Raw genomic sequence first — 72,089 nt, 5'->3', positions numbered from 1 at the left:
GAAAAATGACTGGGGGATGTTGGGATCTGATACATAAGTGTCAAATGCAAGAGTGCCCTGGAATGAGATTAAATGTAATTGGGGAATATTTAACACAGTAAACAAAAATACATAGAATATAGATAATGTTACTAAGTGATTTTCTAATTCAATGTGTGGTCCACAGGAGTCCTTAGGTATGGTTTAGTGGCCCCCTCTTCCATTTGGGTTTGACACTACTGTGATACAATATTAGGTTAGGGGAATATTAGGTCAGGTTCAATTACCCGCACACATTAGCATTTGTCTGTAAGGGCTACATTACAGAGGGCTTATTCAAGAAAGTAGTCGGTTTCAAGTAAGGAAACCAAGGTAGCTTTAAGGCTTCATTAAGAGAATTATAGTGTCCAAGACTGGGGAAGTTGTAGTCCTTCAACACCCTACCAAATGGAGAGTATTGTGTTGGCTTCAGTTCTGGATACCACATTCTAGGAAGGAGCTTGATAAGCTAAAGAGAATTAAAAGGAGGGTGACCATGATGGAAAAGGGCATGAAGATCTTACTATATGAAGGATGGGGAGAGGGAATGGGTCTGTGACTTCAGTGATATAGAGAACTCAGGTAATTATGGGTAATTGGTCAATAGTATGGAGAAACAGATACTTAGATTTTTTAATTATTCAAAATTCTGTTTTATGGAGGAGAAAATAGACTTGTCCTGCTTGGCCTCAGAGGACCCAGATGGTATAGCTCAGCACAGAGGGTGAAATGTCCAAAGAAGCAACTTCGGGCTTGATGTAAATGTAGTGTCCAGCTCAGAGACAAGCAAAGACCAGAGCTCTGGTAGATGGAGAGAACTGGTGCTTTTTGTCTGGAGGATTTCTGTTTTTCATTGATTTGGGGGCAAATAATGAATTTTCACCAACTTCTATCAGAGAAGAAGAGAAGAAGAAAAGAAGAGAATACCTTTTTATCTTGACATCAGGAGAGAATGGGGAGAAAGAACCCTAGTCAGGGTATTCCATGCTGAACTTCTCCAATTTATACTGAGTTGCTGGTCAAGTAGTTATCCTTCCCAAGACATGAGGTGAAGAGGAAGATCTAGACCAGGGTGGGAAACCTTCAGCCTCGAGGTCAAATGTGGCCCTGTAGGTCCTCAAGTACAGCTCTTTGAATCCTTTAATGACCATACCTGAGGACCTAGAAGGCCACATGTGGCCTTGAGGCTGCAGGTTGCCCACCCCTGACTAGGAGTGAGAGGTATTGAAATGCAGAAAAAGGTCAGATAACACCCATTAGAAAGGTAGGTATGAGTAGAGAGATCTCCTTCCTCTTTATCTATCTTCATCTAATTCTGGCATCTAATTGTCTGTTATCTCTTCACCTTCAGGTAGAAAGATAGGTAAAGCATTTATTAAGTACTTACCATGTCCCAGGCACTGGGTTGATTACTCAAAATCAAAATATAAGCAAAAAAAAAAGCAAAAAGACAGTCTTTACTTCCAAGAAGTCTACATTCTAATAAAGGAAGAGAACATGTAAAAAGGAGTTGAAGGGGGTGGGGGGTCAAGAGTGCCTGTGAGGGAGTCTGGAGAGTCAGTAGTAGAGAAGTAAGCAAGACTCACCTGGGCACTCCCTCAAGTGGAAGTTCCAGGCAAGAGCTCACCCATCAGGCATGGGGGCTGCTGGGGAAGGGGTGAAAATGTCTGCAGAATCTGAACCAGATTCCAATATATGATGAAAATTTGGCAAAGAGAAAGAAAGCTGTGCTATTGTGCCTCTCTCCCTTCCACCTTCGGCTGCTGACAAAGCACCCATTCCCTTTAGGACTGTTATTTCTCTGTAAGTGATAACTTTGGGTTTCCTATTGAATCCTCTCTCTCTCTCAAATTATATATGTGACATACACACACACCCCAAATTAGGATGGGTGACTTTGGGACATAGTAGATTTTCCCTTCTCAGAAATCTTCAAGCTGTATCTCTCATGTTCTTCAAGTAAAGACTGAATGACCATCCTTAGGATATGTGTTCAAGTGGTGCTTATTCATGTGTGGCTTGTACTAGATGATCACTGAGGTCCTTTTCAGCAACAGTAATACCTCATATGTATACAAATATATTTGTCAACTATTTATATAAATATAACATAAAATAAGTATAAATACTTTAAATTATATGACATATCATATATAAATTTCCATATATAAGCATGGGAATTTAACAGTTACAATGTTTTCTCTCTAATAAATCTATGAAGTAGATAGGGCCCACAGTAGTATCCCTATTTTTCAGATAGAGAAGTTGGCTTGCAGTGACAAAATGATTTCACATGGTCACATGGCATTGAGACTGGAAAAGGAGCTCAGTTCTCCTAGCTCCAGATATACTTGTTTTACCATACCTATTTTACCATATTATATCATCTGGAAGGGACCCTTGAGGAGATTAAGCCGATCTCAGGGTTCCCTAGGACACTTTCTTCTGGCCCTACCTAGCAGTGAAGTGAAGTTACTCCTTACTTTTATCTTCTGAGAGAACAAATCATTTTGCATCCCTGCAATGACAACCAGGGAGAGGGTTGTAACAAATATGTAAAAAGCACTTAGTGAATGGTAGAGTTAGCTATCACTGTCTTTGTTATGAGCATTCCACCAAGTCTGTCTGATGCCTATGAGGTTCCATTTACCTTTTCATATTTAAGATCATTAATTTACCGTGCACATTACCCATCCTCCCCCACTTCATCATCGTTGTCTCCTGAAGAATGCAGGGGCTTCTATGCTTATTCTTTTTGTTCTAAGAGCACTATTGCTCTGCCCTCCTTAAAATCTGTGTGCCCTGGGACAAGTAAGTCACCTCTCTTGGCTCCAATTTCCTACACCATAAAATGAGGGGGTTGTTTTTGGATGACCTGGAAGGTCCTTTGCAAATCCAAGTCTATTAACCATGAATCCATACTGCCTTCTGCTCTAAGGAGTTTGTCTGCAGGAGGTGACATTTACAGGATATGAAAATTTAACATGTAGCCTTCTTCATTGGAGGAGAAATTTGTCAGGTGAATACAATCTTGGATAGTAGGAAATAATAATAAGAATAACATAAATAAACCAATGTTTGTGTAACAATTGAAAGCTGGTAAATTTGCAATTGAAAGCTTTGCAAAGCACTTTGGTTGAATATTGTCTTATGTGATCCTCATGACAATGATGGGAGATTGGTGCAATAATTATTCCCATTTCATGGCTGAGCAAGCTGGGATAATCAAGGTAAAATTATTTTCCCAGAGTCACACAGCTGGTAAGGGTTTGAGATGGGACGTGAATCCATGTATTCTTGACTTCAGTTCCCACATTGGGCAACATCGTTGTCTCTTAAGAGAAGGAAAGAAGTATGGATTTGACTGTGGGGGATGGGGACCACCATTTGTTCCTTTCCTCACTCTCTCCCTTGGTCCCACAAAATACCACTTTTTCCAACTTTGCCCTGTTGCAGTTCTTGGGTTTTCTCTTCCCTTTTCTGCTACATTTACAGGCAGATCAGTCTCTCTCCCACTCAGGCTTTGTGAGCCACAGCACTTCCCTCTAGTGGAGGCTAATAAAAATTCTGGGGCTGCCTCCTCCAGCCCACCCCAATTCCTCATGCTGAATGGAGGAGGGTCTTGCTCAGCCTCTCTGTTCCAGGAGAAAGAGAATTAGATGCTTTATCTTTCGGATTAGACTAGATAACCTCTGAGGTGCCTTCTAAGATCTACCCTCTATCTCATCTCACTATTGAAACTGATCCTACCTCCCACTCAACTGAATTTGAGTTGTTCAGTTCTTCACTTAATGAATTACAAAGTCTTTTGGGGGAGATTTTGGGTGCATATCATGTAGCTTGCCCTGATGATACATATATCTCATTTGGCAAGCAGCTGCCCATGGTGCTGAAATTGTGAGTTACTGCTCTGTCAGATATAATTTGCTCTAGCAACTGCATCTGAGCATCACCTATCCTCCCCTCTTCTCATTTAAAGCCATCTTAATCAAATCACCCAGTTTGCACTAAATATATTCTTCCTGGCCCTCAATGGATATACCACTATTGCTAGCCAAGAGTCTTACTCCAGGTACTGGACAACAGAGTTCAGAAAACAAGTTCCTTTATCAGTACCATCTCTTAGCCAGATTTTTTTTTCTTTTCCCATAACTTACTTCCCCCTCTATTGCCCTTATCTTTAATTGAAAACAAGAGGAGAAAAATACATTTCAAGGGCCCTCAGTTCATTTCATTTCCTGCTCAGGATCCTTAGAGGTTTTTTTTTTTTTTTATTTTTTCCCCTCCAAGTTCTTCTTGGCAATATCCATTGTTCTAAAAATGATCATATGTAGATAATAGCAAGCCTCAGTCTTGAGATGTTTCGGGACAATCTCTCTAACACCTTGAATTCATGATCCAAGGAGACTGCACACCTCCTCTTTATTTGTGTTAGGCCAGTGTATGGCCAGTTTCATACTTCTAAACAATGATATGGTAAACATTTCTCTTTCAGAGATCTGTGAGGAGGAGGCCTTTGTTCTTGGTGGTATCTATGAATAATATCATCCTCTGGCGGTATGTAGAAATATGCTTCTCTAATTCAAATGAAAATTCATTAATTAAGCACCTACTGTGTGTCACACAATGTACTAGGCTCTGGAGATAACATGGCAAAACCAAAACAATTCTCTGTCTTCAGGGCACTTACATTCTTCTTCCCCAAAAGATACAGGCTCTTACTGGCATGTTGTAGACATGAAAAATCCAATTCCACTGAATTGGTGACTTGTCAGAAAAATGCAATGTGTTTCCAAATGATTAGATATCCCTCTTCTTTCCTTGTTCTTCTGAATCCCATTCTTCCAATCTATTAACCCTCATACCTCTGGTTTGCATTCCCTTCTGTTTCTTTACTTGTCAAATCTTTTCATCTGCGTTACTGGGGAACACTCTATCTACCCTCCCACAAAAGAAAAATGAAAACATTTTCCTCTGGCCTTTACCATTTGTCTAGCAGAAAGCACAATTTGTCCTTAGTATATGAACTTAGTATGTGCATACTTGTTGATCACCATGGGGAGAAAAGCAAACATGGTGCATTCACTGTAGGCCAATCAAATATTTCCCTTGCCTCTGTACGTATGGAAATTGAAATCAGATTTTGTGAGTTATTTACACCTTTCTCTACCTATCCCATAGGTATTTGAAACCCTTGTTCACCAAAAGCTCTTACCCAGAAGTCCTTGCATTTTATAGCAGGTCAAAATTATCTCTTTAAGTAAATCAATTGAAAATAATCAATCAGTAATTAAGACATGCGTGCCAATGGTAGTAGCTTTTATCAACAAAAATCTTTGAGAAGCTACCATAAAATTTCAAGTGCATTAAATTCTTCTCATACTTATTTTTTCCACCACCGTCTTTCTTTTCATTTTTAAATGGTGTACCTTAGCCTCAGAAAATAGAAAGAGTCTGAGTTCATCAGTCACAGAAACAATATTTTTTTCTTTGGACATCTTTCAACTTGACAATTACAAGGCACTCTTGATTTTGCCATAGTGTTTAACCCCAGATTTCGTAGAATCAGACCTGGAAGGTAACTATGAGGTCAACTAACTCAACCCAGTCATTTCATAGAGGAGAAAATTAAGGCTCCTAGAGAGGAACTTGTGTATGGCTTGTCTATCATCACATGGATCGGAAGAGGCAGATCTGGGACTTAAACCAAGTCATTACAAATCAAAGTCCAAAGCTTATTGCATAATTCCATGTTGCTTCTCCAAAATAATGCTGGAAATTTATTTTCCATTCTCACTCCAGCACTGCCTTATTCCAATTATTTAGGGACAATTCTTATTTCTTCTCTGTCACCAATTGTGGTTACCATTATCCATTTACAAGAATTTCAATGAGGATGTGAGATGGGGAGGAATGATTAGGTGGGTGTTACATGTTCATGAACTCTGAAATTCCTTTATCCAATGATAACGTTTTATCCACCCATCTATGCCTCTGCATTATGACCCCTAACATTGTTCCTTATCCTACCTATGACCTGAGATTCCTCTTCTTTTTGGCTCTTTCTCAGCTTGCCATCCCCCATTGATAGCTAACTACAATTTATAGAGCGCTTTAAGGTTTGGAAAGCAGTTTATAAATATTATTTCATGTTCTCCCAAGAACAACCCTGAGAAGAAGGTGCTATCATTACTGACAGATTAGTGTTTATTGTTGCTGCTGCTGCTGCAACCGCTGCTGTTACCACTATTTACAAACATGGAACCTGAGCTAGGAAGAGGACGAGTGACTTGCCCAGGGTCACATAGCTAATCAGTGAACACAGATTTGAACTCAGATCCTTCTCAGTCCAGGTCTAGCACTCTATCTGCTGAACCACTGATACACTCTTCTTCATTCCTTATCTCAACCCATTGTTGAACCAATTCAACTCTACACCATTCCCTCCATTTGAGTCTCTTGCCCCCTTATCCAGTCTCTAAGTATAACTTGTCAAGTACTTGGATTACTCTCATGATCTATTCTGTTTGGACTTCAAACCTGTTCACCTGCTGCTCAGCAGAGTTGGGGAATATTGCTAACTGTGCTGACTTGGTCGATTATTAATTAATATCATGTAATCTCAACTGGGCCTTCTTGAAGTACTCCTTCATTGATTCATTATACCACTCAAAACAATGACTTTTCCAAAAACTTTCATCTCTCCTCAAGTTTCCTTTGATAAGTTACTGTCCCATCACCTGAGAATCTTGCTTCATACTTCAACTGAAAAAATTGAGATCATTTAGCAAGAAATCCCTCTTTTCTTCTCCTCTCCTCCTCAGCCGACATCCTTCAGATATGGTCCCCTACTAATTCCTCCTTCACCCTGTCTCACATAAGAAATAGTCCTTCAGAGGCCAGCTAGGTGGTACAGTGATTAGAGCACTGGCCCTGGAGTCAGGAGGACGTGAGTTCAAATCCAGCCTCAGACACTTGACACACTTACTAGCTGTGTGACCTTGGACAAGTCACTTAACCCCAATTGCCCTGCCTTCCCCCCTCTAAAAAAAAGAAAGGAAAAAAAGAAATGTTCCTTCACCTTGCTAAGGCTAACATGTCTACATGAACCCTGCATACCATTTCCCTTTTTCCAGCAGACTGCTTCTTCTATTATCCTCACTTTCACTAATTTTCAGTATTTCCCTGTCTACCGGCTTTCCCCCGATACATATAAACATGCTTACATCTCCTTTGTCCTGAAAAGTTGACTATTTGATCATCTATATCTGCTAGCTGTCATCCTGCATCCCTCCTCCCTTCTGTGGCTAAAATCCTTGGGAAAGCCCCCTACATTTATTGCCTCTATTTCATTGACTCTCAATATCTTCTAAACTTTCTGTAACCAAGTTTCTTAAGTCATCAAGAAGCTCAAACTGCCCTCTCTAAAGCTACCAATGTTGTCCTAATTTCCAAATCTAATGTTGTACTATCCATCCTTCTACTTCTTGGCCTCTCTTCAGCCTTTGACCCTGTCAATCACACTCTTCACCTTGCTTCTCTTCACTCTAGATTTTCATGATACTGCTCTCTCCTGGTTTTCTTCCACCGGCTTCATAATCCTTTACTAGGTGTTTATTGGGCTCCTAGCTAATAACCCTGGGTGTATCCAAGGAGCTGTCTCACACCCTCTTCTCCCTCTGTGCTATTGTACTTAGTGAACTCAGCAGTTGCCATGGGTTCAATTATCACTTTTATGCAAATTATCCTTAGATCTATTGTTTCCAGCCTTGACCTCTCTCCTTTCCAATCTCACATCTCCAACTGTCTGTTGAATATTTTGATCGTTGCATCTCATAGGCATCTTAAACTCAACGTGTCAAAAACAAAACTCATCATTTTCCCTACTTCAGTGCCAATCATCACCTTAACTTTTCTATTACTATGGAGATCATCATCATTCTCCCACCCCCGCAGACTTGCAACTCACCTTGGTGTCATCACTCTCACTGCCCATGTGTTTCCACAATCTGACTAGCAGCTTCTGTGGGGGTGTAAGATCCACTCACAGCCAGCATCCAGAAAACTGCCAACAGCACAGGTTCTTTTGATCTGCTTAACTAAGGAAAGCAAGGTGAAGGGGTTGACAAACTTACTTTAATTCAGCATACAAATATCATTCACTTAGTTCAGGGAAAGAGACCAGCACCCTGAACTTCAGAACAAAATACAAACAAATTACAAACATCAACAGACAGACCCAATACAATTCATAGTTACCAACATCCAGGTTCAGCCCAGGAGCTCAGAACAAGGGCTGGCCCAGAGTCATGCGAGCCACCACTGCTGAGGGAATGAGCTCCAAGGAACAGACAGCCAGCCCCTGGTTTTTATATCTTTTTCAGCGTCAGGGGTGAGTCACACATGCGACCTACCCACGTGACCCAAAATTGTCACAAAGAGGGGACTTAAACCCACAGGGTCTAAGAGCCTCTGCTGTCCCAGACATGTAAACTAGTCCCTCCCTGGAGTTAGCCCCACCTTTGGCCCCACCTTAGTTGCCAATCCACACCCACTAAGGTTTTACAACTAATAGGGGTTTGGGCCTGGGGCTTAGCACCTAGTAAGGATTACTCAAAGAAAAAAACAGGCCATTTTGCTTACCAACACACCATGGCCCATCTGTTGCAAAATCCTATTGATTCTACCTTTGCAGCATGTCTTTTCCACATCGCCTTTGCTCATCTGAGATAGGTGCTAACCTTGTTTGATCTCTCATCAAAAATAGCTAAACTATTGCAATGGTCTTCTAGCTGACCTCCCTGTGTCGGATCATTCCCTACTCTAATCTATCCTCCTGCTAAAGTGATCTTCTTAAAGCATAGGCCTGCCTGTGTCACTCCCCTATTCAATAAACTACCTTGGTTCCCTATGACCTCCAAGACCATATGACACCTAACACAAGTGCTCTTTCTTAGGAAGGGACTCTCCCAAAACAGACATGATACTTGGAGTTTCAGAAGATGATTATGAATATATAGATACAGTCTCTCACAGTGGCTTGGTTCACCAAAGAGTCTTCCTTTTACATGTAGACATTCAAGCATTGGAGACTTCACAAACTGCATAGTTTGTGGCAATTATGTTTATTATTGATCAGAAAAAGCCACTTATAATGATGGCATCAGTGCAGCTTGGTGGTGCAGTAGATAGAGCACCAGCCCCAGAGTCAGGACCACCTGAGTTCAAATCCAGCCTCAGATACTTTCTAGCTGTTTGACCTTGGGCCAGTCACTTAACTCTGCCTCCACAACAAACAAACAAGAACAACAAACAACTCCCAGTGGCATCAAGATGATTTCCTTCTGGAATGTATATAAATAAGCTCCTGCGACTGAATAACTTTACCTTTATAAAGGCATTCCTCTTCCAAATCCTTTCTGAAGTCTGAGCTCTCTAAATACATCAGGTTGTCACCAATCTGATTCTGTGTTTCTGCCACTGAATTAGTCATTTTATTCTTACAATCAATTTGCAGAGATCTGCAGTCATTTGTAAAATGGCTCTCATGTCCATTGGACTTATTAATTGATTTGAAAATAGTAATGGGAACTATATTAATTCTGAGACTCAATGCCTCTTTATATGCCCTATATGTAATTTGCTGTTGAAAATGATTGTTTAAATAGGAAGTGGACTTTCCTTGTGTGCTTTCTATGATATAACTGATCAACATAGAACTGAGAAGAACTGCATTCTGTACACGCACAGAATGTGACTTTGACTTTCAAAAACTCTCTACTCTTTTATCTCTTAATCAAAATTTTCAAGTATGTCAAAAGTGTTTGTCGTTACTGAGCTTTGAGTATATGCAAGTTGAATGGTTTTCCCATAAAACATTTTTAAGCATTCAGACTACAAAGCACCTACAATTTTCTAAAGGCACAAATAATATTTTCTTTACCTTGCATGCTATGAGACCACAAAATGGACCCATAAAATATATAAAAATTAAAATCACCACTGTAACTGAGAAAAAGGAGGAAGAATGTAAACCTAAAGTTAAATTTTCAGTAGTGTTGTCAACATGACTTGTGCAATTTTTGTGTGGCCTTTAAATCATCCTCAGCTCATTGAAACAAAATACACAGTATACAGTATACAGTAGTAGTGATAATAACAGCAGAGCAGCCAAACAACTACAATAACTGCTGTGTTATTAAAGGTGATAGAAACAGAACAGAATCTTTGCATTTTAAAGTGCCAAAAGAAATAGTTTACCAAAATGCATTTTGGCCTTGTTGGCATATTACAAGCTATGATGTCTTAGGACTTCATTTATTTCTTTTCTTTTATTTTCATTAAAGCTATTCTACAATTCCTCATTTTGGTGTAGAGGTGATCCTAGTTCTCAAAGGCTATAGCAGCTACCAGAAGAGTAGGTTCATAACTAGGGTGGAGTGACTAAGACTTTGTACCAGGGCATTAGAATTTAGAGTATGCTGACAACACTTACAGTCTTTCACACCATAGGGGAGATTGAACTTGGCATAAGAAAAAGCACAGAACATGAATGGTGACTTTGCACAGCTCTCTCTCACTTAAATCTAATTCACTTGCATGTCATGGCATCACCTTGCTGATGTCATGGTCCTCTTGAAGAATGAAGGATAAACAATAAGAACAAGTATGGACATATGTGGTTATTTATTCCAAACCATTCATTTTATATATCAAGGAATGAAAGTCTGTAGAGTTGATGTGACTTGCTCAAGGTTCCATAGTGAGGTGAAATAGAAACCTATTAGATGGTATAGTACTACCCTATAATGTAGGAGCCTCAAGTGAACTTCTACCTTTCATGATCCCATCCTGCTTATGGCTTCTTATGTTACTAGCTCTGGTAGGCCCTGATAAGCTGGAAAAGCTTTGATTATCAGCTCATAGACAGGCTGTGTATCTCTTGGCCAAAGAACATAGCTAACAACAGTAGGAAAGTATATCACCAGGTTGGAAGCAAGTGGCTAATTTTTCATCCACAGCAACATCCAGACGTCAATGACTAAGTCATAGAAGGTCTGCAATCTGTTATCAGCAAAGGGGGTCCTCACACTGATGAAACCACTCATATTTGAACTATTGAAATGAAAATGAGGTGGATGATGAAGGCCAACATTTACATAATGCTTACTATGTGCCAGGCACTAGATTGCTTTACCATTATTATGTCATTTGAAATACTTGAGTATGTCATATTTAACTTAATTTTCTGCTAAGTAACAAGATACAGTTTCTTTTTTTGAGTCCTCAATATGTACAATTATAAATTAGCTAGGGCATTTTCCAGATAACAGATCCATAAGAATCAATAGTTTTCCTTCCTTTTATTAGGAAAAATACTACAAACATGTTATTGGACTGGCTATTGGAGAAGGGCCCATGTCTCATATCTATCCAGAGATATAACTAGAATGAGGCAACTAAGGCATTGTCTCAGGGCATTTAAAGGGTTCAAAAATATTAAAAATATATATTAAAATCATTTTGATGATTGTGAAAATTTTAAATTTGTTGAGTTTCATAAACACTATAAATTTTCAGAAGCATAGAAAAATTGAAATTAGAAACTAGTTAGTAATTTAATCAAATATGTACTTACTGTATACATGTATTATATCAGGCACTTGTGATGCAAAGATAACAATGAAAATAATCCTTCCCTTCAAAGAGCTTACATTCTACTGAAGGAAAACACAGTATACAAAATATATTTGAAAGAAATCCGAAGTAATTTGACCGAGGTCCTTCACAGCCAGAGGACTCACAACAGGCCTGATGCAGAGGCATCACTTGAGCTGAGTCTTGGATGGAGCCACAGATTCCAAGAGCAGCCAGACAGAGGGAGAAGGGGAAGTCTGTGCAGTAGCTGCCACAGAGGTAGGAAATCCAACAATGTGAACCGAGAGAAGCAAGTAAACTAGTTTTCCTGAGACATAAAGTATGCAAGTCTGGAAAGATTGGAGCCAGATCGTGATAAGCTTAAGGTGACAAAAAGAATTTATATTTTACCTTAAAGAGGTAGCATAATCAGACCTGTGCTTTAAGCATGTCCATTTCCCAGCTCCACAGAAGAAGAATTGAAAGGGGAACAAGCGTGGTCTATATAGTCTCGTCACCAGTTTGGCCACCAGATGCTGATTTGTTTTCAGTAATAGAAACTCATAAAGAATGTCTATTAAAGCATTCGTACTGTATCTTCAGAGTGAGTATACATGCAAAAGAAATTACAGATCCTTCACACACTGAAAATAGAGTCAATCAATTTATGAATTGCCCAGGACTTTCATTTTTCTTACTGCTTTTTTGCTTTTGCTGAGGTCATGCTCATTGGCACCAGACTCACTACCTCCCCTCTACCCACTCACCTGTGCTGCCCTGTGTTACAGACCCAAGGCTCTACTTCCTCAAGGTACCCTGGAGCCTAGAAGCTCCCACATACTGGCTGCTTCTCTTCTACACTCAATTCTGCTGAAATTCTTCCAGCTATTTAAAGTCCTTGGGGGGCATAGTTAACCATTTTGTTCAGGTAACCACTTATTCCTTTTTTTTTTACTCAAAGAAGGTCGCACCTCATGAAAACATCATAGTGTGTGAACTATTATGTGTACATACTTAAAACTTCATCATTCCTTTAGACTTTTTATATTACATTATATTTTATGTATATTACATTAATTAAAGAGGGCATGTGGAATCCACCCCCATATATGTGTGTGTGTGTTTTTGTATGAATAGAAAATAGAAGAGGGAAAAGATAGTTAAGCTGAATTTTCCTTGGATTTTATTTGGAAAACTGGACAACATTTTCACAAAAGGTCATCTCTTTAAAACTAGTATTTTCACAGAAATACAGAATTGAGAAATACGAAAAATTGAGAAGTCGCCTAGTCCAGCCTACACCTTACAAAGAATCCCCTCTGCCACTTACCTGACAAATGGTCATCCAGTCTTTGTTTGAAGATTTATAGTGAGGGAGAACCCATTACCCTGGTGGATACCTCTAACTCAGTACATTGTTGTATCAAACCTAAATTTGTCTCTTTGCAAATTCTGTGCATCGTTCCTAGATCTAAGATCTCTGAGCAGACTTTAAGATACTTGAAGACAGCGACTATTTCTCTCTGGATTATTTTCCATGAATAAACATTGATGAGTCATCTATTTAAAATGCATTTTAAAAATACCTACTATGTGCCCTGCACTGTGCTAAGTACTGAAGGTACAACAACAAACAAAATCGTCACTTTCTCAAGGAGCTTACATTTGATCAGAAGAGACAGCATGTATGGACAGAGCATGTACAAAACCAATAGTTCCCTCAAATGATACTCATGTGTCTTGGATTCTGGACCCCTCACCATTCTTGTCAATCTCTTCTGGATGTTATGCAGATTGTCTATGGGTTTTTTTTTAATTGTGATATGCAGAACTGAACACAATACACTAGCTGTTGTCTGGCCAGTTCAGAGGAGAGCAACAGTTACACTTACTTATTTCTGGAAGTTATACATCTCTTGAAACATCCCAAGATTATTTCATCCCGATAAAGCCACATGACTGCAACTGGAACTCAGAATCTCAGGAACTCAAAACGGATCTCATGGATTTCGGAAGAAACAACATGAAACGTAAATCAAAAAGCAATGGGAAGAGGCATGATGGGTATTAATTCGGTTGCAGGATGCTGCAAGTGATATATCTTGTGCAAAGTATATGGTGTAAAAGATGATAGCAAAGTTTATTATGACTAGGAGAGGAGTATACATATTGTATTCAATCAATTAAAAATTTATTAATCACTTACTATGTGCCAAGCACTGTGCTAAGTGTGGGGGATAAAAATATAAGCAAGAACTCCCCTGCCCTCAAGGAGTTTACATTTTGATGAAAGAGGACAACATATTAAATATAAATGAAATAGGAGGGGATGAGGCATGATGGAGTCATCAAGATTAAAACCTGCTGAAAAATGAAGATGAGGCTGGTCTGGGCACCCTCATCAAATGAAGATTTGAGAGGATATCTCCAGTAAGAGGTGAAAGCCACATGGGTGGAGGGCACTTCCAAAGTGAGAATTCCAGGAATGAAATGATGCTGTAGGTGGAACAGTTTTCTGGGGCATGATGGAGGAGTACATATTGGAGCCCAGTGAGAAATAAATACTCATATTATAAAAAATGAGGCAAGAGATGGCCGGCCTGAATGGTAGGTGTACTGGGATCCCTAAATAGCTAAAGAACCACAGGGTGAACTGGAAAATGTTGTGTTAATACTTAAAGGAGCATTTGTGGGAATTCATGGCTGACTTCCACATGTATTTGGACAGTGTTGTGGGGTAGTGCCTTGGTAGAGCAAATGTCTGTGCCACTCTCAAGGGTCCATCAAAATAGGTACTTTCGTGAATGGGTAATCACATGAAGGGAAAATACACACAGTTCCAAATAAATAACCTGGCTCTTCATCAACGCTTCTGGTTAAAAGATTTGATGGAAGAACTTGAAATTGCTGGTTCAGATTAGGACTTCATTTGTAGCTGCTACCTCCTTCTCTCATTAGCCTAGATAATTGATAGTTGGCTCTGTGAGGTAAATTATCCACCCATTGCTTTTTGATGTGACTTATCAATAGCTTGCTGTGCTAGAAACAAATTGTTTCCTTAGGATTCCAACTCCCAATAATCTAGTCAAGTGTCTGGCCATTTCTCACAGTGATACTGCCAAGCTCTTCAGCTAAGAATGTTTTGACAGGATAAATTCTTTGTACTCCAATGCATCAGAATCAAACAAACCCAAGCCACCATCCTATTATATTCAAGGTCTTAATGAGGCCTGGTTAATAAATTCCACCATTTGCCATCCCAGGAATGGTTCTATTTTCAATATTTTTTCCATGAAAGTGTTGTAGCAGTTACTAATCTGGTTATGATTGCAGACAGGAGCTTCTCTCTGTACCCGGTGCTGATAGAAGGGAGTGACAGGACAAGCCTGAATGGGTGGGTGATGAAAGATGGAAAGAGGAGTTGTATTGACATGTCCAGTAGGTGGCAGATGACATAGTGACATTGAGTGTAACTAGCATACATTTATTGGGCTCTGTCTCAGCAGCTTCAGTAAAAGCAAGGCAAAACAATACAAAATAAGAAAGTATCCAAATAGGCAACAGGATCAGATGTATTGCTGATTAGCTGCAGTGAGTATGAAGTTATCATGATTCTGCCATACCACTGCCCCCACCTCTGTTTCCTTCAGAGGTTTAGAAGCACGCTGGGACCATCTAGTCCTTATTCAACAGACTGGCTGACCAGTGTTTGACTCTTCTGCATTAGCTCAGAGGCTTATGGGGGAAGCTGCATGGTACAATAGCAAAGATATAGAATTCGGAGCTAATGGAATTGGGTTCAAATCCCTGTTCTGTTTCTTATTACCATATGACCTTGTACAAGTCACTTAGCCTCTTAGAGCCTCACTTTTGTCCTCCATAAAATGAAGGGATTGAACCAGATACCCTTTAAGGTCTGTCTCAGCTGTAAAACTATGCTTCTAGGTTCCTGGTGAAATTATGATCACAAAGTCAGAAACCCAAAGTTGGAAAGAACTTCAGAGGTCAAAGACTGAAGTCTAAGTCTTATTTGAAAAAGTATTGCCTTGCCAATATATCTGACAGAAGGTAATTCAGCTTCTGCTGAAAGATATCAAGTGAGGGGGAACCCATTACTTTCTCAGGCAGCCCATTCCAAAACTGGACATGTCCAATTTGGAGGGAATTTTTCCTGATATCAAGCCGAAATCTGTCTCTTTGCAGCCTTCACTCACAGCTCTGAGTTCTGCCTTTAGAAGTCAAGGAAAACAAGGCCAACTTCTCTTCTCCATGCGAGCCCTTTAAATGTCGTAATATCCTCCCTAACCTTTTTATTGTCTTGGCAAACAATCTCTAGTTTCTTCTACTAAACTTCATGTGGCATGGACCAATAGCCCTACCATATTCTATGACATGATATGATTCTATGATAGATAAGTTGGAGCAATGGGAAATATCCTAGACTTGGAGGTTTGGGTTCAAATACTCAGATGCTTCCTATTATGTTGTTCTAGATAAATAACTTACACCTCCCAACCTATTGTGAAGGAGTCGCTTGAGGAATCAAACTAGAATTTAAGTTCATGAAAGCCTTGTAGGGTGAGGAAAAGTCCACATTTTAGGAAGTACATATGGAAACTGGGGAATACCAAGAGCAATGTAAACAGGCTGGTGAAGGACCTTGGGATTTTGTCATATAGAAATGGATGAAAGGAACTGGGGCTCTTTAGCCCAGAGAAAGGAAGACAGAGGAGGGTATGAAAGCTGCTTTCATGTATTTGGAAGAAGTTGAGATTTGCACCATTTGCCTTCAGAGATAAAAACAAGAAGCAGTGAGTGGAATAGGCAAACAAGAAAATTTAGGTAAATGTCAGGAAAGATTTCCTCACAATTAAGGTTCTTAACCTTTTTTGCATCAAAGACATCCTTGGCAGTCCGGCGAAGCCTATGGGAACCTTCTTGGGATAATATCTTAAACTTATAAATAAAATCCTCAGGATTACAAAGGAATACAATTATGTTGAAATAGTAATACTATATCAAAAGTCTATGGAATTCACATCAGGGATGCCTTGTTTTGAGCTATTCAAACTAAAATGGGCAGCCTTGGGAAGTGGAGGTTTGCCCCTCCTTGGAGATCGAGCATAAGTTGGACAGCTGTTTGTCCCTGGTTTTACTTAAGGATTTATTTGGGAATGGGTGGGATTGGATGGCCTTTCTGTCTTTGGAATTCTTTGCTTCTGGGAAGGCATATAGGGATACTCTACTGCTGAAGTATTTCTGCATGTTGAAAGGAACACTAAGTTGTTTAAATATTGATAACAATTATTTGAATTGTAACAAAGAGAATTCCTCCAAAAACCTTGCACAATTGCTTTCTGAGCAATGCTTACATTGTGCTATTATTATCGTGCTCATCCAGTGACATCAGAGATAACTGTGCTCAGTGGACATGAGCTTATCTGTCCATTTCCATCTGAGTTCTATTTGGGCAGGCCTTTGTTACCCTACTCAGTGCTTCTCATCCTTTAACTTTTCTCCACATTTTGTAATATTGATAGCACCAGGGAGGACAAATGCTACCAATATAATTATATCAGTAGTATTGTTGTTGGATTAAGCTTATCTGTAGCTCCCCATCTGAATATTATTTGCCATTTTAATCTCAGAAAATGGCTCCTAGTTCAATATCCACCTGAGTGCCCTTCTTCTTCCTCGGTCTAGCTCTTGGATTCTGCTTCATGATCATCTTCAAAAGAGAAGACTACTTAGGAAAGAGTTGTCCATATGGGACATATTAGGGAATTTTAATAGAGGCAGTCTGATTCAAGGTATTTTTTCATTTATATACATCATGAAGAATAATAAGGATGTGCAAGGACATTTCCCTGGAATAATTAAAGTAATGAGGTCTACTCAAGGCAATAATATATTCAAATAAGAAAAAAAGTAACATATCTACAAAATGAAAGTACTTGGAGGTTATTGATAACACTGAGGCTAAGGTAATTTATTGTGTTATTAATTCAATTCATCAAATGTTTGCTAAGTGCCTATTCTGTGCAATGCACTGTATTAGGGGATATGGATACTGAGATGATAAATGTAGTTTCTGCCCTCAAGAAGCTTACAGTAGGATATAGAAGACATAGCATGTACATAAATAATTATATTGTAAGGTAAAATATAATGGAAAGAAAAGGGAAAACCAGACAGTGGTCCAGTAAAAGAGGAGAAAGAGAAGGACATTTTATGGAAACATCAAAGAAGGCTTCAGGGAGGAAATCTTACATTACTTTGAACCATGGAATGTTAGAAGGGTGTCAAAAGGTGGAAACTGGATGAGATTGAGCTACAGGCAAGAGTGTTAGCCTACAGGATGGCACAGAGGTGGAAGCAAGCAAAGCAAGTCTAATCAATTCAGTTGAAGTCATTAGGCAGCTAATTTGTGTAAGACATTTTTACATTATGGGCATAAGAAGACAAACTAAAATACGCTTTCTGTCCTCAAGAAGTTTATTCTCTATTATGGGGCTATATTATGTCTAAAAGAGAAGTAATTCCAAAGTTATTTAAAGTGGGAGATAAAGATGATAACTAGGGGAACAAGGAGCGGATTCCCATGTGAGGTGGCAGTTGGCTTGAGTGTCGAAGGAAATCAAGGATTCTAAGAAATGGAAATAAGTGGTCAGTGGGCTCCAGGCTTAGAATTGGGTTATGTCTCACAAAATGTCCAAAGGTGAGAGAGAATTTTAAAACTGAGAAAAAGCGAATAGGTTTTTCAGATAGAGCACTGAGAAGATTAATTTAAATATGGGTGGGTTTTCAATTACATGTAAAATAATTTTAACTTTTTTTTAATTTTGAGTTCCAAAATTTATTTTGCTTTTTTTTAACTTTGCTTCCACCCCTTTCTCTCACCAAAGATGGCAAGCAATTTGATATAGGTTATACACGTGCAGTCATGCCAAGCATATTTCCTTATTAGTCATATTGTGAAAGTAAGTACAGACCAAACACACACACACACACACACACACACACAGAGAGAGAGAGAGAGAGAGAGAGAGAGAGAGAGAGAGAGAGAGAGAGAACAGTAGTTCATCATTCAGTATGGCTGTTATTGTCTACAATGTTCTCCTGGTTCACTTTGCATCAGTTCACATGAGCATTTCCAGTTTTTTTTTTTTTTTTCTGAAAGCATCCTGGTTATCATTTCTTATAGCACAATAGTATTCTATCACAATCATATACCATAAAATGTTCAAGCATTCTTCAATCCATGGGCATCCTCATAATGTGAAATTCTTAACATCACAAAACGAATAGCTATAAATATTTTTATAGATACAGGCCCTTTTCCACTAAAAAAATATCTCTTTGGTATACAAACTTAGTTGTGGTATTACTACGTCAAATGATATATGCAGTTATGCAGCACTTTGGGCATAATTTCAATTGTTCTTCAGAATATTTGATCAGTTCACAAATTGACCAATAATGCATTCATGTCCCAGTTTTCATACAGCCATTCCAACATTTGTCTTTTTTTCTCTCATATCTTTCAATCTGATAGGTATGAAATGGTAGCTCAGTTATTTCAGTTTGCATTTCCCTAATCAATAATGATTTAGAATGATTTAGATTTTATTCATTTGACTAAAGATAGCTTTGATTTCTTCTTTCAAAAATTCCTGTTCTAATCCTTTGACCACTTATTAATTGGGGAATGAGTCATATTCTTTTAAATGTGAGTCAGATCTCTATATCCTTGAGAAATGAGGCCTTTATCAGAGATGCTTGAGACAAACATTTCCTCCAGTGCTTTGGTTTCCTTATACTTTTGGCTACCTTGGTTTTGCTTGTACAAAACCTTTTTGACTTAATGTAATAACACTTATCCACTTTACGGCCTGTAATGCTCTCTATCTCTTGTTTGATCATAAATTGCTCCCTTACCCATAGATCTGACAGGCAAACTGTTCTTTCCTTAAACTTTCACTCTTTCTGTTTCTATTATGTGCCAATTTTGACCTGATCTAGGTATATGGTTTGAGATACTGGTAGATACCTAATTTCTGTTGAACTGCCTTCTGGCATTCCCAGCAATTTTTGTCAAATAGTGAGTTCTTGTCCCAAAAGTTATGTTTGCATTTATCAAACACTATATTACTATGGTCATTTCTGTATATTGTGTACCCAATCTATTATACTCATTCACCACTCTATCTCTAAGTCAGTACCATATTGTTTCGTTATAAAATTTGAGATCTGGTATGGCTAGGCCCCCTTCCTTCACTTTTTTTCATTAATTCCCATTATATTCTTTACCTTTTGTTCTTCTAGATAAATGTCGTTATTATTTTTTCTAGCTCTATAAAATATTTTTTCGGAATTTTGTTGTTATGACACTGAATAAGCAAATTAATTCAGGTTGAACAGTCTTTCTTTTTTTGGTATTGGCTCTGCCTACTCATGGGTGATTGATATTGTTCCAATATTTATATCTGACTTCATTTGTGTGAAAAATGTTTTGTAATTGTCTTCATGTGGTTCCTGGATTGTCTTGGCAGACAGACTCCCACGTATTTCATATTGTCTACAGTTATTTACAATAGAATTTCTCTTTCTATCTCTTTCTCTTTTCACCCTGTCCTTCTACAAAAGTGGTTTCCTTCTCATTACCACCTCCCTCAATTCCCCTCCCTTCTAGCAGCTTCCTTTTTCTTATCCTCCTCCTTTCCTACTTCTCTGCAGGACCAGACAGATTTCTATAATCAAAAGAGTGTGTACGTTATACCACCTTTGAACAAATTCTGATGAGAGTAAAGTTCAAGCATTGACTGCCACCCCCTCCATCATTCCCTCCATCGTAAAAGAACTTTTCTACCTTTTTTTTATGTGAGATAATTTAGCCCCTTCTGCCTCTTCCTTCCCTGTTATCCCAGTGCATTCCTAATTCTCACCTTTAATTTTGATTTTTTTGGCTATTATCCCATCATAGTCAACTCTCATCCATGCCTCCTGTCTATGAACACTCCTTCTAACTGCCCTAACAACAATAAAGTTCTTAGGCCTTACCAGTATCATCATCCCAAGTAGGAGTGCAAACAGTTTAACCTTACTGAATCCTTCATAATTCCGTTTTCCTGTTCACCTTTTTATGTTTCCCTACCCTTGTCCTAGATCCTTTGCCTTCTGGAACATCATATTCCAAGCACTCTGATCCTTTTGTTGACCCTGTTAGATCATGTGTAATCCTTACCATGGCTCCACGATTTCTGATTTTTTTTTTCTTTCTTGTTGCTTGCAATATTTTCCCCTTTACCCAGGAACTCTGGAATTTGACTATGATATTCCAAGTAGTTTTCATTTGAGAATCTTTCAGAAGGTGGTTGGTAGTTTCTTTCAATTTCTATTTTACCCTCTAGTTTTATGATATCAGGACTGTTTTCCTTAATAATTTTTTGAAAGATAATGTCTAGGCTCTTCTTCTGATCATAGCTTTTAGGTAGTACAATAGTTCTTCAATTATCTCTCCTTGATCTATTTTCCAAGTAAGATGTTTTTCCAATGAGATAGTTCGCATTTTATTCTATTTTTCATTCTTTTGATTTTGTTTTATTGTTTCTTGATGCCTCATGGAATCATTAGTTTCCACTTGCCCTGTTCTAATTTTTAAGAAATTATTTTCTTCAATGAGCATTTGTGCCTCCTTTCCATTTGTCCAATTCTACTTTTTAAAAAGTTATTTCCTTCGATGAATGTTTTTTACATCTTTTTCAATTTTTGTGCTTCCTTTCCCAAGCTGTTGACTCTTTTTTCATGATTCTCTTATATTTTCCCAATTTCTTTCCTCTACCTTTCTTATTTGGTATGTAATATACTTTTTGGCCTCTTTAAGTAATTTATTTGGACCTTGGACCAGTTCACTTTTTTCTTGGAGGCTTTCTATGTAGTCCTTTTGACACTGTCATACTTTCCCGCATTTGTGTTTTGATATTCTCTGTCACCATAGTAGCTTTCTATGGTCAGCTTCTTCTTCTTTTTTTTTTTTTTTGCTTGCTCATTTTTCCGGCCTTATTTCCTGACCTCCTGCTTTATCTTAAAGTTTGGTTTTGCTCCCAAAGCGGATGAGGCACCAGCTTGAGTTTCAGGATGTTTATTCTGCTGTTCTCACATCTAGTCCTGTGGGTCTTTGAGTTTTTAGTTCTTACACAGTGGTATGATCTAAAGAAAGCTACAGCTGCTCTTCTCCTGGCCTGTTCTATGATCTGTGAACTGAAATATTCCTTTCTGCCCCATGACTCTGGCCATGGTCCTCACTCCCCTGTGGCTATGATCTCTAGTGTGCCAGGGTTCCTACTTGTCCTGGGGCTGTGCCCTGGCCCTGAATCCTGGATCTCTCTATTGGCAAAGCAATAGAGTCCTGTACCCAGTGCCAGCAAAGTGACCCTGTAATCTCCTTCTGACAGTTGTCCTACATGCTTACCATCTGTGGGCTGAGAGCTCCAGAAGTCAGTGCTTCTGATCAGTCACTGCAAGGCCTGCTCCTAGCTTACTGAGCCATTCTGCTACTGACTTGTGCATTGGTGTGTTGGTAACCAAAAATGGGCTCCTTAGCACTTAGTCAACAAGTGCCCTTAAGGAGTTTGGCTTTTGCTTCCATTGATTAATTCACTGTATTTCATTGAGTCTTACTAGGTGCAAAGCCCCAGGCCCAAACCCCTATTAGGTGCTAAGCTTGTGTGGGTGTAAAGCTCCCAGGGTAATAAGGGGAGGGGTTAACTCAAGAGCCAATCATAGAAGACTAAGTTCTGGTCATTCCGATGAGGTTTGATGACATCTGAAACGGTGTAAGAAGAGAAGACAGAGCCATTTGCGCAGGGCTCTCACTCTTGGTGGCATGCTGATACGTGATATGAAGACTCCATGTGAAGACTCAGGGCAGCTGTAGTTAAGAGCCCTCCATCTTGTAAACCCAGATGTTGGGACTTCATTAAACTCTGGTAACTATGTATTGGGATTTGAATCAGACAAGGTCTGTCTGTCAATGTTTGTAATTTGTTTGTATTTTGCTTTGAAGTTCAGGGTGCTCGCTTTTTCCCCTGAACTAAGTGAATGGTATTTGTATGCTGAATTAAAGTAAGCTTGTCAACCCCTTAACATTGCTTTCCTTAGTAAAGCAGACCAAAAGAAGCTGGGCTTTTGCAGTCTGCTGGTAACGTTCTTGTTGTTGGGCTTGTGTTGGTCTTTCACCCCCACAACAGCTGCTAACTGGATTGTTGAAACAACTTGCCACAGTGCTGCCTACTTGTGGGGGCCCTCCTGGCTTGCTGGGTGCATCATGCTGTTGGCTTCTTGGAGGCAGTTAATACTACTAGTCGACTTGCTGGTCAGCGGCCTGTTGCTAGTTTGCTGGAGTTCAGCCTGTGCTGGACTGCACTCCACTCTCACTGCAGTGCGACAGATCTTTCCTCTCAAACGCCTAAGTTGTCTTGGACTGGAAAATTGTTTCACCCCATCGTTTTGTTCTTTCTGCAGCACCAGAAGTTGTTTTCATATTATTCATGTTATTTTAAAGGTTTTCTGAAGAGGAATTTGGGAGAGCTCAGGTAAGTCTTTGCCTTTACTCTGCCATCTTGTCTCTGCCCTCCTGAGCACATTCATCTAAGCTATATCAATTAACATGCATTTGTTACATTTAAATTCTGTTTGAGGTACTGTGGTAGGTCCTGACACAAATGCAAAAAAATGAAACAACCCCCACTTATGCTATAATGAGAGATACAAAAAGGGCATATATAAACATAAACAGAAAATATTGTAAAGGGAATAAACGCAAAGTATTTTGATGAAGATGGACCTAGCTGCTGAGTGAATCAAGAAATGTTTCCCATAGTAGGTGCTACTTAAGATACTATTTGAGCTGTGTCTGAAAAGATGCTAGAAATTCTGAGGGTTTTCAATGTGGGGAGAGTGCTTTCCAGTCATGGGGACAGCCCATGCAAACACTCAGAGTAGAAATAGTGTCACATAGGAGGATAAGAGAGAAAACCAATTTGGCTGGATCATATAGTGGTAGCAACAAGACTGGAAAGGTAGCTTGGGGCAAGATTGGGAAGCATTTTAGAGGTAAACAGAACAGTATAGATGGGATTCCAGAGGTAAAAGGAAACCTCTGTGGTTTATTGAGTGACATAGCAATATGTGAACTTTATTTAAGGAAAATCACTTGGCAGAAGTGTAAAGGACAGAATAAAGAAAAGAAAGAGAGACCTGAGGCATGGAGGTGAGTTAGGAGATCACTGTAACAATCTAAGTGGGAGGTGATGCACACTGGCTGTGAAGTAGTAACTGTGGAAGTAGACAGAATCAGTTTGATGAGAAAGATGTTTGGGAAGCTAAAAAGGAAATGAGGAGGCAGGGATATTCACAAGGTCACAAACCCCAGGAGACCACACAAAGGGTAATACATTTAACCGAAATGAAGATGTTGGGAATAAGAGTGGGTTTAGGTAAAAATATGATGATTTTGGACATGTCGAGTTAATATAATCTCTGGGATGTCCAATGTGACATGTTCAATAGGGAACTGGTGATTTGGTATTGAAGTTCAGGGGAAAGACTAAGTCTGTATATACATACATACATGCATACATACATGCATGTATGTATATTTGTATACGTGCACTTGTTGTTGTTGCTCAGTCATTCCAATTGTGTTCAACTCTTCATGACACCCTTTGGGGTTTTCTTGGCAAATATACTGCAGTGGTTTGTCGTTTCCTTCTCCACATGAGGAACTGAGGGTCAAGTTTACACAAACGCGCGCGCGCGCACACACACACACATATACCCACAAGCAAATAAAGTATATAAACAATACACATACATATACACTATATATATTATATGTATATGTCTAATAATAAGTTATATTGTATATGTATTTAATTACCAGCTCTTTGAAGAAGACCTGTATGTATATTATACATACACATATATGTGTGTGTGTGTGTGTGTGTGTGTGTGCGTGTGTGTGTGTGTATCTTCTCCAAATGTAGAGGATAAAAAGTTGGGAGTTTAGAAAAGAGCTTTGGGAATGTCTATAGTTAGGCTTGTGAGAAGAACAAGGGATACATGAAATTCAATTCCACATAATTGTTCAACAAGCATTTTAATGTTGAAATCAAGGTTTTTTTTTTTAAATCTGCTTATTTAATGGAGTACAATGACCTAAACATATCCCTTTAAATGTCTTTTGTGCAAAAATAAATGATAGTGAGAAGGGAAAATTCTTGAGGTCTGAACAAAATATCATATTGCAGAAAGGAACAAAAAGTTTCATTTCATTCTCTTTTAAAGTTTTGTTTCATGAACAGCCTTTGAAACAGTTCAACGTCACCCATGCTGGTAAAGAAACCAGTCACACTTAGAAAGATGCTAAAAAATAGTCTAGTCTGTGTCCAACCTACCACCTCTAAGCAGATGGTTTGTTATTTATACGCCCATGAAGGAAAAAAAAAACAAAGAACAGCAATAGGCCCAACAATCAAACAGGTTTCCCAGATGAGCTCCCAGAAATTTTTAGTAAACAGAAAGGTGAAATGTGTTCAGACATAACACATAGCAGTCCTAGAACATGATCTGTCAACCCTCTTTGCAGGTCATTGACTAGCCTGTGCAACTCCTAAACTATAGGACCTAAGGACTATCTAGGTGGAAGTTAGACCTTCACTATAGGCTTTCTGTGTTCGTGCTTTGAGGTCATGTGGAGAACCTCGTCACTCAAAAGTGAGTCCATATGTGAAGCAAGATCTTGCACAGTCTGCAGTGCTATGTGAATGAACTGTGATAATCTTTCACTTGATTGTTGAAGATGCCCAGGTCGGAGGCAGGTAGGAGCAGGCTTCTACGCCTCCCATCATCCACAGGTGGTCCTGGGTTTTGTCCTTCAGAGACACTCCAAAGTCATTGCCATCCTCCTCCTTGGGGATGACCAGTTGTAGTCACAATTACACTGTTTGGCTCTTCTCTCTTAGAACACTGATTTGCTGTTTGACCTGCTCAAAAGACAATGTTTCCTTTGCAGTCACTGCCCCTCAAGTCAAGATAGTGCTACTTTCTTCATAGCTAGAGATGCAGGGTAGCTGGCAGTGGGATAGTTGCCCCTTATTGGGTCCGTTGTCTATGATTGCTGTGAAATCAGGGGCTGTGGGCATAGAAAGGGTAGAGTCATGAAACCTGTGGCTTTCTAGACAAGTTTTGCAGGTGGAGATGATCATAGATGTGCCTGGAAATATTCATATAGTTCCAACAGCTTCTGAGGGGAAAAAAAATCATGGAAATCAGATCCTAGGTGCCTTGCGCTATTTGGGCCTGAAATAGCCTCTAATTGTCCTACTTCACTTTTATCTGTCAGTCTATGGCCAGATATGATTTTACTCACAGTGAATAAAAATTTATTTGATAGGATGGGGGGAGGGAGAAAAACTCTATCAGTTTGAAGGATCATAAAAATCTCCTTCAGGAGATGGTGTTGGAGCTGAGGCCACAGATTACAAGAAATCAGGGTAAGAACACTGCACTCCAGGGTGTCTGGACAATCTATGGGGAGAGTTTGTGCAAAAGCATGGAAACAGGTGATAGGATGTTCTGTCTGGGGAAAAATAAGTAAGAACGTAGAGGAATGTAGAGGACTGAAGAGAACAATTGAATAGTATGAATCAGGCTAGGGAGAAATGCCAGAGAGGAGTTTCTATTTCATCCCAGAGACAATAAAGAGCCATTTATGATTCTGGAAGCAGGGAGTGCCATGAACAGAACTGTGTTTTAGAAATACCAAGTTGGCAGGTGTATGCAGATGGACTGGAGAGGGCGTGGGATGGAAGGCAGTGCCATCAACTATAAGGTTAATGCAATGGACCTAGTGAAATTTGATAAGGGCTTGAACTACAGTGTTGTTGATGTGAATGGAGAGAAATAAAAGAGTAAGAGGACATGGAGGTAGAATCAAGGAGACTTGGAAACTATTTGGCTCTAAATAGGTATTGAAGGGCTGCTAGGTGGTACAATACATAGAGCACCAGGCTCGGAGTCAGAGAGACTCATTTTCATGAGTTCAAATCTAGCCTCAGACACTTTCTAGCTGTGTGACCCCGAGCTAGTCACTTAACCCTTTTTGCCTCAGTTTCTTGGTCTGTAAAATAAATTGGAAAAGAATATGATGAACCACTCTCCAGTATCTTTGCCAAGAAAACCCTAAATAGTTATGTGAGGAATCAGACATGACTGAAAGACTGAACAACAGCAACAGGGATTGAAAGAGAGAAGAATTAGGCCTCACTCTTGGTTGTGCACCTGAGTGACAGGAAGGATTGTTGTGCCCTTGAAAGCAGGAGGAAAATTGGGAGGAGGAGGGGTTTAGGAAAACACACAATGAGTTCTGTTTTAATCATGTGAACTTTGAGAAGACTTCAGGACATGCAGGTGGAGACTTCTAGCAAACAATTGGAAAGTCAGGGCTGTGGTTCAGAGAAGAGACAAGGGCTTGAAGTATAAATTTGATACACACGTACATACATATATACATGTATATATATGTATATATATATACACATATACACGCACACGCACATACATATAGATGGAGAGACAGAGACAGACAGGGAGACAGAGAGAGACAGAGAGACAGAGACGGAGAGAGATAGAGAGAGGCAGAGACAGAGAGGAAGATAGATTCAGAGAGAGAGAGACAGAGACACACAGAGAGATATAGAAAGACAGAGACAAAGACAGAAATAAGTGGACCCAATGGAGATGATGCTATCCTGAGAATAATTTGCTTCCATATAGTCATTTGAATGTTGTCTTCCCTATTAGCTTGTGAGCTCCTGGAGGGTGGGGACTGCAGCTCACCTTTCTCTCTGTTGCCACCAACAAGCACAGTGTGTGGCACAGAATATATATTTATTGACTGATTGATGTGATCACCAAATATGAGAGAGTGTGGAGACGAGGGTCCAGGGCATAGCCTCCAGGGACACCAATGATTAGTTGTATTCCATGTATGGTAAATCAATAAAGAATATCAAGAAGAGGTGGGCAGACAAGTAGGATGGGAGCCAAGGGAAGCAAGAGTATCCAAGTTGGAAGGGGCAGGCTACAATGTTAAAATCTACAGAAGGGTCTAGAATGACAGGGGCTGAAAATAGGCCACAACATAGAGCCTTTTAGATGTCACTAGTAACCTCAGAGAGAATAGTATCAGCTGATGGTTGGGTCAGGTCAGAAGGAGCTAAGAAGTGAGTGAGAAGGAAGAAGGAATGAATATAGCTTTTCTCTTCTGATTTTGGCTGGGAAAGAGGGGAAAGATATAAAACAACACTTTAAAGGGGGTGGGGTGGCAGGGTCAAGAAGTCTGTTTTAGGGTGGCCTTGATAGATTGCACATAGAGAAACATACAGAGACAGAGACAGAGATGGAAGAGAGACAAAGAGATAGAGAGACAGGGAGAGAGAGGAAGTGCAATTACAGAGGTAAGACTCTTGTAGAGACTGGGGAGAATAGGAATGGGATCAAAGGCACAAGTGGAGGTGCTGTTCTCAGTGAAGGGATGATTGCTTTGCCAGAGTCTGAAACAGGGAGAAGAGACTATTCAGAGGTTATCTGAGGCACATAACTGAAGAGAAAAGAGAGTTCACAATAGGATCCTCTGGTTTCTTAGTTTATTAGGACAAACAAGGCAACCTAGGTGGTGCAGTGGGTAAAGCACCAGCTTTAGAGTGAGGAGGACCTGAGTTCAAATCAGACCTTAGAAAATTGACATTTACTAGCTGTGTGACCCTGGGCAAGTCACTTAATCCCAATTGCCTCACAAAGACAAAAAAGTTAGGAGACACATGCTGTTGAGCGGGGCAAAGTAGGAGGAAGAAGAGGAGATTTGAGAAGGGTGAAGGTTTGGAACAGATTATGGATGGGGTGTGATGCAGAGTCAGCCTGGGAAGAATAAGGAATTGTGATGTCCCAATGAGGGCCTGCCTGGCATCTGATGACATGAGTTTAGTGGACCCAGGCAGCTCTGCCTTCCCCAATGTTTAGCAGCCAGTAATGGGAGCATAAAGGATATACAATGGGAGTCACTCTAGGCTAGGGTTTGGAAAAGTATGAGTGGTGACAGGACGAGAGGGCAGAGAGTTGAGAGTAGAGAACAGAATATAGTTGAATTGGATAAACCATAGGATTGAAGCTTTGAAATAAAAACAAATAGTCCAGATACTGGCTGATGCACTAAGAGAGAATAGGGAAGTGTAGAGTGACTGGCTATGTGGATTGAGGGCAAGGAGAGACGGCTAACACATTCTGACTGGAAAGATTTCTTGTTTCAGGAGCTAAATGAGTAAAGGTTATAACCATCCCTACGTGTGGCTAGAAGGAATAAGGGTGTAAGTTAGTGGAACTGAGGATGCTGATGAATTGGGAAGCCAGGGTATTGGAGAGAACATCAGTGTATGCACGTCCCAAAGTGGAGAGGGGATGAAATCTACTAGCTAGGTATAGAATTCCTTGTGAAAGGAAGGGAAATACCCTGTAATCTAGTAGGTGACTGCAACAAAGATGTGGATAGGATGGTTTATCTGTATGACCTCGAAATGAAGAGATGTTGCCAAATCATGGAGATGGAGAGAGGGTCTGTTAGCGACTAGGTGGCATGGTAGATAAAGCCCCAGGCTTAGAGTCAGGGAGAACTGAGTTGAAATCTGGTCTCATACGCTTACTAATGGTGTGACTCTGGACATGGTACCTAATCTCAGTCTGCCTTACTTTCATCACTTATGAAGTGTGGATAATAAGAGAATCTAACCCCCAGGCTTGTGGCCTCCAATGAGACCATGTTTGTAAAGTGCTTAGCATGGTGTAGCCAGAATGGACTTTGTTTTCTTTGAATGACTCAGCTTGCCTCGTTGAGCTTCCCTGGACCCTGGGGCTTGCTCTTCCGGGGCAGGACCAGAGCTTCCTGTGTGATGAGTCATGGCGCTGGCTGAGGGGAGGTGTGTTAATGTGGTCTACGCTAGGGGGAGGGGCCAAGTCAAGAACCAATCGGCCCTGGTCGTTCAGGCGGCGCTTGATGATGTCAAAAACTCTATAAGAGGGGAGAGGACAGCTTGAAGATCCTCCTTTCCTTTTCTGGTTGGAGCCAGAGACGCCTACAACCGAAGCTGAGCTGCCGGTAGCAGAGCTGACTAGAGGCTAGTGGGTAATCTTCTTACCGTAGAGGGGAAGCATGTATACGATTTTGCCTTATACCATTTCGCTTCTCTGTGGCCTCCTGGTTACCCTTGTAAGGCAGACTTTTTGGGCCTGGAAGCTTTTGATGAAAATATCAAAATGGGGACGCTGGTTTGTGGGCTTGTTATTGTGGAGTGTAAATACATGCTTTAGTTCTCCTGCCTTCTGCCTAAAGAATTCCTTATATCTTGCGGTTCCGGACCTTTTAGGCACATATGAGATTCTCTTTGAAATCATAAATTCTGCCTTCCTAATATACATGGTGCCTGGTACATAGTAAGAGCTTAATAAATGTTTTTTCCTCTTTCCCTCCACCCTGGTGACGATGTGGAGAAAAGAGTGTGCTTACTATTCCTCCTGGCCTAACGTGTTGGAGGCTGGATGAGAGACAAAACGCATCCAGTTCCAGAGAGGGTAGCCAAAGATGCCTTCTGCAGGGAGCCAGGTTTCTGTGACTGCAAGAAAATGGTAGAGCTACGAAAGGAAGAACTCTCAGATGAAAGAAAGTTTGTCACTGCTGGAATGAGGGGTTCAATGGGCACAATTAGAAAATGGTGGTGATGTTTGGGTGGAGTGTAGAGCATTTGCAGAGAAGTGATCGAAAATAAGGCAGGAACATGTCACAAGAGCCACATGGTAGACATTCTTAAGTAGCAAGCTATGGGGTTTGATGTCAAGGAAAAATGAAAGCCTCAACACATTTCTAACAATTAGCTGCCCCAAAGTGGAATGGAAGAGTGAGCATACCAAACTAGGGAAACTTGAATATATTTCTTTTGGTTTTGTGGGTTTCAAGGGATACATGCAAAAGATTCATGGGATAAGAAGGCAAGGCTGGGTTGTGATGTGCACTGTGGGAGGAAGCATCTCATCACATCGATGAGATCACAGAACCCTTGAAGTATTGAAATGTCTTTTGGTTCAAAGAGGAAAACTGCTTTCCATGACCCCTGTTGAGAAGTTCAGAAGGATGGGAGTCAAAGATTAGGAACAATGTTAAATATTTGGATACAAGGAATCACACCATCACAGAGAACTGCAGAATATCTGAGTCTGAAGGGGCGATCAAATTCCTCCCACACACACTTTAGTTCAAAAATGACCCCCAATTATATACCAATGAGGGAAGGGCTGTTGAGTCTCCCCTGAAAGACTTCCAATGAGAAGAAACCCTCTGCCTGCCGAGGCAGCCATTCCACTTTTGCATTATCTCAGTTGTTAGAAAGTTTCTCCTTACATAAAGCCTAAGTCTGTCTTTTTGCCCTTTGACATTGCTCTTGGTTCTGCTCTCTGGGGCTGAGCAGAACACTCGCCCCCTTTCAGCAAGACAACCAATCAAATTCTTTTTTTAGTAAGTGCCTACTATATGTCAGGCACTGTGCTGATGCTGGGATTCTACGTACAAAGAATGCGACAATGCCTACTCACAATGAGCTTGCATTATAATGGTGCGATACATGCAGCATAATTACAAAATTATAAATAAATTAAACACACAGACATATACAAGGGCTCTGAACCCCAATATTCTCTTCTGTGGGCTAAACATTCCCAGATTTCTAACCAAACCTCAAATGGCAAGATCTTGACACCATTTGTTACCCTATTTACTCTTCTTTGGGAATTCTACACTTGAGCAATGTCCTTTTATTAAAATAAAATGTGGTTATATTTATGAATATTTCTATTCTTTCAATTAAAGGGATGCTGTACCTTAAAATTTTCATTTCAATCCATTACTTAAGGAGGTAACAGAAGGAAGTACATTGTTCGAAGTAAGATACTGTAAATAGAAACTTTTTGGGACAGTGGGAAGTGATCTGGATTTGGCTTCAGAGGGTCTGAGTGGGTGTCCTGGCTCAACTCCTCACCACCTGTGTGACTTTGGACAATACATTTAACTTCCTGGGTCTTCATGTTCCTTATCTGGAAAAGGAGGGGGTTGGACTAAAGGTCTTGGACAGGGGTGGGGAACCTGCAGCCTCAAGGCAGACCATATGTAGCTCTCTAGGTCCTCAAGAGTGGCCCTTTGACTGACTCCAAACATCACAGAATAAATCATTTTATTAAGGGAATAAATAATTTTATTAAGTAGATTTATTTTGTGATTTTTGATTTAGTCAAAGGGTCACACTTGAGGACCTAGAAGGCCATATGTGGCCTCAAGGCCATAGGTGCCCTACCCTCCTCTTGGAGATCCCTTCCAGCTCTAAATCTCCAGTGCTATTAATAGAATGGACAGATATACCCTCTTTGATTAGAGATTGCTTGGTAGTATACAAAGAAATAACATATGGTAAAATTTTGGAGCTGATCTATACATTGGGTCATTTCTTAGGGTTGGCTGACAGCTCAAGAAACATTAATATGGGAGCAGATAGGTGGTGCAGTGGATAGAGCACTGGCCCTGAAAGTCAGGAGGACCTGACTTCAAATGCAGCTTCAGACACTTAATAACTGTGTGACCCTGGGGAAGTCATTTAATCCTGATTATCTGAACAAAAAAAGAAAGAAAGAAACACTTGTGATATGGAAGTGAGATTCCCTAATAATTTTGTCTCCCTAAGTATGTTGGTCTTCAGTCCTAAAGGAAAATGGCTAAACTCAGAAAGATGTTATATTATAATGGCATTAAAACTGGAACCAGAGTAAGCAGGCCTGGGTTCAAATCCCCGTTCTGATACTTGTTTTTAGTGTGACCTTAGGTAAGCCAGTAACTCTCTCAGATCTCTGCCTCCTGGCTTCAAGTCCAAACTAAAATCTTGCCTTCTACAAGAAGGCCCCCTTTAATTCAAGTGTTTTTCTCCTGTTGATTATTTTCAAATTATCCTATGTGTAACTTGTTTATAAGTAGTTATTTGAGCGTTGCTGCTCCCATTAGAATCTAAGGTTCTTGAGAGTGGTTATATTCTTTTGTCTTTCTTTGTATCCCCAGTTCTTAGCGCAGTGCCTGGCATATTATAGGTGCTTGAAAAATATTTATCAACTTATCGACTGAGATCTACTTTTCTAAAAGGGGAGTCATTAAATTATTTTAGCAGATGTTTGTGGGGATAAAAGTTTCATGTTAAAACAATTAATCAAGTGGGATGAGATTTAGTGGAGTGGGGAAAGAGATTAGGGGCAGGGAGCTCAGTTAGGGAGCTTTGTATATGACTGTATGTGACAGTCCATTTGGTAAGGAACTTAGCTATAGTGATAGCAAATGAAAACATGAAAAAATACTGGGATGGACAGCTGTGGGAGACACTCAAAGAATTTCCAGATCTGATTGGGTGCAGGAATTAAGGAAAAGGAAGGACTGAAAAATGGTAGAGATTTCTAGACTGCATAACGGAGAGGATGGTACTATGATTAAGAGAAGTAAGGGAATTGGAAAGCAGCGAGTGATCTGGAGAATGGTGGTGATAGTGGGGGGCCCATGAGCAGTGAAATGTTTGATATATTAAGGATTTGCAATGCAAATGCAAAGCAATTGGAGATTTGAGATTCATATTTGTGCGAAGAGTTAGAACCTGACATGCTGATTTAAAAATTTCTAAACGTATCAGTGAAATTATTGTCCTTCTTTGTCCTTCATTCTTGAAGAGGACCATGATGTCAGGAAGATGATGCCATGACTTGCAAGTGAGTTGGATTTAAGTAAAGGAGGACTGTGAAAGTCATCAGCCTCACTTTTTCCTCCAGAGCCATCTGGATCCAGTGGCCACATATAAATCAGGATGACTGGAGATGACCCCTAATGAAATCAGAAAATATGGGAAAAGGTGAGCTGTATAAGTGAGAGTGAAATGGAAGGAAGAAAAGTTAAGGTGGTGGTGTCCAACTTCTTCTCTGCAATGTCTGCTCCAGCCATCATCTGATTCCCTGAATGGTTTTGTTTCCTGTCCCACATAGGGAACAATAAAGCTCTGAGGCTGTTTTATTTACAGGCCAAGGAGACATTGGGAGGTGGCTGCACAGGATCACTATGGGAAGGAGGCAGTACAGGAGTCTTCAGAGAGGTAGGATAAGAACCAGTCTGGTCTGAAAAGCATTAGGATATTAGAATTAGATAGAGCTGGAAGGCACTTTTGAAGCCATCATTTTTAAATCCTTCCTTTTATAGACAAGAAAACTGATGCCTGAGGTAGTGAAATGACTTGTTCAAGGTAACACAGGTAGCAAAGGGCCAGACTCTAAACTTAAATTCTCTGATTCCAAATGCAGAATTATTTTTTCCATTTAAAATTTATTCCTTTAACAAAGCCCCTCCAAATGAATATTTTAACGTACAGAGTAATACACAAAGAGCAGGGTTGCATAAGAAATCATAAATCTCTCTTCCATATCACGTGCTCATCAAAACGATTTTCATTGAACCAATCTCCTTCTATTGTGAAGAAAGAAAGAAAAAGGCTTCATTTGGGAAGCAGTGGTCAATGATATGAAAAGTAATTGAGAAAGAAGGGAGAAATAAGGATGGAGTAAAGGCGATTTGGTGAGGAAATGGGTTTTCAGAATAGGCAGAACAGTGAGAGTTTCAAGGAGACAGTGAGAGTACAGTCCTGGCAGCAGCACAAGTCCAGATTACAAGGACCCGCTTAGAAGGTCATCACCAATAAGATGAGTGTGATAACATGAATTTCTTGTCCATGATAAACCATGAACAAGGAAAATTTAAAATGTCCTTCAGGCCTTAGCAACTCACTTTTGTTTCCACAATGATTATTTGTGAAATGGAGTATAGCATGCAAAGATTTACACCTGCTCTAAATATTAACTTAAATAAAAGGTTCTTAATACTTTTGTCTCATAGACTTTCTTGATTGACAGCCTGGTAAAGCCTATGGATTCTCAGATTAATGTTTTAAATGCATATAGTGAAATACATAGTATTATAAAAGAACTGTTATATTAAAAACTAGTACATATATACACATGTGTATACATATTTTATACATGTGAGTATATATATATATATATATATATATATATATATATATATATATATATATATATGTATACATGTTTATGGATCATTGGTTAAGAACTTTGACTTTCATTGTTTTAACTCGTTTTGGGGACCATGTATTTAGAGATTTTATTTGTATAGTTCTCTTCCAGTGAGAAAACTACCTCGAGCAATGAGAAGGGACAACTCTCCTGCAATCTGTAATCTTAAGACAATTGCATGAGGCACTCAATGATTAGGGACCTGTCTAGGATTATGTATACATTATGTGTCAAAACTGAGATGAACTAAGTTGTTCCTTATCCCAAGGTTGGCTTAACACTAAATGGGAGATTTGAACCTCTTGAAGGCAGGGATTGTCTTTTGCCTCGTCTTGTGTCCTTGGTGCTTAGCACAGTGCCAGAAACATAGAAGGTATTTAATAAATGTTTATTGATTGAGGAGCCAGCAATTGCAAATATTATTAAATTACATCAATGTAGATGTTCTTTTCATTAAGGAAATCAGAACACAAAAGATAGCAGCAGCCAAATGGAACAAAGGGAATTGATACAATTGGCTGCACTACTTGTGCTAAATAATGTCTTAAGAAACATCATTTTGTGGGACACTCAGTCATTGTATCTTGCAACATCCATTGTGAAAACAAGCAAAAAGACCCCATCAAGATAATTACAGAATATGTGCCAACATCTCTTGCAGAGGATGAAGAGCTAAAGAAATCATACAAACATCTTAATGAGTCTTCTTTTTCCAAATCAAGTCAAAATATTTGGTGCTCATTGACTTCACTGTCAAAATGGTCATAGGAGAGAATGCTGAAAAGTAGCTTCCAACATATACTTACGGGTTAAAAAATGACAGAAGATAAGGGTAACCTCAGGAAGCTGAGTCGCATGTGTCACAGAAGATTTTTTCCCCTCAAAGAACAAAAAAGTTCTAGATGTGGCAAGAAACAAAGAATGAAACAAAATGAAAATTATTATTTAACAGACTAGAACTGAGTTTTTACTGATGCGGAGATCGTATCACAATCAACTTTCTGTGCATAGTCAGACCATTGATTAAAGGCCAAAATCAACATAAAATTAATGGAAATCATAAAGGTGAGAGAGAGAGTGCCACAGATAGATGCAACAGCTTCAATGGTTTGTATTCAAATTAGCCATTGATAATGATAAATGGGACCTGGCAAGGGGCAAAAGACATTAACCTTGGACATCACCTTTTCATATAAAAGTTTAACTGATGAATACAGTCACCATAAAAAGGATCTCTAAAGAGACTATGAACTTCCTTAGCCTATTAATACATAATTTTCTTGTTAACCAGGAAAAAAATCTTGATAACCAATGGTAGCACCAATTAAGATTAGAAGCTCATGTGAAAAACACTGTGCCAGATGCTGAAATAGATAACTATTGACTCATATAACAGCAAAATGCAATGGAAGCTTAAAAAATACAAAAAAACACAAAAAATCATAGAAAGCCCAGCATGTGGCAACTGACAAACATTATCCTAAGAGCAGTCAGTAATTAAACCAACAGAAAATGGAAAAATTCTTCATTTTTTAGTATTTTCTTTTTTCTTTAAATATTGTAATGTGGGGCTGGCCAGTGAGTTACCATCTCTCTGAGCATGTGTCGATTTGGGTTATACAGAACATAAACTGCCAATCTACAATAAGGAAAACTGAAAGTCAGTTTGAGCCATAATGACTCAGGCTTAGCAACATTGTCCTGAAACCAACTTAACCTGTCTTTCTGAGTTGCAATATTTTCCAGAGACACTGGACCTTACCAAGACAGGCACCAGTTGATCTGCACCAGACGGAGGAACTGTGCAGCTTGAACTCTTGTAGATAAGCAGAATACACTATCTTCATAGTCTAGCAGTTCCCAAGGGAAAAGAATGCTGCTTTTTGTCATGCTCCTTACTCATGTTCTTCCTCCCTTGCTCCTCTCTTTCGGGAGGGGATTAATCATTTTCCCTCTCCTACTGATTCTTCCATGCCACTCCCATTTGAGAGTGGATCATCTTCCCCTTCTCCCCTTGAGATTTCCCCCTTGTTACCACTCATAAATGTGCTAGCTTCTGCTTGGATTGTGAACTCCTTTGTACTTAGTATAGGAATTACATTCATGTTCATTTCTCCTGTAATAAATCCAATTGAAATAAATGTCTCATGGACTTGTGAATTTGTTTTTGTTAACAGTACAATGTGATGACAATGAGTCTCCTGGGTGGCTGAAAAACTGGGAGAACAAATAGCTGTATATGGGATGAACTGGAATGTGTCCATACAAAAGGTGTGAGAGCATGATCCCTCACTCTCTTCCCTGGTGGTTTTTGAGTAAGAAAGATTGTTGTAATCTGTTGGGTGGGAAAGAGGCAATGGTAAACTGTATTTTATCACCTGGTTTCCATACATCTATGAATATATCATGTTTCTCTTTCTCTGTATTTGCATGCATATACATTCAAAGGAAGTATCTTTCCTGTTTATTTTATCTTAGTCTTAGATGAATGAGCATTTATATGTGGAATTAACCAGATAATAAATGCTATTGTGAGCTTTGCAAAGTTGGAAGAGCCATCAGAAGTCAACTCAACAATCTATCGGTAGCAGAGACCACCAGATCCAATAGGAGCTGCCATGTTGACTTTTCATCAGAGTAGCCTGATTGACACCTCCCAGCACTGGGGTCTCAATCTGCCAGTGTGAGTGGTGTTGGGAGAGTGGGTCCAAAGGGGATGCTATATCATATTTTTTTTATTTTCCCTTGTTTATAACAACATTAAAATAGCTGCTCCCTCAAGCAGAACTCCTTTATGAATTATGTAGTCAAACAAAACAAATCAACACTATGGCCATGAAGACAAATGCAATCTAGTTCTATCCCCCTAATCATCTCTATACAAAGGGGCAGAAGGCATATTTCAGCTTTTTGAAGTCATGATTAGCTATTGTTTTGGACAATGTTCACGAGTCTTTTATAATTGACAATGGGACCTCTTGAAGTGAACCTTAACACTTCATTCCTCCATGTCCTATATGGAGATATGATTTTGTACACAATCAGGCCATTGACTTGTTAGAGAAAAGATCAGAATCAATATTGTATTAGGGGAAAAACTGGTAGATGGCCAGAGGGAAACAATCATGAAAGTGAAAGGAATTGAGTTCAAGCCTTCTGAGAATCTCTGCTTTGGTCAGACTACAATTCACATGTCGTCTTTAATTCTGGTCTTCTATTTTATTAGAAATATTGATAACAAGAGGAAGGTACCTAAGTTGGCTGAATCTCAAGATCATTCCGTAAGAATATCAGTTGAATGACATGGGGACATTTACCCTGGTAAGAGAAGCTTTGCCTTTAAGTGTTGAAGAGATATCACATGGAAAGAGACTAGACATGTTTGGCTTGGTAACAGAGGGCAAGACTGGGGATAATGGGAAGAAATCACATAGAGGCTAATATGAGCTGATGTTGGGGAAAAGAACCAACTTCTTAGTGGGAGCAATTCAAAAGTAGAATTGGCTAGGTCAGGTAGTTATGACTTTCTCATCACAGGAGATCTCAAAAGAAAGACTGAATGACCACTTATCAGGTATGGTATAGAGGCAATTGTGTTTTTTTCTCAGATATAGATTGGAGGTGATGAACTGAGTTTCCTTCTGATGTTGAGATTCAGGGTTTCTGTTCAAAATGAACTAAGGAAGAACTTGGGAAAAATAGATCAAACAAAGTATATATGGAGGACACCTGTGTAGGACACTCCAGAAACTTCAAAGCACAGAGGAATTATTTTCCAACAGATGTCAGTGAAGGGAAAAAATCCCAAAAGAATGGAAGACACAATGAATTATATGATTATCAAATCCTAAAGAACATCACAAAGTGCTGACTCACATCCTTCCTTTCTCAACCTTATAAGACTTACATGAGAATGATTTACACAGATATCAAGAGGATCTTTAAAGAAAATATGAGAAGGAAATGGCTAAGCTGTTGCAAATGATTTTCTATAGCTAGTACATCTTTAAAGTTACATATTTGTCTGAAAGAGGCAGCAAATAGAAGATCCCACTGTGTTTATTGTTTGTTGATTACAGACAGGCAATTGTCTTGGAAGAGCAAGATGTAGTCTTAAATGCTTTCCAACAATCTTTTCAGCATGTTCTAAAAGAATATATAATTCCTTGCTAAGTGTACCTCCTAAGATAACTGCTCAAAACTCTTCTGCTTATCATCATCAGGTGTGGCACAGCTCTGATACTTACTAGCTGTCTGTCCCTAGGCAAATCACTTAACCTTTTTTAGATACAACAAAGAAATAGTGCAACGTATCCTCTTTCATTCTTATCTTGGATAAAGAATTGGATCTTTCTGCCAAGGCTAATCCCTCTATATGCACCATCTCCTACAACTTCTCCAGCAAATTTTGTTTTTCTGTTCCCTACAAATATGTCCGCGTCTCTCTCCTTCAAAATCCCTCAATAGATCCTACCAACTCTGCCTGCACTCATCTTGTAACTTTCCTCTTCTTCTCAGCCAAACTTCTTGAGAAAGCCATCTCCAGTGGTACCCTTCTATTCACTCAGTGTAGCTTCTGACTTCATCATTCAACTGAAACTGCCTTCTCCAAAGTCACTAAAAATCTGTTAATTGCCAAATCCATTGTACTTTTCTCAATTGTCATCTATCTTGAGCTATTTATCGTGTTGGAAACTGTTGATCATCATCAATTCCTGTTTGCTTTCTCCTCTTTAGGGTTTCAAGACACTTCACTCTCTTGGTTCTCCTCCTATATGAATGATCACTCCTGTATCTTTTGCTGATATTGATCCATGCAATCCTCTCTACTGATAGGTGTCCTTCAAGACTCCGTTTTGTACTCTCATGGGTCCCATGGGTGGAACTGCCATTTCTACATAGATGATTTCCAGATCTTTACATCCATCTCTATTCTCTTTCTTGAAATACAATCAGGCCAACTGCCTCTTGGATGTCTTGAACTGAATGTCCCATTAACATCTCACACTCGATGTATCCAAAATGAAACTCATTTTATTTCTTCCTAAATGCTTGCATCTTCTGAACTCTATTATTATCCTCTACTCCTCAAGCATACTCACCATATCCAATCTGATTTCTACCTTCACAGCATTTCTTATATGTCTCCTTCTCTCCACTCATATAGCCACCACACCAAGTTTGTTCCTCCTCACCTCATTTCTGGACTATAGCAGTAGCTTGCTGGTTGGTCTCCCTGCCTTTTCTCTCCTCCCACCACTTCATCCGGCACTCAGCTGTCAATGTGATTTTTCTAAAGCTTGTCTACCATTGTCATACCCCGCCCCACACACACATACACAAATACATATATACACATGCAATTATACACACTCAAGACATTCCATTAGACTGTGACCTCCTTGAGAACAGCAGCTGTCTTTTGCCTTTCTTTCTATCCCTGGCATTTCACAGAGTGCTTGAAACATGGTAGACATTTAATATATGCATAATGACTGACTGATTCTGATGGTTCTCTATTACTTCAAGAATCAAATATGAAATCCTCCAATAGGCCCATAAAGACATCCCAACCAGGCCCCTTCCTACCTTTCTAATTTTATTACACCTCAATCTCCTCTATGTACACTTCAATACAACTATACTGGCCTGCTGGTCATTCTTTGAACCCATCCCTGAGTCTTTGCACTGCTGTTTCTTATAGCTGTTGTGCTCTACCACCTGCCCCCATCACTTAGAATAAGTCCCACCTCCTGCAGGAGGCTTTTGCAAGGCCTCCCAGATGCTATAGTCCTTTCCACTTGGATTGCTTTTCATCTACTCTGAATATATTTTATATGTAACTAATTTATTTTCTCTTCACTATAATTTGAGCTTCTTAAAGACCAGGATTATTGTTGTTTTTTCCCTCTCTTTGTATCTTTTGCACTTGGCATGATGCCTGGCATAGAGCCCATGACTAATGCTTATTTATTGACCGACTGACTTCTGAACAGCATAAGTAGGCTGCAACATATTTCCAGTAATGACCCATGCAGAAGAAGTAGTGAAACAGGTAGGGTACGGTAAAGATGGGACCTGTGATTTCACTGTATAGGGAACTCCTTGTTAAGGAAATTCTCTACCAATACAGGTAGTATTAATACTGGAGTTTATAGATATTGTTTAGAGCACTAAAATTTCAAGTGACTTGTCCAGGGATATATTAGCATATGTCATCAGTGGGACTTGAACCCACATCACCAAGGTCCTGGCACCAGCTCTCTAATCACTTTGCTACATTGCCTCCTCAGGTAAAATATGCAATATCAGGAAAATGTTTTCTTACAGATAACATGAGAAGATGCCACTTCTAGTGTCTACCCTCTGAGACTTGCTGTGATTGAGTTGTTTCAGTCATGGAGGACTGTCCAATTTTGGGTTTTCTTGGCAAATATACTGGAGTGGTTTACCATTATCATCTCTCGCTCATTCTAAAGATGAGGAAATGGAGGCAAAAAGATTAAGTGACTTACCCAGGGTCACACAGCTAATAAGAGTCTGAGGCTGGATTTGAACTCAGATCTTCCAGTCCCTCTGAGATTACCTTCTGCTTATATTGTATATATGTTATATGTGCCTAGTTCTTTCAAAGTTCTTTCCCACATTAGAATATGAGCTCCTTTTGGGCAAGGACATTGTTTTTGCTATTTTCTATATCCCCAGGACTTATCAAATAGTAGTCACTTAAATTCTTGTTGGTAGACTTGCATGGACCAATGAAAAGTGAAGCAAGTGGAACAAGGAAAACAATTTAGGGAAAGTCTACATCAATGTAGAAGCTCTTTTGGAGAACATGATCAAGAATATAATGGGATGAGAATACGCAAAGATGGTCCAGTATGGTTCTCATCATGGATGATGAGGGTGAGCTCACAGATCAGTCAAAGTACTGAAATGGACAATTTAGGGAGAACATGGATTGTTTGTTTCTCTTTGTTATTTCATTAATTATTGCATCATATCCTTACCTCTCATTTAACAAGTTTGGAAAAGAGGAGGGAAAGAAAAGAAAAAAAATATGATGGTGTCTAGTTGGGACTGAGGCTCAAAGAAGGGTTTTTCATTAAGGGAAGGTCCCTTCCTATTTGAACATGGAACAGGTGCTAACAGAAAGGAAGAGACTTAAGATGCTTGAGACAAAAGATGGATAATGGTGCACATTCCCAGAGAAGAAAAATGGAGCTGATGTCAAAAGCACAGATGGAGGAGATGAACTTTTAAAGACGAGTGTGTTTTTTCTAGATAGGAGTGAAGAAAAAAGGCATGACTAGCAAGATAGAAGTATTTTGATGTAAACGGGAAGGGAGATTTTGTGTCTCCTAATCTTAACTTTCTCAGTTTTACAAAAAATGACATAGCTGACCATATCTGTATTTTTCATGTCACCAATAGGGACACTGTAAGTCATTTATGTTTAGAAAATCCAACGAGTCAGGGTGAGTTGAAGATGAAGGGAAGATATCTAAAAGAAATAAAATGAAATTAAGGGATGAGAGAGCAACACAGTGAGAGAGGGAGATAGGGAGAGATAGAATGGGGTGGATTATCTTGCATAAAGGTGGCAAGAGGAAGCAGTTCTGTGGGAGGAGGGGAGAGGGCAGGTGAGGGGGGAATGAGTGAACCTTGCGCTCATCAGATTTGGCCTGAGGGGGAATACCATACATACTCAGTTGGGTATCTTACCCCACAGGAAAGAAGAGGGAGGAAGATAAAAAAAAATAAAAGGGGGGGGATGATGGAGGGGAGGGCAGATGGGGGTGGAGGTAATCAAAACAAACACTTTGGAAAGGGGACAGGGTCAAGGGAGAAAATTCAATAAAGCGGGATGGGTTGGGAAGGAGCAAAATGTAGTTAGCCTTTCACAACATGAGTATTGTGGAAGGGTTATACATAAAGATACATGTGTGGCCTAGGTTGAATTGCTCAACTTCTTAGGGAGGGTGGGTGGGAAGGGAAGAGGGGAGAGAATTTGGAACTCAAAGTTTTAAAATCAGATGTTCAAAAACAAAAAAAGTTTTTGCATGCAACTAAAAAGAAGGATACACAGGCAATGAGGCGTAGAAATTTATCTTGCCCTACAAGAAAGGAAGGGAAAAGGGGATGAGAGGGGAGGGGGGGTGATAGAGGGGAGGGCTGACTGGGGAACAAGGCAACCAGAATATAAGCCATCTTGGAGTGGGGGGGGGAGGGTAGAAATGGGGAGAAAATTTGTAATTCAAATTGTTGTGAAAATCAATGCTGAAAACCAAATATGTTAAATAAATAAATTTAAATCAAAAACGAAAAAAAAAAGAAAATCCAATGAGTGATGACTTTTGGAAACAGTGATTCTTGTCAGAATTGGTGCATAAATAATACTGTGGATTTATTCATTGCCAACAATGTTGAACCAAAATGAATATGGAAAATCACTAGTATGGACTGGACTTTTCAAATTCCATATTGTTGAATAAATTACTTAAGTTCAACTTTTAATTTTCTGGTGGTATTTACAAGCATTAGGATCATAAATTTAGTGCCAAAAGGGATGCCATCTAAGCCAACGCTTTTGATGCATTTACTTTTTAAAATTGTTTTATAATTTGTCATCTATTCATTTTTAATGTTATTAGAAACCGAGTACCAAATTCTCTCCTTCTCTGCACCAATTGAGAAGGCACGTAATCAATTATACAAGGGAAATCATGCAAAACCTTTCTATATTAGCCATGTTGCAAAAGAAGCAAGAATAATTAAGAAAAAATAAACTTCAATTTGCATACAGAGTTCAACAGAATTATCTTGGATCATTCTATTCTTTTGAGGACCTAAGGTTTTCACAGTTGATCAGATCCTTACAATATTGCTGTTAATGTGTGCAGTGATATCCTGGTTCTGCTCCCTTCACTCTGCATCATATACGTCTGTCCCAGTTTTTCTGAAACCATTCTCCTTGTCATTTCTTATAGCACAATAGTATTCTATCACAATCACATACCACAACTTGCTCAGTCATCTCCCAATTGGTGGGCATCTCCTCAATTTCCAATTCTTTGCCACCACAAAAATTTTGCTTTATTTTTGTGCATGTAGGTTGTACTTTTTCTTTGATTTTTGGGATGGAGCCCTAATAGTGTATCGCTGGGTCAAAACACAGTGTTATAGCCCTGTTGGCACAGTTCCAAATTGTATTCCAGAATGGTTGGATCAGTTCACAACTTCACCAGTGGTGCATTAGTGTCCCTATTTTTCCACTCCCCCTCCAGCATTTGTAATTTTCCCTTTCTGTCCTGTTAGCCATTCCGGTAAGTGGAAGTGGTAATTCAGAGTTGTTTTAATTTGCATTTTTATAATCAATAGTGATTTAGAGCATTTTTTCATATGACTACAGATGCCTTTTATTTCTTCTTCTGAAAAATTTCTGTTCATATCTTTTGACCATTTATCATTTCAGAATTGATCTTATTTCTATAAATTTGACTCAGTTTTTTTATATTTGAGAAATGAGGCCTTTATCTGAGAAACTTGCTATAAAAATGTTTTATATGATCTCATTGTCTAGAGTATCTTTTAACAAAAATGTAGTTAAACTGTGTTATCTCATTTAATTAGGTCTATTTTTGCTTTTGCTTTATCTGAGATCAAGATTGCTACCCCTGCTTTTTTTTAAACCTTAGCTGAAGCACAATAGATTCTTCTCCAGCCCCTTACTTTAACTGTGTGTGTTTTTCAGTTTCAAGTGTGCTTCTTGTAAGCAACACAGTGTTGCATTCTGGTTGCTAATCCATTCTGCTATCCATTTCCATTTTATGGGTGAGATCATCCCATACACATTCGCAGTTATTATTATTAGCTATTTTTATCCCTCCATCCCATTTTCTTCTCTTTATCCTTTACATTCTTTTTATCCCATCCCTCCTCAAAATCGGTTTTGCTTCTGACCATTGCTTCCATTAACCCACCCTTCCTTTTGTCACCTACCACGACCCCCTGCCTTTCTCCTATCCTCTGCCTCCTACTTCCCTTTTGGGTAAGATAGATTTCTATACCATATTCAGTGTGCATATATATTCTTCACTCTTTGAACCAATTCAGAGGAAAATGAGGTTCAAAAATTGCCCATTACCAACCTCCCCCCACTTCCCCTATATTTTAAAAGCTCTTCCTTGTGTGCCTCTTTTTAAAAATAATTTCCTCTATTCTTCCTCTCACTCCCTCCTTCACCCAGTGCATCCCTACTCTCTCACCTTCATTTTTGAGATCATACCAGCATAATTAATTCATATCCATTCCCTCTGTCTATGCAGACTCCTTATTACTGTCTTAATAATGCATAAGTTCTTAAGTTATATGTATCATCTTCCCATTATAGGAATGTAAAGACTTTAATCTTATTGAGTCCCTTATAAATTCTCTTTTATGTTTATCTTTCTATGATTCTTTTGAGTCTTGTGTTTGAAAGTCAAATTTTCTGTTCAGCTCTGATTGTTTTTTAATCAGGAATCCTTAAAAGTCTTCTATTTTGTTAAATGTTCACTTATCCCTGAAGGATTGTACTCAGTTTTGCTGGTTACGTTATTTTTGTTTCTAATCCTAGCTCTTTTGCCTTCCCAAATAACATAGTCCAAAACCTCCACTTTTTTAACATGGTAGCTGATAAACCTTGTATGAACCTAGCTATGGCTCCATGATATTTGAGTTGTTTCTGTCTGGTTGCTTACAATATTTTCTCCTTGATCCAGGATCTCTAGAATTTGGCAATAATATTAATGGATCTCTTTATTTTGGAATCTCTTTCAAGAAGTAATCAGTGAATTGTTTCAATTTCTATTTTACCTTCTGGTTCTAAGATATTGGGGGCAGAATTCCTTGATAATTTTTTTATGATATCTAAACTCTTTGATCATGGCTTTAAGGTAGTCGAATAATTATTAAATTATCTCTTTTCAATCTCTTTTCCAGATCAGTTTTTTTCAGTCTTTAGACTTCATTTTATTGCTTCTTGGTGTCTTATGTAGTCATTGGATTCTTCTTGTTCAGTTCTAATTTTTAATTAATTATTTTCTTCAGGGAATCCTTTGTATTTCATTTTCCATTTGGCCAATTCTATTTTTAAGTTATTTTTTCCTTCAGTATTTTTGTGCCTTTTGTTTTACCCAGCTGCTATCTTTTTGTTCATAATTTTCTTACACCACTCTAATTTCTTTTCCCATTTTTTCCTCTACTATTCTTATCACTTGCTTTGACTCTTCCAAGAATTCTTGTTGGATTTGTGTTCAGTTTTCATTGTCTTTACTTATAGGTGTTTTTATGTTGTCTTCTTCTGAGTTTGTGTCTTCATCTTCCTTGATACTTTTTATAGTCAACTTCTTTTTTCTGGTTTGCTTGTTTTTTTCCAGCCTATTTCTTGACGTTGAACTTTATGTTAAAGTTGGTATCTGCGCACTTAAGCCAGGAGGCTCTGTCCCAGGCTTCAGACTTTTTTGAGATAATGCTTTCAGACCTAGTTCTGGAGATCTTCAAATTTTCAATGCTTCCAAGCTGCTGTGATGCAAGGAGAACTGTGATCACTGAACTCCTAGTCCATACTCTGATTTTTATCCAGAAATGACCACTGCTCCCCTGCAGCCATAAGTGCTAGTGCTCCCCTGGGTCTTGGAAATGTGACCAGGGACCTCACTCTCCTGCAGCCAGAAATGCTAGCACTCCTTTCCACCCTGGAATTATGACTCAGAATTGTGTACTGGTGATAGATTTGCCAAACTGCTCCCAGTTTCATGACCAATGTCAGCTCAGGGTCCTCTGTCATCTCTTTCTGGCTAGTTATCTGGTGCCCTTACTCATACTGGGCTGAGAGTTCCTAAAGTTGCTGCTGCTGCTGTCATGGCCACTCCAAAACCCAACCCTGGTGTTTCCTCCATATGTACTCCAGGATAGCCCCCAACCTAGTGTCACAGACCTCTCCTGCTGACCTGTTAAGTTAGCTTGGGCTAGAAAAATGTCTCATCCTGACCTTTTGTTGGCTCTGCTGCTCCAAAATTCAATTTAAGATGTTATTGTAAAGTTGTATGGAGGGGAACATTGGGAGAGTTTGGATGGGTTGCTGCCTCTACTCTGCCATCTTGGCTTTCCTTCCCTCATTTACAGATGTGGAAATTGAGGCTCAAAGATATTAAGTGACTTATCTAGGTACTAAGTATGAGAGCTAGGATTCAAACTCAGGTACTCTGACGATAAATCTTATATCAAGCAGCCCTCTGTGTCTTATTAATCCTTGTTCTTTTAGGCTGGTTTAAATACATCCTCATTAAAGACACAGAGTCAGGGAAGGAAGATGAGAATACAAAACTACATATAATTGATTCGAGCTCAATAAATCTATGAGCTTCACTTCTTTATAGAGATTAATAATTAATTCAACTATTAATCTTTGATATTACTGATACTGTCAATCTCTCCTGTGGAAGACATCATAACCTTTCACCTTGTAATATCCCTCTGCCATGCTGACCCCTCTCCTATTGGAGGTTATTTTTATGCCTCCATTTTAGTGATAGGCCCAAGCTAGTCATGTTTCATTGCCTCCAAGGTGTGCTCATCCTTCCATACTCTTCCTATGTGGACTTCTTTCTCTTATTTCTAATTTCAGGACTGTGCTGGGGCCAGCTCCTACTGACTTAGCAGACCTAGTTATATGATTAGATTTTTAATGTGCTCATTTATACTTCTGAAACAATAAGTACTCCTAGTCACTGGAGTCAGGAGGACCTGAGTTCAAATCTGGCCTCAGACACTTGACAGTTACTAGCTGTATGAACTTTGGAAAGTCACTTAACCCCAATTTCCCTGCCTTCCCCCCAGAAAAAAATAATAAAAAATAAAAAACGGAGAATCTGTTGTTAAACATTTATCGGCATATCCCAAGCAAAATTCTTTTCAGAGCCTGCATTTAAGATGAGTGCAAACTGGCCATGCTTCATTTCCATCTCCCCTGTGCTTCTGACTCTAAGGACTTTCACCACCCTTAATCTCTTCCCCTAGGCTTTGTAGCATCTTTTTATGTATCATCGTGTTGGCAACCAAAAATGGGCTCCTTAGCACTTAGTCAACAAGTGCCCTTGACTAGTTTGGCTTTTTCCCCTGAACTGAATACTGTTTGTATGTTGGACTGGAGTAAGCTTGTCGGCCCCTTCACCTTGCTTCCCTTGCTTAAGCTGATGGAAAGAACCTGTGCTTTCCCGGTCAACCCCTTCACCTTGCTTAAGCAGATTGAAAGAACCTGTGCTTTCCCCGGCGTACCTTACACCCCCGCAAAAGCCGGATGGTTAAAAGCAGCTCCTGTTGGAGCCAGAGGCTGCTATAGCTATAGCCACAGCCGAAGCAGGAGCTGCCAGTAGCAGAGCTGACCTACAGGAGGAAGCTGAACAAAGACTTCAGGCCAGTGGGTAATCTTTTTACCATAGAGGGGGAAGCATGATTTTGCTTTACGCAATCATGCTTCTCTGTAGCCTCCTGGTTACTCTTTCAAGGCGTACTTATTGGGCCTGGAAGCTTTTGATCAATATATCAAAATGGGGTTGCTGGTTCATGGGTTGGTTACTGTGGAGCCTAAATATATGTTTTGATTCTTCTGCCTTCTACTTTGAGAGTTTCTTATATCCGGCGGTTCCGAACCTTTCAGACATGTTTATGATCCTCTTTGAGATTATAAACTCTGCCCTCCTAATACAATCATCAACCTTCATTAAAGTGTAAGCTCCTTGAGGAAAACAGCTATATTTCTTTTTGCTTGTATTTGTGTTCCAATGCTTAGCACGGTGCCTCTTATACAGTAAGCGCTTAATGAATGCTTTTTATTTAACTACCTAAAGATCTCTATCCATTGTTAAACATTTATCAGCATGCTCCAACCAAAATTCTTTTCAGAGCCTGCAGTTTGGATGAGCCCAGCTAGGTGCCCCTAACAACTGATTCTCTGAAGGGGAAAGTGTAAATGGTACAAAAATGTAAGCTTAATCTGTATCATTAACATTTTTTTCTACCTTTTTATTCTCTTCTTATTCTTCTACACATCTTCTATTGGCAATCTACCTAGAGCTGTAGAAGCATTTCTTTGGATCTTTAAATATTTTGTAAATATTAATGAAGGTCTCAGACACTTCATCAGCCATTCTTGTTTTTTCTACATGGCAAGGCCATGAATATGCCTATCTTTGATGATGATTTAAATATTATATCTTGTGTTCAAGTTGAGAAGTGTGGGCTGTAGTATGTGGGCTACTATAGATGGGATAAATCAGAAATAGGTTGAATGGATGGACTCCAAAAACAGATATTACTAGTCTGAGCAGGGATAGAGGAGAATTTCCCCAGGAATCTGTACTTGTCCAAATGCTGTTTAATAATTTTATCAGTGATTTGAATAATGGTTATCAAAACTGGTGATAATACAAAGCTGAAAGGGTGAGCTAAAACACTAGATGAGAGAAACAGAATTTTTTAAAAAATATCTGGAATTGCTAGGTCATTGGGCTGAATCAAAGGAAAGGTATAAATACAAACCATTATATTTATGTTGCAAAGTTAATTTCATAGGTAGAAGATGGTATGGATAGATACCTCTTCATCTAATAAAAATCTGGGAGTTTTAATAGACTACAAGCTGAATATGGGTTAATAACATGACAAGGCATCTAGGCTATGCTACGCTAAATTAAAAGAGCCAGAGCTTCTCAAAATAATGAGGTGAGAGGTCTGTTGGAATTTACCCAGAATGCAATGTTCCGTTTTAAGCGCCATGTTTTTTTTTTCATTTTTTTTTCTTTTTCTTTATTTATTTTTAGTTTACCACACACGGTTCTACATAGTTTTGAGATCCAGTTTTTCTCCCCTCCCTCCCCCCTCCCTCCCCAAGACGGCATGAAGTCTCATATAACTGTCATGTATAACTTCGCATTGAATTAATTTATGCTCTAGTCAAGTCGTGGAGAAGAATTTTGACCAATGGAATGAATCATGAGAAAGAAGAAACAGAATCAAAAAACAAACAAACAAAAAAAACAAAAAAAAACCCAAAAACAAAAACAAAAGAGAAGCAGAAAAGGCAAGCATGTAGTGTGCCTCAGTCTGTATTCAAACTTCGCAATTCTTTCTCTGAATGAAGATAGCATTCTCCATCGTGAGTCCCCTGGAGTTGTCCTTGCCCCTTTAGGTTGCTGAGAGAGGCGCAGTATGTCAGGGTTGGTCCTCACGGAATCCACATATCTGTGGCTGTGCACAACGTTCTCCTGGCTCTGCTCCGCTCACTCAGCATTATGTCGTGTAGGTTTTTCCAGGTTGTTATGAAGTCTGCATCATCCCCATTTCTTATGGCACAATAGTATTCCATCACCTTCATATACCACAGCTTGTTCAGCCATTCCCCAATTGATGGGCATCCCTTTGCTTTCCAATTCTTGGCTACCACAAAGAGAGCTGCTATAAATATTCTTGTACATATGGGTCCTTTTCCCGCTTGCGTGATTTCTTTGGGATACAACCCTAGAAGTGGTATTACTGGGTCAAAGGGTATGAACATTTCTATAGCCCTTTGGGCATAGTTCCACACCGCCCTCCAAAATGGCTGGATCAGCTCGCAACTCCACCAGCAATGCAACAATGTTCCAATTTCCCCACATCCTTTCCAGCATTTATCATTCTCCTGATTTGTTATTTTAGCCAATCTGACAGGAGAGATGTGGTATCTAAGAGTTGTTTTGATTTGCATTTCTCTAATCAGCAGCGATCCAGAGCATTTTTCCATATGCCTGTAGATAGCTTTAATTTCTTCCTCTGAAAACTGCCTGTTCATATCCTTTGACCATTTCTCAATTGGGGAATGGCTTGTATTCCTATATATTTGGCTTAGCTCCCTATATATTTTAGAGATGAGGCCTTTATCAGAGATACTAGTTGCAAAGATTTTCTCCCAATTTTCTGCTTCCCTCCTAATTCTTGTTGCATTGGCTTTTTTTGTACAAAAACATTTCAATTTGACATAATCAAAATTATCCATTTTGCATTTTGTAATGCTCTCTATCTCTTGTTGGGTCATGAATTCTTTACTTTTCCACAAATCTGATAAGTAAACTATTCCTTGCTTTCCCAAATTACTTAGAGTATCAACTTTTACTCCTAAATCATGAACCCATTTTGACTTTATTTTGGTATATGGTGTAAGATATTGGTCTATGCCCAGTTTTTGCCCTACCATTTTCCAATTTTCCCAACAGTTTTTGTGAAATAGTGAATTATTAGCCCAGAAACTGGCTTCTTTGGGTTTATCAAAGAGTAGATTGCTAAACTTGTTGATTTCACCTACTTGTGTACCTATCCTATTCCACTGATCCACACCCCTGTTACTTAACCAGTACCAGGCAGTTTTGATGACTGCTGCTGTGTAGTACAGTTTAATATCTGGTGTGGCTAAACCACCATCTCTAGCATGTCTTTTCATTAATATCCTAGATACTCTAGACCTCTTGTTTTTCCAAATGAATTTTGTTATTATTTTGTCCAGCTCAGTAAAAAAAATTTTTGGTAGTTCGATTGGTATGGCACTGAATAGATAGATTAATTTAGGTAGAATTGTCATTTTTATTATATTAGCTCGGCCTAACCATGAGCAACTGATATTTCTCCATTTATTTAGATCTGATTTTATTCGCTTGAAAAGTGTTTCATAGTTATGTTCATAACTGGGTTTGTCTTGGCAAATAGACTCCCAAATATTTTATAGTGCCTTCAGTAACTTTGAATGGAATTTCTCTTTCTATTTCTTGCTGTTGGGCTTTGTCAGTAATGTATAGGAATGCTGAGGATTTATGTGGGTTTATTTTATATCCTGCAACTTTGGTAAAGTTGTTTATTATTTCAAGTAGTTTTTTACTTGATTCTCTAGGATTCTCTAGATAAATCATCATATCATCTGCAAAAAGTGATAATTTAGTTTCTTCTTTTCCTATTCTAATTCCTTCAATTTCTTTTTCTTCTCTTATTGCTACAGCTAATGTTTCTAGAACTAAATTGAATAATAGGGGTGATAATGGACATCCTTGTTTCACCCCTGATCTTATTGGGAATGCATCTAGTTTATCCCCATTACAAATAATGCTTGTTGATGGTTTTAGGTAGATGCTATTTATAATTTTGAGGAAGGTTCCCCTTATTCCTATGCTTTCTAGTGTTTTTAATAGGAATGGGTGTTGTACTTTGTCAAAGGCTTTTTCTGCGTCTATTGAGATGATCATATGGTTTTTGCCAGTTTTGTTGTTGATATGGTCAATTATGCTAATAGTTTTCCTAATATTGAACCAGCCTTGCATTCCCGGAATAAATCCTACCTGGTCATGGTATATTATTCTCGTAATGAGTTGCTGCAATCTTTTTGCTAATATTTTATTTAAAATTTTTGCATCGATATTCATTAGAGAAATTGGTCTATAATTTTCTTTCTCTGTTTTAACTCTACCTGGTTTGGGTATTAGTACCATATTTGTGTCATAAAAAGAATTTGGTAGGACTCCTTCTTCACCTATTTTCCCAAATAGTCTTCAAAGTATTGGAATTAGTTGTTCTTTAAATGTTTGATAGAATTCACATGTAAAACCATCTGGCCCTGGAGAGTTTTTCCTAGGGAGTTCGTTGATGGCCTGCTCAATTTCTTTTTCTGATATGGGGTCATTAAGAAATTTCATTTCCTTCTCTGTTAGTCTGGGCAGTTTATGTTTTTGTAGATATTCATCCATATCTCTAAGGTTGTCAAATTTATGGGCATACAGTTGGGCAAAATAATTCCTAATTATTGTTTTGATTTCCTCTTCATTAGAGGTGACCTCACCCTTTTCATTTTTTATACTGGTAATTTGATTTTCTTCTTTCTTTTTTTTAATCAAATTGGCCAAAGGTTTGTCAATTTTATTGGTTTTTTCATAAAACCAGCTCTTTGTTTTATTTATTAATTCAATAGTTTTCTTGGTTTCAATTTTATTAATCTCTCCTTTGATTTTCAGTATTTCTAATTTGGTATTTAATTGGGGGTTTTCAATTTGCTCTTTTTCTAGCTTTTTCAGCTGTATGCCCAGATCATTGATCTCCTCTTTCCCTATTTTATTCATGTAGGCATTTAGAGATATAAAACTTCCCCTAAGAACTGCTTTTGCTGCATCCCATAAGTTTTGGTATGTTGTTTCATTATTGTCATTCTCTTGAATGAAATTATTAATTGTTTCTCTGATTTGATCTTTGGCCCACTCTTTAGAATTAAATTATTTAGTTTCCAATTAGTTTTTAGCTTATTTTTCCATGGTACTTTATTAAAAATGATTCTTATTGCATCATGATCTGAAAAGGATGCATTGACTACTTCTGCTTTTCTGCACTGGATTGTGAGGTTTTTATGCCCTAGTACGTGGTCAATTTTTGAGTATGTGCCATGTACTTTTGAGAAGAAAGTATATTCCTTTTTATCCCCATTCAGTTTTCTCCAGAGGTCTATCATATGTGCCTTTTCTAAAATTCTGTTTACCTCCTTAACTTTTTTCTTATTTATTTTGAGGTTAGATTTATCAAGTTCAGAAAAGGGGAGGTTGAGGTCTCCCAATATTATAGTTTTGCTGTCTATTTTTTCCTGTAACTCCCTTAACCTCTCCTCTAAGAATTTCTATGCCTTACCACTTGGTGCATATATGTTAAGCAATGATATTGCTTCATTGTTTATGGTGCCTTTTAGCAGGATATAATGTCCTTCCTTATCTCTTTTAATTAGATCTATCTTTACTTTTGCTTTTCTGAGATTAGGATTGCTACACCTGCTTTTTTTACTTTAGCTGAGGCACAATATATTTTACTCCAGCCTTTTACCTTAACCCTATGTGTATCCCCCTGTTTCAGATGCATTTCTTGTAAACAGCATATTGTAGGATTATGGTTTTTAATCCATTCTGCTATCTGCTTCTGTTTTGTGAGAATGTTCATCCCCTGCATGTTCAGGGTTATGATTTCTATCTGTGTCTTTTTCTCCATCCTAATTCCCCCTGTTTATGCTTTTATTTCTCCCTTTCCCCTTCTCCTCCCCAACAAAGTTTTGCTTTTGACCGCCGCTTTCCTCAGTTAACCCTCCCTCTTTATTCCCCTCCCTTATCTTACCGTTACCCACTTGCTACTTCTCCTCTTCCTTCTGCCCTCCCCCCTCCCTTTTTCCCCCCTTTCCCTCCCACTTCCCATAGGACAAGTTAGATTTCTAAACTTATCAGAGTATGTTATACCCTTCTTGAACTAGATCAGATGACAGTAAAGCTCAAATACTGCTCTTCTCCCTCCCTTCTTTCCCTCTACTATAATATGTTTTTTTTCCACTTCCTTTGGTGTAATTTACCCTTTTCTACAACCTCCTTACCACTTCCCTCATAGCCCTCCCTTTATATCTCTTATTTATATTTTATATCTTTACATCAGTTAATTTATACAGGCATTCACAACCTATGTATATCCCTTTCATTTGTCACAATAGTTGTACCATTCACAAGAATGACTTATATATGTATATGTATATATATATATATATATATATATATATATATATATACATAAAAAACATACATAAGATGATATAATCCCACATAAAGATGTAAACAACCTAAGCTTATTGGTTAATGAAGTTTGTGGGGTTTTTCCCCCTGGTTACCTTTTTATGTCTCTCTTGAGGTTTGTATTTGGAGATCAAATTTTCCATTGAGTTCTGGCCTTTTCATCAGGAAGGTCTGGAATTCCCTTATTTCATTGAATGTCCATCGCCTTGCCTGGAAAATTATGCTTAGTTTTGCTGGGTAGTTGATCCTTGGTTGTAGTCCCAGCTCCTTTGCCCTTCGGAATATCATATTCCAATTTCTCCTGTCTTTTAATGTGGAAGCTGAGAGATCCTGCGTGATCCTGACTGTAGTTCCATGATATTTGAATTGCTTCTTTTTGGCTGCTTGCAGTATTTTCTCCTTGAGTTTATAGCTCTGAAATTTGGCTATAATATTTCTTGGTGTTTTCAGTTTGGTATCTCTTTCAGGGGGTGATCGGTGAATTCTTTCAATGACTATTTTGCCCTCTGGTTCTAGGACCTCTGGGCAGTTGTCTTTGATAATTTCTTCGAAGATACTGTCAAGGCTCCTTTTTTCATCGTGGATTTCCGGTAGACCAATAACTCTCAAATTGTCTCTCCTGGATCTATTTTCCAGGTCAGTTGTTTTGCCAATCAGATATTTCACATTTTTTTCTATTTATTCATTCTTTACGTTTTGTTTTATTACTTCTTGATGCCTCATAGATTCATTAGCTTCCACTTGCTCAAGTCTAATTTTAAATGAGTTAGTGTTTACATTTTGCTTTTGAGCCTCCATTTTCAATTGGTTGATTTCACCTCTCAGGGTGTCCTTTTCTCTCTCTAGATTCTGAATCTCCATAGCCATTTCGCCAATCTTATTCTTTAGGAACTTGATTTCATCAGTGGATTTTTTCTCCCTTTTTTCCATTTTTTCCATATTTTCTTTTAGCTCCCTAATTTGGTTTTTAAAATCCTCTTTTAGCTCTTCCAGCAGTGCTTTTTGGGCTGGAGACCAGATCATATTAGCTTTTGAGGTATCTGATGTATCTACCATGTCATTGCTATCTTCTTCTATGTCGATATTTTGATCCTGCCTGTCTCCATAAAAAGAATCTATTGTCCTCGGTTTTTTTGTGTTCTTCTTCATGTTGGTTTGCCTTTTGCTGGCTTTACAACGAATTTCTATCTGTGAGTCTCAGGGCTTTCTGTCCCAGCTTTCTTATTCTGGGGGTTGTGAGTCTAGAATTATAACCTTCAGTTTCCTGAGGTGTGGGGGAGGGGTCTGGCTCCCTGGCGTCTCACTCCCTGTGGGTGCTCTCCAGCACTTGCTTTTCAGCAATGGTCTCAGCTGTTTGTTGTTTGAGCTGATGACTGGTGCTTCCCCTGGGGGAGCAAGGTTACGTCTGGGATCCTGGCTTGGCCCCCTGCCGACTCTTCCCCTCTGGGACTAATGAGCTTCTAGTATTTGTCCTGTGAAGCCCCGCTACTCTCTCCTCTGTTTCAGTTCTCTTTTTTTTTTTCCCGAGGAATTCTCTGGGTGAGGGGGGGAGGGGTTAGAGCCGTTTACCTGGCCATTGAGTCTTCCGGAAGTTCAAGAGGCCGAGTTCCTGGGTTCTGCAAGCGTCAGGACTGGGCGTTCTCGCGGCTGGTGGCGTTGCGCTGCCTTTCGTTGCTCCCAGAGACTGCCGTCCTGTGTTGGGAGGCCTGGGGATCTCTGCCGGCCTCGGGCGCCCAGCTTTCTCCCAGCCCGTCTCCCACGTGGATTTCCCGGCTGGCCGCTTCTGCCTTGGTCCGGAGCAGCTCCGCACCGAGCACTCTCCGAGCCTGCAGGTTCGTTCCTCCGGCCTTTCAGACTCTCCCGGCTCGGAAATTTGTCCCACGCACACTGCTCGCAGTTTCTGACTCTCTCAAATCTGCTCAAATTCACTTTTTTATAGGAATCTGACAGACCTTGTGAGAGAGCTCCGGTAAGACGCTGCCTTCATGCGGCCATCTTGGCTCCGCCCCCTAAGCGCCATGTTTTAAGAAAAACAATGACATCTTAAAGAGATCCCAGCATAAAGGGCTCCCAAACTCTGTCATATGATTGAAGGAGCAGTGGTTTATAAGGCAGAAAAAAGCCCCAAGGACAACATGATAGCTGCCTTCGAATATTCGAAAGGTTGTCATGTGGAAGAGTTGGTATTATTTCACTTGGCCTCAGACATTTACTAGTTGTGTGATCCTGGGCAAGTCACTTAACCCTGTTTGCCTCAGTTTCCTTATCTGTGAAATGAGCTGGAGAAAGAAATAGAAAACCATTCCAGCATCTTTGCCAACAAAACTACAAATGGGGTCACAAAGTTGAATGTCACTGAAAGATGGCTGAAAAAAGAAAATACAGCCTCAGAGAGCAGAACTAGGATCAATGAATGGAAGTTGAAAAGATGCAAAGTTAGGGTTAATGTCAGGAAAACTGCCTAATTAGTAGAGTTGCTTAAAACTGGAAGAATGGACTATGTTGGGAGGTAGTGGTCTCCATGTCAATAGAGGTCTTCAAGAAAAGACAAGATGCTTCTTAACTGGCATTTTGTAAAGCGGAGTCTTGTGTGGGTAACTGTTGCAATAAATTTCCCTAAGATCCCTTTCAAATCAGCAATTTAAGGATTCTGTAAATATGCTGCAAGCTTTTTGTATCCACCATATATCTTTTCATTGCCCCCACAGATCAACTGTGATTTTGATTCCTCTGGAATCATGTGCTCCATGTTTCAAGGCCAGCCAGATAGAATCCCTGTGAGATTGTTGGCATTAAAAAGCTGTATTTTTGTGTCAAAGAGCAGCTTGTGATCATTGAAAGTGCTGCATCATTCTTTAAATGAGATCCTGCCCATGTTCTCTCTTCCATTCAATTTTGTGTTTGGTTCATTGTCCATCCATAGGGCTTGTCCAAAAGGAGGCACAGAGATTCAAAGGCAGATCATCTAGCTGAATATCAGCATCTGGTCAACATTCATTCATCAGTACCAAGAATGGTTACTGTAAAATAGAAAAGTAGGTCAACTTCTGACCTCTCTCATTCTTCAATAGGCTTCATGAACATTTCTATGAGTATGAGTTAGCCAGCTCTGGATAGCATTTGAAATGAATTTTACATAGCCCATTACCAAGTTTATTATGTTTTATTACTGATTCAAGAAAAAATTTCTGATATATAGAAGCCTTGATAAGAACTGGCAGATTCTGGTGTGTCCTTGATGAGCGGCTAGTTTTTCTATGTTTGTTTTTGTGTCAGTGTGCCCGATTTTCCTTTTTCCCCTTTATTTCTTTAGTTTGAAAATTAGTAAGTTAGAGAATTTCCAGAAACCCAGGATAACTTGAGCTCACATCCAATGCATCAAATATATTCTTTGTGACCCTGGGAAAGTAACTTAATGTCTCATTATTCTAGGCAATTCTTTAAGTCTATAAATTACAGAGAAATTGCCAATTTTAATTGATAGAGGGAGTTGGCTTACCTGTTTCCACCTTATACCAATAAAATCAAACATCTACTCCCTATTTCTCTTTTTGTTCACTGGAAATTAACAACTAAACCTTTACACCAATCACATAGACAAAGTCCTTTATCTTGTTTCTTAACACTACAAACAGAAGCTCATGGGATCTGATTTTTCTTTTCTAATTGAGATGTTAGGCTGAGAATTTGAATACATCTGTAGGGTCCTTCTGGGAGATTGGAATTCAAAGCCTCAAATTCCTTATTCAGCTGTGCTAAGAACACAACCATTGTAAGAAGTTTTTATCTTGCATGCACTTGAGATGTTATTATATTTTAAATTCTGTCAAGTTTTGCTAGCTCTGTTAATGCATTTTTGTGTGCATAAAACCCCTGACAATTTCCACCCTTTTCATTTTGCCCAGGCAGGCATCATAGTTTCAGAATCATTTCATCCTGAATTAACTCATTTTCAGCCAGGCTGAAGCCTTTTTTTTGAGTGTGCGGTATGCTGATTTTTGAAATGGTAGGTGAACAGAGTTGACAGTGGCCAATTCACTCTGAAAGCATGATGATTAATCTTTTTTTTTTTCCTGAGAGAAAAGATACTATAAAAAGACAGTCAGGGCAATAGGAAGAGGACCAAAATTGTGTATATAACACTGTGAAAGTGTGGTTGTTTGGAGAGGGAGAGGTGCATGATGGAAAATAAAATGCATGAAATTTCTAGGGAGATTGATTTCCTCTGAAAATGATGAGCAGAAAGTAAAGGCAGATATGATGCAGTAATGATGGAGCTGGAAAGAACCTCTGAGATCATCCGATTTACAGAAAAGTAAACAGACTTGGAAGGCAACAATGACATGCCCAAGGTCATCAGCATAGTGAGGAGCAATAAATCAATCAACAAGCATTGACTAAGTGCCTAAAACGTTGCAGAAATGGTACTAGATACTAAGGACAGAAAGACAAAAGTGAGATGGTCCCTGACTTCAAGCAGTCAGGAATGAAAAGCAAGTCTTTTGATTATTGGGTCAATAATCTTACCCCTACAATGTGTTGTATCTAATCCATAGAAAACATGATTTTTCTATTTCATGTTAAAAGTACTCAAGTAGGGAGCTTTAAGACTTGTCAACAGAGATTGGGAGTCAGTGAATTGGCAGCCACTTCTAGGAAATAGGCAATTCAACCCAGGACTGGTTTGAATTTTTCTGTGGGTCTGTGAGCCTGATGAGGGTTTGGGGTGAGAAGTGCTCGACACCCCAAAATACCGACACGCCGGGTCCTGCCGAAAGAATTCGACTCAAGCCTTCTCAGCCAAGGGAAGGGATAAAGTTTATTAAGAGTTAGCCAGATAAGCCTGCCCTGAGAGATCTCACCCCTTGCGACGCCTGTAAGGAAAAAGGGTCAGACCCATCTGAGCTAGATTGGTTCTGACCAACCTCATGGAGGCAAGATGGAGATTATATACACAAAGGTTGTGGGAGGGATTGAGGGGTGGTCTGGGGTGACCAGAAGAGGGGTCTAGGGAGGGACTTAAGGATGAGGTCAGACTCCAGGGTGGGGGAAAATAGCTGAAGGCTATATGGAAATGACAACCCATCAAGGGCTGGGGTAGCGGAGCTAGGGTATAGATATTTTGATCAGGATTAAGGATGGGAAACAGGATTAAGGGTGGGAAACAGCTGGACAATAGAGGACTGGGCAAGGTAGGCATTTGGGCTTAATGTTATAGCCTCAGGCCAAGGCCAGGTCGAGTGGGAAGATTCAAGGAGAGTTCAAGGATTCAAGGGGTTCCCAGAGACTGTGCCCTCATCAAGCCCTTGCCTATGAAAGACACTATTTGTATTGGTATAAAGGGGAGGGGGTGGGGATAGCAGATTTACTTTAAGGGGAGGGAGGATGGGGAAATATGTTAGTCAAGAAGGAATATCTTTCTCTCTGTAACTATGTTTAGAGGGCTCATCACAGCAGGTTTGTTAGCTCAGACCCTGCAACCCAGAGTGGCACATGGGGGTGGGGGGGTGGGGTCCATGAGAATTGAAAGAAGAGTCTTACAAGGATCCACTATGGTTCATAAAGTGCCCCTGGCTGGAAACTGAGATTGTGATTTCCTTATATCACAGTGATCACCTAAATCTTATCATGCCAGGACACAGAGATGACCCTAGGGGATGAATTTGCCTTATAAAAGCAACTGCTCATTAGCCACCTAAGAATTTTCCAGCCTGACCTTTCACTAAATGAAGGTCAGTTGGTTCATTCTCTTGCTTCTCTGTTTGTTCCCAGTTTGCATGGCAAAGACTATCCTTTTGAGTAACTAGGCAGCTAGGTTGCTATGATAGGAAGCAAGCACTACATGGGATGAGGTTAATCAAGTCCTTCAATCCATAATAGTTTTAAACTAAGTAATTCATGACATACCACTGTAGGGGGAGGTGGGAGGAGTCAGTAAGGATTATCCTCCCCTTGGTCCCATGCCAATGATTTGCATCATCTGCATTATAGAAGGAGAGAAGCAATCATGGTTAAAATTTTTTAAAAAGTACATAAAGTATAATTCCCTTCAGATAGTGCTAATATCTGATATTTGCATGACATCAATAAGCATTTATTAAGCGCTTATTGTATGCCAGGCACTGTGGCAAGAGCTGGGGAAACAAAGAAAGGCCAACACAGACTGTGCTATTGAGGAACTCATGGTCTTTTGAAGGAGACAACATGCTAACAACTGCATCCGAGATACGGACTGTGTTAATGGAATGTGATCTCAGGGGGATGACACTAGCATTAGGTGATACCAAAAAGACCTCTTGCAGAAGATCGAGATTTGAGCTGAGCCTTCAAGAAATCCAGGAAAACTCAGATGGAGATGTAGTAAGGAGGGAGAGAGTTCCATGCACGGGTGGAAAATAGCCACTAGAAAGGCACAGTTTTGGGATGGAGTGCCGTGTCTGAGGAACAACAAAAGGCCTGGCTTCTCTGGAGCATGGGCCAAGATGGTGGAGTAGAAGCAGGGACTTGCTTGAGTTCTTCCATAAACCCCTCCAAATACAAGTAAAATTGACTCTAAATAAATTCTAGAACAGCAGAACCCGCAAAACGACAGAGTGAAACAAATTTCCAGCCCAAGATAACCTGGAAGGTCAACAGGAAAGGTCTGTTGCACCAGTCTGAGAAAAGAGCACAATCCATTGTGGGCCACACTGGCAGAGATGGGCTAAAGAAGGCCTCAAGGCTTCTCAATGCCAAAACACCTAAGATAACTTATGAGTGGGATGGTGATGCCCTCTCATGGAATCTTGGATCTCGGCCTTTCTGTGAGTTGAGTGGAATGAATGGGGGTGGGGACTTTTCAGCTTGGGTCAGGGCTTCTGATTGTCAGCTAGGCCTAAGTTTCGAATCACCTGACCTGTAGGTATCCGAAACTTAGAGCAGCCTGAACCACCCCTCCCAACCCCCACCCCCAGCACAAACCTCAGCAAATAAGGAAAAAAAGTGTTTTTAAGAGTTTGGCATTGGCTAAATTGTACCTCAGGTAGTAGATTTCTGCATTTAGATTATAAGCCTGAACTCCACCAATGAGAGTAAAAGGACAGTGGTTGGGTGGGGGTTCTTTCTGTTAGAGTATAAAGCTAAGTTCTGCCCTCTGGGCCCCACCTCTCCCTACCAATTATCTATTGGTTCAGAGATCGCCTTTTCTCTCGGGATCATAATAAAGAAGATTTCTGTTTCTAAATTTGAGAGACCTCTGACTTTTTAAATTAATTGTTGGCAGGTGGCCTCACCCCACACATTTAGAAGGTCAGTAGGAAAAATCTATTGGTCCTGGGTGAGAGATTAGAGTGGTCTCGCCCCAGCCCCAGGGTGGCAGTAGTGATGTCAGGGGTAGAGGCTGCTTTCTGGAGCTCTTGGACCACAGATGGTGTGGGGATCCAGTGGCTAATCAGACAGAGATTTCTGGGATCTCTTTGCTGGTGCTGAGGCAGGATTCTCTTGCTTTGCCCATTCTTGGATCTGGGTATCAGTGCTAGGTGGCAATCCTGGGGTTAGAAGGAGTGCTGGTGTGGCAGAGCTTGTGACAGCAGTAGGAAGGGAATCCTCCTCACAGTTTCAAGGCAGAAAAGCATGCTCCAAGTCATTCACAAACTAGCCCACAGGCCAGGAGAGGAGCAAACACCTCTCCTTTGATCATACCACCTTGGAAGAGCTGAAAATTTACAGATCCCTAGAAGTATCTCTGAAAACAGCTGCATAAAACCCCTGAATCTTGAGAGAGTACACCACCCCCCACAGTGGAAGCAGAGTCCTACCTTGACAAAAGAGCAAAAAATCAAGTAATTGTCTGGGAAAATGAGAAATCGGTGGGTGAGGGGAGGCCTGGGGCGGGGGTAAATCAGATTATGGAATCTTAGGTGACAAGGAAGATCAAAACACAACCAGAAAAAGCCCATAAAGTCAAAACTCTTACATCCCAAAACCTCCAAGAAAAATATGAGTTGGTCACAGGCTATGGAAGAACTCAAAAAGGATTTGGAAAATCAAGTAAGAGAAATAGAGGAAAAATTGGGAAGAGAAGTGAGAGCGATGCAAGAAAATCATGAAAAATGAGTCAACAGCTTGCTAAAGGAGACCCAAAAAATGCTGAAGAAAATAGCACCTTTAAAAATAGACTAAACGTCTGTTATAAACTAAAAATAAAAATAAATAATAAAAAAAATGGACTAACCCAAATGACAAAAGAGGTCCAAAAAGTCAATGAGGAGAAGAATGCCTTACAAAGCATAAATGGCCAAATGGAAAAGGAGGTCTAAAAGCTCACTGATGAAAATGATTACTTAAAAATCAGAATGGAGTAAATGGAAGCTACTGACTTTATGAGAAATTGAGAAAATATAAAACAAAGCCAAAGGAGTAAAAAAAAATAGAAGACAATGTGAAATATCTCATTGGAAAAACAACTGACCTGGAAAATAGATCCAGGAGAGACAATTTAAAAATTGTTGCATTACTTGAAAGCCATGATCAAAAAAAGAACGTAGACACCATCTTTCAAGAAATTATCAAGGAAAACTGCCCTGTTATTATAGAACCAGAGGGTAAAACATAAATGGAAAGATTCCACTGATCCCTTCCTGAAAGAGATCCCAAAAGGAAAACTCCTAGGAATATTGTCACTAAATTCCAAAGTTCCCAGGTCAAGGAGAAAATATTGTAAGCAGCCAGAAAGAAACAATTCAAGCACTGTGGAAACACAATGAGGATGACACAAGATATTGCAGCTTCTACATTAAGGGAGCAGATGGCTTGAAATATGATATTCCAGAAGTCAAAGGAGGTATGATTAAAACCAAGAATCACCTACCCAGCCAAAATGAGTATAGTACTTCTGGGGGGAAAATAGACATTTAATGAAGTAGAGGACTTTCAAGCATTCTTGATGAAAAGACGAGAGCTGAATAGAAAATGATACTGTAAAATACAAGAATCAAGAGAAGCATGAAAATGTACATAGGAAAGAGAAATCATGAGGGTCTTACTAAAGTTGAACTGTTTATATTCTTACATGGAAAGATTATATTGGTAACTCATGAGACCTTTCTCAGTATTAGGGTAATTGGAGGCAATATATATGTATATGTATATGTGTGTATGTGTATGTGTGTATATATGTATACATGTATGCATATGTGTATATGTATATATACATACATACATATATACACGAGTGTGTGTGTCTGTGCATATGTATGTATGTATGTATATATATGTATGTGTGTGTATATACATATATACAGATAGTGCACAGTGTGAGTTGACTATGAAGTGATATCTAAAAAATGAAATTAAGAGGTGAGAGAGGAATATATTGGGAGAAGGAGAAAGGGAGAGGTAGAATGGCGTCAATTATCTCACATAAAAGAATCAAGAAAAAGTTTTTATAGTGGAGGGAAAGTGGGAGGAGGTGAGAGGGAAAGAGCAAGCCTCACTCTCCCCAGATTTGGCTTGAGGAGGGAATAACATACACACTCCATTGGGTATTAAAATCAATCTTACCCCACCAGAAAGTAGCAGGGAAAGTGATAAGGTGGGAGATGATAGAAAGGACGTCAAATGGGAGGAGTGGGTAATCAAAAGCAAACATTTTTGAGGAGGGAAAGCATTAAAGGAGAGAATAGAACAAATGGGAGCAGGATAGGATGGAGAGAAATATAGTCAGGGTTTTTAAATATAACTTATTAATTTTTAGTTTTCAACATTCATTTCCACAAGATTTTGAATTCCAAATTTTCTCCCCAACTCTCCACTCCCCCCACCTCACCCTTTTCCCCAATCTGCCCTCTCTTCTATAAGGCCACCCTTCTCCCATCCACCTCCCCTCTATTTTACTGTAGGGCAAGATAGATTTCTATACCCCATTGCCTGTACATCTTGTCTCCCAGTTGCGTGCAAAAACAATTTCTTAAACATTCATTTTTTGAAGTTTTGAGTTCCACATTCTCTCTCTCTCTCCCTCCCTCCCCACGCACCCTCACTGAGAAAGCAAGCAATGTGACAAAAGTCATACATGTGTGGCCATACAAAATACTTCCATAACAGTCATATTGTGAAAGACTAACTGCATTTCCCTCTATCCTGTCCTTCCTTCCATTTATTCCATTCTCTCCCCTGACCTGTCCCCCCACAAAAGTGTTTGCTTCTGATAACCCCTTCCCTCAATCCACCATCCCTTCTATTTCCCCCTGCTTTCCTGCAAGGTAAGATAGATTTCCATACCCAATTGAGTGTGTGGTATTCTTTCTCAAGCCAAACCAAATGAGAATAATGCTCACTTATTATCTCTCACTTCCCCTCTTTTTCCCACCATTATAAAAGCACTTTTTGCCTCTTCTTTGTGAGATGATTTGCTACATTCTACCTATCCCTTTGTCTTTCTCCCAGCACGTTCCCCTCAACACTTCGTTTTACTTTTTAGTTATCATCCCTTCATATTCAGCTCACCCTGTGCCCTCTGTCTCTCTGTCTCTCTCTTTCTCTCTCTCTCTCTACATATATATATGTACATATACACAGATATATATATATACATATACACAGATATATATATATATACACATATATACATACATACCCATAAAACAAAACATACACACATTTGTGTATGTGTATGTGTATGTGTATGTGTATGTGTATGTGTATGTGTGTATTCCCTCTAACTACCCTAATACTGAGAAAGGCTCATGTGTTACAAATATCATCTTTCCATGTAGGAATGTAAACAGTACAAATTTAGTAAGTCCCTTATGGCTTCTCTTTCCTGTTTACCTTTTCATGTTTCTCTTGATTTCTTGAATTTGAAAGTCAAAATTTCTATTCAGCTCAGGTCTTTTGAACAAGAATGTTTGGAAGTACTCTATTTCATTGCAATTCCATTTTCCCCCTGAAGTATTATACACAGTCTTGTTTCTTACATGCAACTGGGAAATAAAGCACACAGGTGATGGAAATAGAAATCTATCTTGCTCTACAAGAAAAGATAAAAATCTATCTTGCCCTGCAACTATCTTGCCCTGCAAGAAAATAGAAGGGAAGGTGATAAGACAAGGGGGTATGTGTGATAGAAGGGAGAGCAAATGAGGGAAGCATGAAAAGGTGAACAAGGAAGAGAAATCATAAGGGACTTACTACAATTGAATTGTTTTGGTTTTTTTACATTCCTACATGGAAAGATGATGTGTAAAATTCATGAGACCTCAGTATTAGGGCAGCTGAAGGGAATATACATAAATACATACATATCTACATATATATCTACATCCCTATGTATATCTCTATGTATATCTATATCTATATGTACAGAGGGCACAGGGTGAGTTGAATATGAAGTGATGATATCTAAAAAAATAAAATCAAATTAAGGGATGAGAGAGGAATATATTGAGAGAGGGAGAAAGGAAGAGAGAGGATGGGGTAAATTATCTCACATAAAAGTGGCAAGAAAAAGCAGTTCTGTAGGAAGGGAAGAGGGGGCAGGTGAGGGGGAATGAGTGAATCTTGCTTTCATTGTATTTGACCTGAGGAGGGAATAACATACACACTCAATTGAGTATCTTACCCCACAGGAAAGAAGAAGGAAGGAGATAAAAAAGGGTGGAAGGTTGAAGGGAGAGCAGATAGGGGGAGGAAGTAATCAAAAGCAAACACTTTTGAGAAAGGACAGGGTCAAGGGAGAAAGTTGAAGAGGCAAGGATAATATTTAAAGTCAGTGTCTAGGAGGATAGTGTTGCCCTAGACAAAGGTAATTATGGGAAAAGAAATGGTTGGGGGAAGGGAAAATGCATTTTGTCTTGTATGTGTTAAGTTTAAGATATCTATAAGAATCCAGTTTGAGATGTAAACTAGGAAGTTGCAGATGTAAGACTGGAGGTTAGAAGAAAGGTTAGAGCTGGATTTACAACTCTGAGAATCATCTATATGGAGATAATAATTGAATCAACGGGAGCTGATAAGGCCACCAAGTGAGATAGCATATTGGAAGAAGAGAAAAGGGTCTGGACTGACATGTGGGGGGCACTCATGGTTACTGGGAATGTCTAGGACAAAAACACATGTAAAGAGAAGAAGGTGAAAGTAGGCGGAGGAGACAGTAGTGTAACCAAAACCTAGAAAGGAAAGATCATCCAGGAGAACAAGGAGATCAACCATGTCAAAGCTTCAAGAGAGGTCAGGAAGGATAAGGACTGAGAAAGGCCAAATCTTCACATTTTCACATAGACAGACTCTCTCTCTCTCTCTCTCTCTCTCTCTGTCTCTCTGTGTCCCTATGTTCTCTCTCTCTCTCTCTCTCTCTCTCTCTCTCTCTCTCTGTCCCTGTCTCTCTCTCTCTCTCTCTGTCTCTCTCTGTCTCTCTCTCTGTCTCTCTCTCTGTCTCTCTCTCTCTCTCTCTCTCTCTCTCTCTGTCTATCTGTCTCTTCCTTTTCCCCTCAGCCTCAAGGTTTACCTAGGTGTTTACTATAAGAAACCTTTCCAGATTCCTCCTATTATTATTACCATCAAGTACCTTGCATTTATTTCATATATATCATGTATTTACTTATGCCTGCATGCTTGCTCCCCTCTGCCCCCTGCATTCTCCCCTGAAGAGAGAGAATGTCTCTTTTTTTCTTTACAACTCCAGTGCCTAATACAATGCCTACAACATGGTAGGCATTTAGGATCATAGCTTTAGAGACAGAAATAACCTTAGTTTTCAATAAATACTCAATTGTATTAAAGCCTGTATGCCAGGGTTCTCAGTCTCTCTCCTCAAATTCTGGTATTGCTATTTGTGTCTAGCACCAAGGGCTGCACTAACTCCTTGAACAGCTATAGCCCTGTCTCTAAGTGGCCCAAGAACACGCTCTGCCAGGCGCACACAAGTCAAGGCTCACTCACGTAGAAGGCAGAATGTGTTTGGAGGGTTGGATGCTCTTCCATGCTCATTCTCATTGCTCTCAGCATACACTCAGTGCCCCTACTCCATTCTTTCAATCACATTTGAGCCCTCTCAACTTCATTCACTCAGTACTCCCTGCTCTGCTGCAAATTTAGGTCCTAGGCCTCATTGTTCCGTGTCAAAGCATAATTCTCCATGTCAATAGGATGTTTTCATGCTCTTCTATAAAGCCAAGAGACAGAGATTGCAGGAAGATGCTTAGGCCCTGAAGTTTTACTCCACCACCTACCCCTTTACCCCACAGTCCTTACCTCTTATATACATTCATTCTATCTACATTCATTGAGTGCTGCATGTCAGATACTGTATTAGATGCTGGGGATACACAGCCAGAAATTAATCAGGATCTGACCCTAACAGTTAACATGCTATTAGACAACAAGAACTAGTCTTCTCAGAAACACACACAAACACACACACACACACACATACACACACCCCTTTCTAACTATTATCAATGGAGAGAATCAGTTTCAATTTATATCATAATATTTCAATTGTTAATGAATATTTATTAGGTGAGTACTGTGTGGTGCTAAGGGTGGGTGATACAAATTTAAAAAAAAAAAGAAAGAGTGCCTGCCTTCAAGAAGCTTACAGTCTAAAGGGAGGAAAACACAAAAAGCTGAAGACAGTGGGCAGGGAGGGGAAGTGGAAGAAGAAAAGGTAACTGACATGAGGATGTGTTGGAGAAATCATTGAGACAAGTATTAAACAAGTTCAGACACATGAGACATGAGATATCTGAACTGAGTTCCCTCCTTCAGTGGAAGCTTGGTGTTCATGTCCCTACCCTCCAATCAGAGAGGCGGAAGGTTATAACGAGCTGGAGTCCCAAGACTGATGACATCTTTGGCCTGATGAGGTTATCCCAATGAACTTCCTGAAGTGTGTTAGAGAAGGCAGTCATAGAAGTCCACAAAATAGTCCAGTCAGGAGAGAAATTTTTTTTAAAATTTTCAGTAAGACGAGACCTTCAAGGTCATCAATTCTGACCCTCTTGCATTATGTTTGAGGCAAAAAAGGCCCAGAGAGGTGATATAAGTATCACAAGGTCACACAGGGTATATTTAGCAGAAGCAGGATTTAAACACAGGGTCTCTGACTCTAAATTCTATGCTCTTTCCACTACTCATGTTTCTCAGGTTGGCCATGTGGTTCAGTAGAAATACCATTAGTCTCAGAGTCATGACTCCTTGATTAGAGACTTTGTTTTGTTGCTAGCTAGCCACATTGCCTTGGTCATGTGGCTAACTGGAAACTCTATGAATTTCTTTCTTTGTAAAATGAGGAAATTGGACTGATTGTTCATTAAGATGTCTTTTGGCTCTATTATTTTATTGTTTAAAGGGATGTATTTATGATGCTGGTAAGCAGGTGGTTCAAAGTTACCGACATTCTGGATACCATGATAAAATACATATTAGAAAATTATGTTGAAATGTAACATCAATTGAAGCTAATAGGTGGTCCATTGGATAGAACCGTGGGCCTGGAGTCAGTGAAATCTAAGTTCAAATCTGGCCTCCAGCACTTACCAGCTGTTTGACCCTGGGCAAATTACTTAACCCCTATTTACCTCCCTTCTTAATCTGTAAAATGGGGATACACTGGAGTAGGAAATAACAAACCACTCCAGGATCTTTGCCAAGGAAACCCAGACAAGTTACTGCCCTGTCTCTAACTGTTCCAAGAACACATCCTCCCAGAAAAATCTCCATGATAAGTCGCATGGGCCCACGTAGAATCAGACACAGCTGAACAACTGAACCACCACAACAATACGACATTAACTGTATTAGAGCTCACAGGACCAGAGATTATAAATAGCAGGTGCCTCATAGGTCATTCAGTTCAATACCTTCATACTAAATATGAGGAAACTAAGAGCCGTGGTTTGGTGCAGGGGTGGGGAACCTGCAGCTTCAAGGCCACATGTGGCCCTCCAGGTCATGAAAGGTGGCCCTGTTACTGAATCCAAACTTCACAGAACAAACCCCCTCAATAAAAGAGTTTGTTCTGTAAAACTTGGACTCAGTCAAAAGGCTGCACCCAAGGACCTGGAAGGCCACATGTGGCCTCAAGGCCTCAGGCTCCCTACCCCTGATTTGGTGAATTATATAAGGTTGCACAAGGAGACAGTGAAGTGGCAATGCTGGTATACAAGCCCAGATCATCTGATGCTAAACTCAGAACTCTTCCCATTATATTACACAGTTGATGCTTACAAACAGCTGGATGGCACAGTGGAGAAAGTGTTGCCACTGGTGTCTAAACATTCTGAGTTCAAAGACTACCCTAGTGACTCAAACTGTATGACTTTGGCCGTGTAAATCCACCTCCTTCATACTGTTTCCTGACTTGTAAATTGTGCTTGTAATAGCACCTACCCTCCAGGACTGTTGTGAGGCTCAAATAAGAGAATACATGTAAATGGCCTCATAACGCTTAAAACGCTGTATAAATTCCATCCATAGTAACAATGATAATAATGATAACTATTACCTATTAATGTTGTTTGAATGAAATGAAAGATCACATCCTGGGGGGGTTACTTTCATCTGCAATTCATGATAATTAACCTCCCTTCTAAACACAGATTTCCATTGAATATCTTTAACATCGCTTGAAGCTTTCTACCTTCTCTCCACTACATGGTTTTCCCATTTCTCGGTCTTCCTCTTTCCCCAGAAAAGCTAAGGCAGCACTTCTTCAACTGTGTTCCAGCCCAAGAGGTTTGGGGAAGAAAAAATGTTGTAATGGGAGACAAGCACACACAGCAAAACTGGGAGCTTTTCTTTCTTATTGTCACAAATAATGCAGTCATTCATTCTCTGCAAAGAATTACTAGAGAAAGGACTGATGTTGGCAGTCAGTCGTGGAGGAGTGACTCAGCACAATGTACAGTATGTGCAAAGGCCTTGTTAGGGTGAACTGACTTGGAATGAGAAGACAGGTTCAAATTCAAGCTCTGTGGCTATCTCTAGAACTTTGGAGAGGGCGCCTCCTTTCTCTGAGCTTGGGTTTCTAACTTTGTAAAGTGAGAGGGTGTGACCAGATGATATCAAAGAAAGTCTCCAGCTTTAAGTTCTCAGTATTGTTGTCAGCATCATCATCATCATCATCAAGAGAAACAGGCTACTGAATTGCACAGTGTATTGAACGTAGTGCTTAGAGTCAAGAGTCAGGAAGACCTGAGTTCAAATCTGGCCTCAGACATTTACTATCTATGTGACCCTGAGAGAGTCACTTAGTCTGTGTTGAATTCAGTTTCTTCAATTATAAAATAAGGAAATAGTGTTCATCTCCCCATGTTATTAGGGAGTTTAAATGAGACACACATTTAAAATGCTTAGTACAGTCTCTGGCACAAAGTAGGAACAATGTGGATACGAGGTATTGTTATTTAAACCGTATGACCCTGAATCAAATGATCCAAAGTTAGCTACTTGTTGAATCTACTCAATAAGGTAAGAGACATATTCAGCTGATTGCTAGCCTGTCTTATCATATTTCATGTAGAATAGTTAGAGTTTATTGATGCTCTTTAATATATATATACATATAATATATACATTTAAAGAATATGAACATACATATATATTCTACAGAATGCATATATTCTATACATAAATTCTCATTTAGATGTACAAACGTGTACATGTTTAGATAGAACTATAAATAATATATGGATAGATAGAGATGTAGATAGATATAGATATAAAGAGAAAAGAGAGAGAGAGAGAGAGAGGGAGCGAGAGAGAGAGAGAGAGAGAGAGAGAGAGAGAGAGAGAGAAAACGTTCAGTGTGGCCATTTCTTCCACCTCTGCCTTGTCTATGACTGAATAGTTAAATATTAAAGAGTTAACTGTCGTTCAGAGCACAAGTGGCTTGCCTGTAGTCAGAGCTAATAAAATCAGGGTTGTGATTTGAACCCCAGTTCTCTCTGACTGTGAGTCTAACCATCTAAAAAGACCAGGTACATTTTCTGGCCAGATTATGACAACATTTTTGATGAGCCGCTCTCTACTAATGTAGGTTAGCAAGCATTCTGCATAGATCAGGGCATTGAAGAGATTAAATAGTTTGCCAAGGTTACACAACCAATGTAACTTGCCAACAACCCTTAGTCTTCCTAATCACAAAGTCTGCTTTCTAACCATCCAACCACACTGCTACTTCATACTATGTTGTCCTATTTTTATAAATAGTTTCATGACACCACCAAAATTAGAAAGCTTTTCACCAGTGAAATTAAATAATTTTTAACATAAAGCTCAGCTTTTAAAAAATCAAAATGTGATGAAATGAAAAAAAAATCCTTGAAATATTGGCTTGTGTGAGTAAGAGGGAAATGGTAATTAGTCCAGAATATTTTATGAGATGAGTCACAGAATTTAATGTTGTTATCAATAATCAAGCACTTATTCGTAAAGGCAAAACCCATAAGATCCTAGATCTAGAGGTGTAAGGAATTTCAGAGGTCATGTAGTTCTCTCCTCTCATTTTGCAGAGGAAGATACCAAAGCCCAAGCAGTCAG

This window comes from Trichosurus vulpecula, chromosome 3, assembly GCF_011100635.1.
Source record: "Trichosurus vulpecula isolate mTriVul1 chromosome 3, mTriVul1.pri, whole genome shotgun sequence".
Classification (NCBI taxonomy): Eukaryota; Metazoa; Chordata; class Mammalia; order Diprotodontia; family Phalangeridae; genus Trichosurus; species Trichosurus vulpecula.
This window is presented reverse-complemented; position numbering follows the sequence as displayed.